The sequence below is a fragment of the Lissotriton helveticus genome, chromosome 2_1 (assembly GCF_964261635.1).
Source record: "Lissotriton helveticus chromosome 2_1, aLisHel1.1, whole genome shotgun sequence".
NCBI classification, from domain to species: domain Eukaryota; kingdom Metazoa; phylum Chordata; class Amphibia; order Caudata; family Salamandridae; genus Lissotriton; species Lissotriton helveticus.
Window position 1 is genome coordinate 1,429,080,208 of NC_136059.1, and position 72,089 is coordinate 1,429,152,296.

A 72,089-nucleotide genomic window follows, 5' to 3' on the forward strand; every position below is an offset into this window, starting at 1 on the left:
GCATACACAGAGTCCCGGCAACTTTGTGGACTCTTAACAACATAACCCCGCATATGCGGAACTTTGATACGCAAAGTTGCTCTCTGGGATAAGTAGTCCAATATTCAATCACAGTGAATGCTGTACATGGATTTGTGCATTAAATAGTTCCCAAGTGGGTCACATGGCAGGAAAACACCACAGTGTCTGCTGGTGACAAATCCCACAAAAAATCGGCATTATCTGCTCCTTGTAGCGTCAAGCTTCTAGGCATTCCATGTCCACAACATCAGTGGCGGGGCATCTCAGTGGCGAGGCATGCCGCAATTAATATTTCTCAAAAGCCAAGTTACCTTGCAATGAGACACCTGCACAACAGATAATAACGCCTTCCTTTAATGTGAGCAGCAGGCACGTAGTGTATAAGCCCCACCAACAAGCGCCAAAAATGTTTCGGGCTCCTTGCCTTTTGTCAATGGCTGCATACACAGAGTCCTGGCAGCTGTGTGGACTCTTTACAACATAACCTTGCCCATGTGGGATTTTGATACGCAAAGTTGCTTTCTGGGGTAAGTAGTCCAATATTCAATCACATAGGATGCTGTACATGGATTTGTGCATGAAATAGTTCCCAAGTGGGTCACATGGCAGGGAATAGAGAAATCTGGTGGTAGCCACCAGTATACTGGATGCACAGCTGTAATTACAGTATTTACACTTCACAATATTATACAAAAAAGATCCCAAATACTACCTTCAGTTTAAACAGTACTTTTGTAAAAAGTATAGCATTTGAAAATCAAACTGTTTTAATCATCTGATCAAAAACTGTATACATGTAGGTTATTACATGAATTGCAAATAACAATAAATGTTACATATGATGATGAACACAAAATCATTTAAGCAATTGCATATATTTACAAAATTGCCCAGCCATGCCAATGCTTTTCAGGATTGAACTAATCCCTCCTCCAGGGGGCACTGTGAAATAAAGAGACATAAATAAATACCAGTTTGTTTAGTTTCCAATGATGTCAAACAAGTGACAGATACATGGTAAAAAATGTCCAGAGATAGCAACAAAGTCCCAATATACATATTACCCAAGGCAATGCAAAGAAAATCAGTGGTGATTGGGAATAATGAAATAAATTACTGTGTTGTGATAATTGTGGTGAGCAAGAGTGAACATGCCCAATTTATATATAAACTCCAACACTCAAATGTGAGTTGACACGTGAACGGTGACAGAAAGCTTGTGAAACAACCACTAAAGGCTAGTGACAAGAACCTTGTAGTTGTAACCACTAAAAAACAGCTCAGTATTTACTTACTGAAAAGCTGTGACCATAATGAGTCACTGCGTGAGGATTCCAATCAAAGGCCAAGTAGAGCTGAAGCCTCCACCCAGTCTCAGTCTTTTTTGGGGAGTGGCCCAACCTCAGGGCCACCACCAGTCTTAAAAAAACAAGGAGGAGTAAGAGAAAAAGTGGTGAAAGCACACAGTTTAAGGAGCAAGGCCAAGATCTCATCATAATCATACCTACGGTTGAACTGTCATTGGCACAACAGCAGGTACTCAATAAAGGTACGTCCTTTGTTCCTGTGTACCATACGAACACTTTGGAACTCGAAGTCTCCACTTTTAAATTTATGAGAAGTCTGCGTCTGAAGCATTTCTTCACAAATGTAGTCCCCACACTGGAATCTTCAGAATCTCTTAGCAGTGACCAAGAATATGAGTTGCAGGTCTTTAAGTCTAAAAGCACATACATGGCTCCAGTGTCACATAAACTTCTTGATTCTTTTGAAACACTCATTCTTAATGACTTTGCTAAGCTTAATCTTCGACCATTGGTTAAAATAAACTTTAAGAAACATGAAATCAGTATCATCAAACAATTAGCAAAGGATCATAAACTCACATTTTAGATGGCAGACAAGGGGGGGTGCTCTGGTCATTATGGACAGAGCATTCTATGAACAAAGTGTGTCTCAACATCTACAAGATACCACAACCTACATCAGGTGAGATTCCACATTAATGATCATGGATACTTTAAACCAAAGGCTTGATCACACAGAAAAGATGTCATGGATCACCACTAACATACGTAGTTTCCTAAGCATGACTCATCCGAGGAGACTCAAATTGTATATGCTACCAATTCGTCCAATTGTATCGGGCTGTGACTTTATTTTCTCACTAGCTGGATCATTTTCTGCTGAAATTTGTGCAAACATTGAGAAGTTATGTAAAAGACACCACACATTTTTTAAAACTGCTTAATGCTGTGAATGATCAATGTACTCCCACATGGATATTATGTACTATTGATGTTACATTATACACTTCAATACCAATTAAAAAAAGGAAGAGAAGCTTGTGAGTGGGCGTTACTACAACTACCCAACATTGCTAAAATTTTCATCTTGGAATTATTGACATTTTGCTTACAACATAGCTATCTTCAATGGAAGGATGACTTTTATTTACAAATCAGTGGAACGTCTATGGGTTTTTCAGGGTCTCCATCCTACGCCAACACCTTTATGACCAGGTTTGGGTTTGACTACATTTTTTCAGAAGAGTCATGGAGCTCGAATCTGGCGTCCTACGTCACATTTATTGCTGACATATTTCGCATTTGGAACAGCTTCAAAGAATCATTGGAATCACAAATCAACGAGCTGAATTCTAAAAACGCACGCATTAAATTCACCCACAACATAAGTGAAAAATGTCTATCTTTTTTGGATTGTTTAAATCACTAAAAAGAACAATGAATTTCTAACATCCGTATACACAAAACCAATGGAGAGAAATAACCTGCTGTTGTTCTCTAGTTTTCATTCTCCTTCTTTACTACAACATTTACCATATTCACAAATGCTCAGGATTAAGAGGATAGTATGTAAGGAGGTGGAGTTGGAATCTGCTTTGGCTGAACAGTGTGATAAGTTTAAACAGCAAGGTTATCCTCAAACTACATGGGAGAAAGCGTTGGTTAAAATACAACTACTGGAACACAAAGACCTAAGACCAGCCAAAATCACCACGTCTTTGTATCTAAATTCTCAACCAAATCACACACTATCAGAAGAATTATTAGATCAAGATGGGAATTAGTGAAACACGACCTGGATTTCAATGGTTTATTTTCTCAAGACCCCCTGTTTGCATACACACACCAAGGAAATGTTTTCACAGACAAGCTTATTGACGCAAAAACAGTTCACATGGATGCGCAAATGTTACAATTGCGTCAATTGCAATAATGTTATCACAGGGAACTGTTGTGTGGCGTTTTAGGCTCCGAGCTAATTTTCCCGATTCATGCCCTTATATAGGTACAATTCACATTGCCCTTATATAGACATAGAAATCAAGCCCTTATTTAGACATAGCCCATGCAGACCAAATACAGGCATGGCTACTTCCACCCATACCAAACGTCACAGCCATTTCTTGGAAAATCGGCTTAAGCAGTTAGGGAACTTGCCCTTGCTTGAATATTGATTTGTCCAAGAACTCATGTACTTTGCAAAGAACAACTATTCCCTAGGGGTTCTTTCCTGACATTAATATGCCCGACTTTACGTCAAACTGTGGCATTCCTAGACACCTTCAAGGTATAAATATAGCTTCACTTGCTCTAGCAAGACACGGTGGTTCGGAGCAGTTCGACTATCTACTTGTCCGACGCAGCTCGCAGCAAGTGACGAAGGAAGCCGACCCTCCAGGAGACGCACTGATCAAGAAGCTGTCTCTTCTCCTTCTCCAGTGTTTTCAAGCTCCCCTTGTGGGGTGTTGGGAAATCGAGTCCCAAGACAGAGATACCAGACCTCCTTCATTCTAACTAAGGTATGGAGCTGATTAGAACCCAGAGAAATCTCGGATAGATTTCTGGCAAAGAACACTAAAACTATTCTACACAATACTTACTTCTTCCCCCGTACTAGACTTAGGTTAGGTACATTGGGGTGGGCGTATTTTAGAAGCACCAGTTGAGTATTTTAGTCATTGTTATTTATGTATGTATTTTTATATGGCTTAGAAACCACACAATGCTCTTACAGTATTATTTTATAATATTGTTCTCGCTGTACGCATTATACTTTGCAGTCTGCATAATGATTGTAGCAGTTCACTTCTCTTGTATGAGAAAGAACACTGTTCAATAAACCCTTTTTATTGAAAACGCCCGTCTCTCTATTTCTCTGCAATTCTGTTGAAACGAAGCATGCATGATTGACTGAGTGAAATACTTATCTATTGTTTCCACGACTCTAGAGATATATTTCTTATTCTTGGGAAACAAAGTTGTCATGTTTATGCGGTTGTCAGAAACTAATCGCTTCTGGTGAGTTCAAGAACGTTTCTAGTGACCTCTGAACTAGCTGGCACTCACTATTAAGTTTAATATATTTGATAGAGACCCAGTCGACCTCAGTCCTACGTCCAATCTATAGGATATAATATTCCAATGCGCAGAGCCTATTGGGAATATAGGAACTACACTACATGGCGCCCAACGTTTGGTAAGGCACTAATATAAAGCTAGATACTAAAGTAACTCAGTTGTGCTTTTCTCAGAGACCCATTTTTCCCGTTAAGTACTCCAATAGACGTCTGGAGTGGGTAAAAGGATAAAATATCCGCTATAACTGAGTAGGACGAAAATCCTATGTATTCATTTTAGTTTTTTTCAGCGTTGAAGGATACAGTGTTCTAAAATATTGTGCACTTTATCTTTGTTTCCTTGAAACTTGCTCTGCAACTTTCAGCCAACAAAATGACTGAAAATGAGGAAGGTAATAATGCCATACCAGGCCTTGACGTTACAGGGTTCCAAGATACCGACGAGGACGCTATAATCATCCCAGAAAATTTAAGGAAAGGAAGGCAGTTCAAACACGGGAGGAGAAAGAACTAACTAAACCTAGAGTTAGAGCCAACTTTCTCCTTCTCCTTCTGACCACCCCCCAAATTGAACCCTATCTAAAAATCGTGAGCAGACCATTCCATCGCCATTTGCTCATTAGATTTAGGTTCAACATAATCCAATACTCCCTGGGTGATTTTCCATTGTGGGGTGTTCCTGATGAGTCTACCCTGTGTAGCTGTGATAACTTTTCTGAGCAAACCCTCGTGCATTTTGTCATGTTTTGTAGCCACTACAAAGAGAGTAGATTGAGGTTCTTGGCACCCATTTTAAGAGATGCAGGTTTCGTCCAGGTACGGCCTGCTCTACTTTATCTCCAGTTATTAGGTAGTACCAGGACAATCTTCGGGGTTGCTAGCTTCCTGGTCGCAGCCATGCGTACAAGGACCAGGACGCTATCCCCGAGACAACTGGAAGGGTGACCTTATCATCCTGTATTCCTGCTATTGACTTTTTAACCATTTTTAACTTTTTAAACTGTGTATGATTTATACCGATGTGAACCTTTATACTTATGTACAGTGGATACCTTGACAGATTTGAGCCCTCGATTGTTTTTTAACTTCATGAACTTTGTTAAAATTGTAATCAATTTTTTACTATATGTCGTTTGTTGCTTTTATGATTTTAAATGCAATCGAATAAAGCTTGTTCTGACTGACTGACTGATTGTTCGAGATTTTGCGTAAAGACTTGCTGATGATAATCGATCACAACATTCATATACTCCAATTTCTCGATGAGATAACATCTTTAAACTGTAGGTATACAACTTCGTACTTAGGCTCTTTTCATGAGAAATGTCTTCCCACATATCCTTTAGTTCCGTCTTTTCAGATTTGGTGATGTAAGACGTTACATATCGAGCCACAGCAGTAGAGTTGTCTGAAACATATTGAATATCCATGTTAGCATTCCACATGGACAAAATGACTGGGTTATAGTCATTTATGTATTTTGACTCTTCGTTTCTTCTTAAATTGTAAGTATTTTTTGGTGATTTTCTTGTAACAGTATGTCGCAAAGACAACATAAAATTGTTCACTCTTCCTTTTGGAATTACTGCTCGTGGAAATCCAAAACGACATTTGGTATAGAATTTATCCTTTGATTTGAATTTTCGTAAACAATATTTACCACAACGATGGCTTTGAAATCGTAACACTTTCCCTCTTAAGTCCTTATCAATTGTACTTTTGGGTATATCACATGTTGCATATTCTTCAATGAAAGAGAGTACAGTGTCATCTGAGTCTTTTCCAAATTTGGGAGCATCTTTGATCCATAATAGCATATGAATATGAGGAGCACCTCTCGCTTGATACTCTTTTCTCCAAAAGAAATCCAGAACTTCGCCAAGATGAGGATTTTTTTTGTTTGTAATAAAAGACATCATAGCTTCAAATCAATGATTAAAATATCTGCAAACATTAACTGGATCCAAAGAGCACAGTTCTCCAGGTGTCTTGTACTCTATATTTTCATTGTTTGCATTTGGCTCTCGAAGAAATTCAAGTAAATATTCCCAAGCATACTCAGCACAGCTTAGAGTTAGAAACCATGTAGGTGCTCCTAAGTTTCTAAGCATACATTTCAAATCTCCATGACGACGGTACCAATACTCATTAGTACCACGTTGACATGCCATTAGATTAATTAGGTGAGAATCCAAAACAGTGTCTTTCTTTTGGACTTTATCCATAAACTCCCTTGCTGAAACATTTTGCAGATGTACTCCACTTTTTAGTATATGGTGTACTGCATAGGAAAGTCCAGATAAGTCACTTTCAAACAGAAGATGAAACAAATATGGAATACATTGACGAAATCTCGCATCTTCTGCATATAATCTTGTTGTCCGGTATTCAGATGCAGGAATTTGCATGGGTCGGTCATCGTATCGTGCACCTTGACCTGTTGGAAATAACTGAGGAAAACAACGAGCTTCCAAGCTCTCTTCCCATACACTAATGGGAGTTCCTTCTGCTTTTTCATCTGAAATAATTCAATAGCATTCCCCATTGCTTCTTTGGAATGCAGTGGATGAACACTGTGATGTTCATAAATATCTTCACTTCTGGACACATCTACTTTTTCAATTTGTCCAGCAGGCAAATGATTTTCCTCTTCTTCATTTATTTCTTCTTCTCCTACGTATACATTTTTATAGTATTTATTGTTTTTGACCAAATACAACGTTGCCTTTTTGACTTTTCTAACATCCACTAAATCTTGCAAGATGTTCTTACTCTTTGTAGGCACACCATTAACTAGAATAACTAAAGGTTCCTCTTGTACATTTTCAACACCAATTGTCTCAATGTTTTTCTTTAAATCAAGAGGCAAATATACAACTCTTCCCTTTAATCCTCTCTGTAAATCTGAAGGAGGCAATTTCCCTGACTTAGGCGCCATACGAACAATAGCCTGAAATGGATGCACACACTGAATCAGAATAGTCTCATAGGTATTTAAATCCTTCAGTTCAGATGGAATACTCACCAACTCAAGATTATTATGTACAGCTCTAGCAGGCATTCTATTATCTCTTAATTTATTATAACAATATTTATAAATACGTTGATCAGAACCCAAATCAAAACAATTTTCTACCAACAAATAGGTTGCAAAATGTTTCCACTCACTATTATTTTCCTCTTCACTTTTTAAATATAAATCAACTAACCTGGTTTGATTTTTGTAATGAGTGCGTCGACAACACACACAAGTAAAATTTCGTTTATCACCTGCAATAACCTTAAATTTTGTTATTTCCTGTTCAAAATTTTCAGTATTAAAATTCCGGACATTTTCTACCACATTTCCATCTATTACTGTATCAGTTTCTGCACTGTCTTCTTCTGGACCAAAGTAACTAACCTCAATTTCTTCACATATCTTCTTTACATCTAATTCAGATCCATGTAAAAGAGCACTGTTTAACTGTTTGAGCTTAAGTGCTGGACTTTTTGCATAATACAACCTTCTCACTAATTTCCTTACTTCGGTATGATGCACTGCTAACATCCTGAAATGGTGAAAAACACTCTGGCATACTTTTTTAGAAAGACAAGCCAGAGAATGCCCTTGCAGACCTGTTTTTTTCTCTCACTCTGCAAGGGTCTAATTCTTGCAACATTTTAACTTTTTGTTCAAGACTTTTCTTAGCATACTTACATAAGAAATTGCGAAAGAAATCAATTGAATCCTGTCGTACACTGCAAATACTACTAAAATTCCAACTGTACACAGGAGCCTTAGGACGTCTCCCTAAAACTTCATCAACTATCACCTCTTCTGTATTTCTAGGCACAATTTTCTCTTTTTCAATAGGACAACCGTCCTTTACCTCATATGCTCGACCACTGGTGTCAACTGCATGCAACAAATCATTAGTTTGAAAGTAACTCTCTTCATTAAAAAATGGCTCACAACTTGAACTATGCATCCATTTTCCAGAAAAAACATCACAGAAATTAGTCGGATTAATTACTCTTTTCCATTTACACTTAGCTTTTAAAACTTTGTTTCCCTTATTCAGTGTATTTATTCTATTAATTACCAAAACAATTAACTTTTTTTTGTCTGAAATGCGCATTCAACAACATTCTCCATATACTTTTTTTTCTTATAAAAAGCAGATTTCCTTTTAGGATTTTTTTCATTTTTTAACAAATTCGAAACTACTCTATTATAAAACATACGTTTCCTGATTTCTGCAAAGTGATTAGTACGTCTATTAATTTGTTCACCGCAGAGTTGGGAAACATTTTTCTTTTTTCTCTGATTTGTCCTTGTAGATACTGCTAAATGTTTTTCCTTTCCCACATTATCTTTTTTTTTTCTACTTTGACATAATTTTTTTTGAAAATCCATGGTTGTCTTACCAGGAGCACTCTTCTTTTTGTCCGTCTTTTGTTGATTACGTAATTCTTCTAATTGTTTTCTCTTAGAATAGTATGTTTGTTTTTGTTTTTTCCTTTTTTCATTTTTGCTCGGCAGTTGATTTTTCTTTCTGTTCTTAATTATAATCTGTTATGAATAAAGAAAAAAATAATATAGACCTCTACTAACATATAACATAGAAATTATAACCACTAAATATTATAAACACTGGTTCAGTTTATAAGTAAAAATAAGGCATAGCAACAGTCTCTGAACAAAGTAGGAAATCATGTAGTGAGTGCTGTTTCTGACTTGATAGAAGAGCATTGATATGTCAAAATTATAGACGTATTTGCTGAGAATAATATTTTAGGGTTAAAAATAGAACAGTAGTTTTCAGGCGGTGTAGGGGGTCATAGTGGAATTAATGTTTGTGACCCTAATCTCTTACACACTTCATTAACACATTTATTTTCATATTAATTAAAAACATGAATGATCAATACTACAAGAAGACTGACTCAAAAAATGTTTTATTATAAATTAAAAATGTATTCGTCAAACATTTCATAGTCCAATAAAACTTGCAACATGACATCATCTGGAATTTCATTTTGATCATAACAAAAATTTAGATTTTCCAATTCAAATGCTTCTAGCACTTCAACAAAAAAACTGTCCAAACTCTCATCCATAAAATCTTCAATTACAGTCTCATTTTCCTCCGTAAAAATGTCATATTTCAGTTCGTCTAATACATTAGTTGAGATTTCAAAAGTCAAAGCAACATTTTCTTGATTCTCTTCTATTGTATATTGCAATATTATGTTGCTGGTTGTTCCAAAAAAATATAAAGACTTAATTATAACTTTTTCACAAATAGATAATTAAAAACTACCTTAACCAATTTAATAAGTACATATATTACCATACTTTTACATACATTAACTACACAAATTAATCTGCCACCTTCCTCTTTTTTGAAAACAGACTCACACTGTGATCCTAGTCACATAACACTGGGCCAGATGTAGGAAAGGAAATACCGGTTGGAAACGGCCGATTTCAAACGTTACCGACCGGTATTTAGGATTCGGCATGTAGGGGCCAGCATTTTACAGAATCGGAAAATTTACTGATTCTGTAAATTTTCCAATTCTGTAAAATACTGAATCGATAATTTTACCAATTCGATAATTCCACATGTAGGTGACACCCCTGAGAGTGCCACAGGCCCTTAAAAGTCAGTATTTTACCACCCAATCCTATTGGGTGGTAAAATACCAAATTCAATTGTGCATACACATCTGTGCATGCACACCTGTGCCATGTGACACACAGACATGCCCTTAGGGCATGTATGTGTGCCACATGGCACACATGCCTGTATTTGGGGTGCTAGAGGGTGTCAAAGTGACACCCCCTGCACCCTTGCAGGATTCGGTATTTACCGATTCGGTAAATACCGAATCGATATTGCCCATTGATTCCTATGGGCTTCAAGGCCTATAGGAATCAATGGGCAATACCGATTCGGTATTTACTGAATCGGTAAATACCGAATGTTACTGATTCGGTAATTCAAATTTAAGAATTATCTATTTACCGATTCATGAATACCGATTCGGTAAAATTCGGTATTTATAATTTAGTAAATAGGAATTACCTACATCTGGCCCACTGTCCTTTGCAATTACTGCAGTCAAAGGAGGTCTTACTGTGAGTTTTGTTTAAGGGTTTTCTGGACTATAGAACTGATGAAAGACTTTATAATTTATTTCTAGGAATGGATTTTCAAAGTTTAGCATAATAAACTGGTGTTTAAACTGTGTACAGACTGAAGGTGGAACTCACAGTGCAGAAATGTAAATTCACTAAAAAGATTATTTGCCACAGAGACAGTTCCTTTTGCCTTTGAACAGCACACTCAGAATCTAAATTGCACAGCATGTACAACTTTTCATGCTAAACATGAGCAATCATATCATATTAGACCTCTGCAAATGCAAATAAAAGGCTCTAGAGAGATGGTATAGGCACACATATAGAGAGATGGTGCTGACAAAAAATAAAATAACGCAGGCAGACAGTAAACTGTTACAGTCAGAGAATAGATGGTACAGTGCTCTAAGTAAAAAGAACAGATGCAGCAATTACAAAAAAGAAGGTGTAGAGACACAGTGAGATGGTATGAGCAGAGAGATACATAGTACAGGCAGAGACAGACATAGTAGATTGCATGTAATATGCTGGTCATGTGTCTAAAATCACACTGTCAGTCAACACAGAAAAAATGGTGGAAACATTGAGACAATTCTTTCTTATTATTTTAAACTACAAAAAATAGATCCCCTTTACAAATTAGAAACTCACCTTTAAAAATGATTTTGAAGATTCAGAACACTCTCAATTACACCCTAGGTTCTTGGATTTGAGCAGCAAACACTAAAAAAAAAAAAAAACACAAATTTTATTACCATGTTACACACATCTTTATTACACAGCATAGAGCCTTTTTGGCAAGTAAGAGGCCTAACAGACATGCAACCTAAGATTCTCTAGCAGTACATACCAGACTTTTTAGCAGAAAGCATTTTCCATACTAAATCGTTTTTAAGTCATCTTAAACACATGCAAGCAGTGTGTGTAATGTACCATCTCTATCTCTGCAAGTAGTATGTATGTCTCTGCTCATAAATCCTTTTTAAGTCATCTAAACACATGAGCAGCATGTTGCATGTAATTTACCATCTCTGTCTCTGCAAGCAGTGTGTGTAATTTACCATCTCTGTATCTGCAAGCAGTAAGTGTGTCTGCTCCTAATATTTAACTGTCTCTACTGGCCAAAAACAGGCCACCTATATATAAGCATATATATATATATACCAGACTTTTTAGCAGAAAACATTTTTTATACTAAATCGTTTTTAAGTCATCTTAAACACATAAGCACCATGTTGCATGTAATTTACTATCTCTGTCTCTGCAAGCAGTGTGTGTAATTTACCATCTCTGTCTTTGCAAGCAATATGTGTGTCTCTGCTCATAAATCCTTTTTAAGTCATCTAAACACATGAGCAGCATGTTGCATGTAATTTACCATCTCTGTCTCTGCAAGCAGTGTGTGTAATTTACCATCTCTGTCTCTGCAAGCAGTATGTGTGTCTCATCATAATATTACACCATCTGTACTGGCCAAAAACAGGCCGCCTATATATAAGCATATATATATACCGGACTTTTTAGCAGAAAAGATTGTCATCTAAACACATGAGCAGCATTTTGCATGTAATTTACCATCCCTGTCTCTGAAAGCAGTGTGTGTAATTTACCATCTCTGTATCTGCAAGCAGTATGTGTGTCTGCTCCTAATATTTAACCGTCTCTACTGGCCAAAACAGGCCACCTATATATAAGCATATATATATATATACCAGACTTTTCAGCAGAAAACATTTTCTATACTAAATCGTTTTTAAGTCATCTTAAACACATAAGCACCATGTAGCATGTAATTTACTATCTCTGTCTCTGCAAGCAGTATGTGTAATTTACCATCTCTATCTCTGCAAGTAGTATGTATGTCTCTGCTCATAAATCCTTTTTAAGTCATCTAAACACATGAGCAGCATGTTGCATGTAATTTACCATCTCTGTCTCTGCAAGCAGTGTGTGTAATTTACCATCTCTGTATCTGCAAGCAGTATGTGTGTCTGCTCCTAATATTTAACCGTCTCTACTGGCCAAAAACAGGCCACTTATATATAAGCATATATATATACCAGACTTTTTAGCAGAAAACATTTTCTATACTAAATCGTTTTTAAGTCATCTTAAACACATAAGCACCATGTTGCATGTAATTTACTATCTCTGTCTCTGCAAGCAGTATGTGTAATTACCCATCTCTTTTTCTGCAAGCAGTATGTGTGTCTCTGCTCATAAATCCTTTTTAAGTCATCTAAACACATGAGCAGCATGTTGCATGTAATTTACCATCTCTGTCTTTGCAAGCAGTGTGTGTAATTTACCATCTCTGTCTCTGCAAGCAGTATGTGTGTCTCTGCTCATAAATCCTTTTTAAGTCATCTAAACACATGAGCAGCATATTGCATGTAATTTACTATCTCTACCTATGCAAGCAGTGTGTATAATTTACCATCTCTGTATCTACAAGCAGTATGTGTGTCTGCTCCTAATATTTAACCATCTCTACTGGCCAAAAACAGGCCACTTATATATAAGCATATATATATACCAGACTTTTTAGCAGAAAACATTTTCTATACTAAATTGTTTTTAAGTCATCTTAAACACATAAGCACCTTGTTGCATGTAATTTACTATCTCTGTCTCTGCAAGCAGTATGTGTAATTTACCATCTCTGTCTCTGCAAGCAGTATGTGTGTCTCTGCTCATAAATCCTTTTAAGTCATCTAAACACATGAGCAGCATGTTGCATGTAATTTACCATCTCTGTCTCTGCAAGCACTGAGTGTAATTTACCATCTCTGTCTCTGCAAGCAGTATGTGTAATTTGCCATCTCTGTCTCTGCAAGCAGTATGTGTGTTTCTGCTCATAATATTTCACTGTTTCTACTTGCCAAAATCAGGCCACCTATATATAAGCATATATATAACATACTTTTTACCAGAAAACACAGAGCACAACCCATTTAAATGACCACTACAAACCAAAGCAGACACCTAACTCATTTCAAAAATTATTTTCCAATATACACCATACAAAAACACAATATGCTTCTTAATGTTCCCCATACTGCATACAGCAGTGTATCTTCATTAAATAAATCATATTTCAGATACCACACATGCACAGAGTAAGATGAGACACAGGCACATAAAACCCTTTAAGCTAAAAGAGGCAAACTGTTACAAAGCAAATGTGACATTATTGAAAATTATATAAATATAATTTCTGACTTTAAACAGACACTCAGAGTAATCCTTCACCAAAATTTAAACACCACACTTTTTAGCAGAAAACATTTTCCACAGTAAATTGTTTTTGACACAGAGCACAGCTCATTTAAATTACCACTACAGAAACAAAGCAGAAACCTACCTCATTTTGAAAATACATTTCCAATATGCACCATTCTATTTTGAAACAGCATTACAAAATAACATGACACAAAATACAAGAATAAAGAAGCACAATAAGCTTCTAATCTTCCCCATAGTGCATACAGCACTCTATCTTTAAATAATAATTACTCACCTTTTAAAATGCTTTGGAAGATCTAGACAGTGTCAATCACAGTCAACACATTTTCTGCAGCAGAATCTCTAAATTATGCTTCTGACACTAGAGCCTGATAATAATGGCACAAATTCTTTTTCATTTCAGACCCATATTCGTGTACATAGGCAATACAAATTCTTCCCACACAAACTCAAAACCAAACTGCACATTTTAATTGGTTGTACATTTGAACACTTTGAAAGTCTCATAACATTCACCCATCCCCCCAGTGCTTATTCCCCTGTAACCATGGTAACTCCCTCCTAACCCAGCACACAGTGCAAAAGTTCATCATACAATGTTTCAAAATATTCCATCAAGGGTGTTTGACCTCTCACTGTACTACCTAATCATGTGCCATGTTTGTTTAAATGACTTTTTCTCAACCATTGAAATGACTTATTTCAACAAAAAAAAGCATGCATCCTAATTTTCAGTGCTGAATTTTAAGAAAGCACCAATCATTTCTTGTTTTTCAAGTACACTGAATCTCAACCAGTTTATTTCATAACTCCCACTTTCAAACTGCCATTTCATTTCCACAACTCATCTGAATACAAGCACATCTACCTTGAAGATGCAAAAAGTCTGGTTTGTGGGTCATAGCTATGTACACTGGGCTAAAAAATACACAGCTAACAGAGGTAATTACAACCTTGATTTACCAAATGTGAACATTGTATGGATTGGACAGAGAGGATTGAGATGTCACCAATTGATACCATTGGTAAAATCCTTTATGCATCTTCCACACCCTGACCTTATAATTGTGCACTGTGGTGGCAATGACTTGAGCACTTTGACTGGGGTAGGTCTGGAAATGCTTTTAAAGGACATCTTTGGGCAATTGATGACACTTTTTCCAAACACTGCCTTGGTATATTCTAATATATGCCAAAGGCAAAAATGGAACTGGTCCAACCAATTTTGTCCACAGATTGAAAAAGCAAGGAAACATGTAAATAAATCTGTTTCAGCGTACATGAGAGACTATGGAATGGGTAGTATATACCACAACATAACTCCCACTTTTAAACTGCCATTTCATTTCCACAACTCATCTGAATACAAGCACATCTACCTTGAAGATGCAAACAGTCTGGTTTGTGGGTCATAGCTATGTACACTGGACTCAAAAATACACAGCTAACAGAGGTAATTACAACCTTGATTTACCAAATGTGAACATTGTATGGATTGGACAGAGAGGATTGAGATGTCACCAATTGATACCATTGGTAAAATCCTTTATGCATCTTCCACACCCTGACCTTATAATTGTGCACTGTGGTGGCAATGACTTGGGCACTTTGACTGGGGTAGGTCTGGAAATGCTTTTAAAGGACATCTTTGGGCAATTGATGACACTTTTTCCAAAAACTGCCTTGGTATATTCTAATATATGCCAAAGGCAAAAATGGAACTGGTCCAACCAATTTTGTCCACAGATTGAAAAAGCAAGGAAACATGTAAATAAATCTGTTTCAGCGTACATGAGAGACTATGGAATGGGTAGTATATACCACAACAACTTGCGTTACCACATGCAAGGCATCTATAGGAGAGATGGTGTACATTTCACCAATGAGGGGAATAGAGTCTTCCTCTGTAACATAAGACTCTGCATCGGCACTTACTTGTAAGTACAAAAAACACCCCATAAACACAACGGCTCTTTTTAGAGCCATCTAACATCTAAACACTCAAACTTGTAATTTCCTCCATTTTTTAATCTTTTTTTGTCGCCGTGCGCGCACCGTGCACGCACCCGTAACTTTTTGGCGACAAGAAAACATTTTTTTTTTCTTTTTGGCTTTGGGGGTCCTTAATGGACCCCCAGGAAAACCTAGGGGGTCAGGGAGTCTCCACCCTGCCCCCTTTCCACGATCTCCAATATAGTTTTTAATAGTCTTGTAAATCGAGGTGCGCGACCGGGTGCGCGCACCCTGCAACTTTTTAGAAAAAAAAAAGATTTTTGGGGGCCTTGGGGGTCCTTAATGGACCCCCTGAAAATACCTAGTGGGTCAGGGAGTCTCCACCCTGCCCCCTTTCCATGTTGTGCCCCTTTCTTATCTACAATATGTGGACTCGCACTGACAAAATGGCGGTCAACACTTCCTGATTTCCTCCAAATCGAATGTTGACAGACGTCAAACAACATATCAGAATTCCGCTCGTGCACGGTAAGGTGCGCGCACGGGTGCGCACACCCGTCCACGCACGGTGCGCGCTTATAGATATATAATTGATTTTAACTTTCATTTTCTCAGGCACTACTGGAGGGATTTACACTGTTTAACCAAAAGCGTGATCTGCGTACCAGACTCTACCATTTTGTCAAGTTTGGTGTAATTACGTTCAATCGTTTGGGCTGTAGCCATGTCTAAAGGTCCTATGGAAAATAACATGGGGAAAACACGTTTAGGGACCCCCTTTTTTCTCGGCCCCCGCATCACGAATCCCCCCGAAACTTTCAGGGAAGGAGCGGAGCTGAGCTGGCCAAACTTTTGGAAAATTACACGCAAATTCGTCCACCAGCGCCAGAGTTATTCCCAATAGAATGTTGCAGATTTCCTATGGAAACTAGGTCCTAACTATAACTACCTACTGGCGACCGCCAGTAGGTAATATATATTTATATATATATATATATATATATATTTCTCAAAAATCAAGTTGCCTTGCAATGAGACGCCTGCATAACAGAAAATATCGCCTTCCTTTAATGTGACCAGCATGCACGTTGTGTTTAAGCCCCACCAGCAAGCGCCAAACATGTTTCGGGCTCCTTGCCCTTTGTCAATGGCCGCATACACAGCATCCCGGCAGCTGTGTGGACTCTTAGCAACATAACCCCGCCCATGTGGGACTTTGATACACAAAGTTGCTTTTTGGGGTAAGTAGTCCAATATTCAATCACTGTGGATACTGTACATGGATTTGTGCATGAAATAGTTCCCAAGTGGGTCAGATGGCAGGGAAACACCACAATGTCCGCTAGTGACAAATCCCACAAAAGAATCGGCATTATCTGCTCCTTGTAGCGCCAAACTTCTAGGCACTCCAGGTCCACAACATCAGTGGCGGGGCATCCCAGCGGTGAGGCGCGCCGCAATTAACATTTCTCAAAAACCAAGTTGCCTTGCAATGAGATGCCTGCACAACAGATAATATCGCCTTCCTTTAATGTGAGCAGCAGGAAAGTCGTGTTTAAGCCCCACCAGCAAGCGCCAAACATGTTTCGGGCTCCTTGCCCTTTGTCAATTGCTGCATACACAGAGTCCCGGCAGCTGTGTGGACTCTTAGCAACATAACCCCGCCCATGTGGGACTTTGATATGCAAAGTTGCTTTCTGGGGTAAGTTGTCCAATATTCAATCACAGTGGATGCTGTACATGGATTTGTGCAGGAAATAGTTCCCAAGTGGGTCAAATAGCAGGGAAACACCACAACGTCCGCTAGTGACAAATCCCACCAAAAAATCGGCATTATCTGCTCCTTGTAGCGCCAAACTTCTAGGCACTCCAGGTCCAGAACATCAGTGGCGGGGCATCTCAGTGGTGAGGCACACCAGAATTAACATTTCTCATAAACCAAGTTGCCTTGCAATGAGACGCCTGCACAACAGATAATATTGCCTTCCTTTAACGTGAGCAGCAGGCACGTCGTGTTTAAGCCCCACCAGCAAGCACCAAACATGTTTCGGGCTCCTTGCCCTTTGTTAATGGCGGCATACACAGAGTCCCGGCAACTTTGTGGACTCTTAACAATATAACCCCGCCTATGCGGAACTTTGATACGCAAAGTTGCTCTCTAGGATAAGTATTCCAATATTCAATCACAGTGAATGCTGTACATGGATTTGTGCATTAAATAGTTCCCAAGTGGGTCACATGGCAGGGAAACACCACAGTGTCTGCTGGTGACAAATCCCACAAAAAATCGGCATTATCTGCTCCTTGTCAAGCTTCTAGGCATTCCATGTCCACAACATCAGTGGCGGGGCATCTCAGTGGCGAGGCATGCCGCAATTAATATTTCTCAAAAGCCAAGTTACCTTGCAATGAGACACCTGCCCAACAGATAATAACGCCTTCCTTTAATGTGAGCAGCAGGCACGTAGTGTATAAGCCCCACCAACAATCGCCAAAAACGGTTGGGGCTCCTTGCCTTTTGTCAATGGCTGCATACACAGAGTCCTGGCAGCTGTGTGGACTCTTTACAACATAACCTTGCCCATGTGGGATTTTGATACGCAAAGTTGCTTTCTGGGGTAAGTAGTCCAATATTCAATCACATAGGATGCTGTACATGGATTTGTGCATGAAATAGTTCCCAAGTGGGTCACATGGCAGGGAATAGAGAAATCTGGTGGTAGCCACCAGTATACTGGATGCACAGCTGTAATTACAGTATTTACACTTCACAATATTATACAAAAAAGATCCCAAATACTACCTTCAGTTTAAACAGTACTTTTGTAAAAAGTATAGCATTTGAAAATCAAACTGTTTTAATCATCTGATCAAAAACTGTATACATGTAGGTTATTACATGAATTGCAAATAACAATAAATGTTACATATGATGATGAACACAAAATCATTTAAGCAATTGCATATATTTACAAAATTGCCCAGCCATGCCAATGCTTTTCAGGATTGAACTAATCCCTCCTCCAGGGGGCACTGTGAAATAAAGAGACATAAATAAATACCAGTTTGTTTAGTTTCCAATGATGTCAAACAAGTGACAGATACATGGTAAAAAATGTCCGGAGATAGCAACAAAGTCCCAATATACATATTACCCAAGGCAATGCAAAGAAAATCAGTGGTGATTGGGAATAATGAAATAAATTACTGTGTTGTGATAATTGTGGTGAGCAAGAGTGAACATGCCCAATTTATATATAAACTCCAACACTCAAATGTGAGTTGACACGTGAACGGTGACAGAAAGCTTGTGAAACCACTAAAGGCTAGTGACAAGAACCTTGTAGTTGTAACCACTAAAAAACAGCTCAGTATTTACTTACTGAAAAGCTGTGACCATAATGAGTCACTGCGTGAGGATTCCAAACAAAGGCCAAGTAGAGCTGAAGCCTCCACCCAGTCTCAGTCTTTTTTGGGGAGTGGCCCAACCTCAGGGCCACCACCAGTCTTAAAAAAACAAGGAGGAGTAAGAGAAAAAGTGGTGAAAGCACACAGTTTAAGGAGCAAGGCCAAGATCTCATCATAATCATACCTACGGTTGAACTGTCATTGGCACAACAGCAGGTACTCAATAAAGGTACGTCCTTTGTTCCTGTGTACCATACGAACACTTTGGAACTCGAAGTCTCCACTTTTAAATTTATGAGAAGTCTGCGTCTGAAGCATTTCTTCACAAATGTAGTCCCCACACTGGAATCTTCAGAATCTCTTAGCAGTGACCAAGAATATGAGTTGCAGGTCTTTAAGTCTAAAAGCACATACATGGCTCCAGTGTCACATAAACTTCTTGATTCTTTTGAAACACTCATTCTTAATGACTTTGCTAAGCTTAATCTTCGACCATTGGTTAAAATAAACTTTAAGAAACATGAAATCAGTATCATCAAACAATTAGCAAAGGATCATAAACTCACATTTTAGATGGCAGACAAGGGGGGGGTGCTCTGGTCATTATGGACAGAGCATTCTATGAACAAAGTGTGTCTCAACATCTACAAGATACCACAACCTACATCAGGTGAGATTCCACATTAATGATCATGGATACTTTAAACCAAAGGCTTGATCACACAGAAAAGATGTCATGGATCACCACTAACATACGTAGTTTCCTAAGCATGACTCATCCGAGGAGACTCAAATTGTATATGCTACCAATTCGTCCAATTGTATCGGGCTGTGACTTTATTTTCTCACTAGCTGGATCATTTTCTGCTGAAATTTGTGCAAACATTGAGAAGTTATGTAAAAGACACCACACATTTTTTAAAACTGCTTAATGCAGTGAATGATCAATGTTCTCCCACATGGATATTATGTACTATTGATGTTACATTATACACTTCAATACCAATTAAAAAAAGGAAGAGAAGCTTGTGAGTGGGCGTTACTACAACTACCCAACATTGCTAAAATTTTCATCTTGGAATTATTGACATTTTGCTTACAACATAGCTATCTTCAATGGAAGGATGACTTTTATTTACAAATCAGTGGAACGTCTATGGGTTTTTCAGGGTCTCCATCCTACGCCAACACCTTTATGACCAGGTTTGGGTTTGACTACATTTTTCAGAAGAGTCATGGAGCTCGAATCTGGCGTCCTACGTCACATTTATTGCTGACATATTTCTCATTTGGAACAGCTTCAAAGAATCATTGGAATCACAAATCAACGAGCTGAATTCTAAAAACGCACGCATTAAATTCACCCACAACATAAGTGAAAAATGTCTATCTTTTTTGGATTGTTTAAATCACTAAAAAGAACAATGAATTTCTAACATCCGTATACACAAAACCAATGGAGAGAAATAACCTGCTGTTGTTCTCTAGTTTTCATTCTCCTTCTTTACTACAACATTTACCATATTCACAGATGCTCAGGATTAAGAGGATAGTATGTAAGGAGGTGGAGTTGGAATCTGCTTTGGCTGAACAGTGTGATAAGTTTAAACAGCAAGGTTATCCTCAAACTACATGGGAGAAAGCGTTGGTTAAAATACAACTACTGGAACACAAAGACCTAAGACCAGCCAAAATCACCACGTCTTTGTATCTAAATTCTCAACCAAATCACACACTATCAGAAGAATTATTAGATCAAGATGGGAATTAGTGAAACACGACCCGGATTTCAATGGTTTATTTTCTCAAGACCCCCTGTTTGCATACACACACCAAGGAAATGTTTTCACAGACAAGCTTATTGACGCAAAAACAGTTCACATGGATGCGCAAATGTTACAATTGCGTCAATTGCAATAATGTTATCACAGGGAACTGTTGTGTGGCGTTTTAGGCTCCGAGCTAATTTTCCCGATTCATGCCCTTATATAGGTACAATTCACATTGCCCTTATATAGACATAGAAATCAAGCCCTTATTTAGACATAGCCCATGCAGACCAAATACAGGCATGGCTACTTCCACCCATACCAAACGTCACAACCATTTCTTGGAAAATCGGCTTAAGCAGTTAGGGAACTTGCCCTTGCTTGAATATTGATTTGTCCAAGAACTCATGTACTTTGCAAAGAACAACTATTCCCTAGGGGTTCTTTCCTGACATTAATATGCCCGACTTTACGTCAAACTGTGGCATTCCTAGACACCTTCAAGGTATAAATATAGCTTCACTTGCTCTAGCAAGACACGGTGGTTCGGAGCAGTTCGACTATCTACTTGTCCGACGCAGCTCGCAGCAAGTGACGAAGGAAGCCGACCCTCCAGGAGACGCACTGATCAAGAAGCTGTCTCTTCTCCTTCTCCGGTGTTTCCAAGCTCCCCTTGCGGGGTGTTGGGAAATCGAGTCCCAAGACAGAGATACCAGACCTCCTTCATTCTAACTAAGGTATGGAGCTGATTAGAACCCAGAGAAATCTCGGATAGATTTCTGGCAAAGAACACTAAAACTATTCTACACAATACTTACTTCTTCCCCCGTACTAGACTTAGGTTAGGTACATTGGGGTGGGCGTATTTTAGAAGCACCAGTTGAGTATTTTAGTCATTGTTATTTATGTATGTATTTTTATATGGCTTAGAAACCACACAATGCTCTTACAGTATTATTTTATAATATTGTTCTCGCTGTACGCATTATACTCTGCAGTCTGCATAATGATTGTAGCAGTTCACTTCTCTTGTATGAGAAAGAACACTGTTCAATAAACCCTTTTTATTGAAAACGCCCGTCTCTCTATTTCTCTGCAATTCTGTTGAAACGAAGCATGCATGATTGACTGAGTGAAATACTTATCTATTGTTTCCACGACTCTAGAGATATATTTCTTATTCTTGGGAAACAAAGTTGTCATGTTTATGCGGTTGTCAGAAACTAATCGCTTCTGGTGAGTTCAAGAACGTTTCTAGTGACCTCTGAACTAGCTGGCACTCACTATTAAGTTTAATATATTTGATAGAGACCCAGTCGACCTCAGTCCTACGTCCAATCTATAGGATATAATATTCCAATGTGCAGAGCCTATTGGGAATATAGGAACTACACTACATGGCGCCCAACGTTTGGTAAGGCACTAATATAAAGCTAGATACTAAAGTAACTCAGTTGTGCTTTTCTCAGAGACCCATTTTTCCCGTTAAGTACTCCAATAGACGTCTGGAGTGGGTAAAAGGATAAAATATCCGCTATAACTGAGTAGGACGAAAATCCTATGTATTCATTTTAGTTTTTTTCAGCGTTGAAGGATACAGTGTTCTAAAATATTGTGCACCTTATCTTTGTTTCCTTGAAACTTGCTCTGCAACTTTCAGCCAACAAAATGACTGAAAATGAGGAAGGCAATAATGCCATACCAGGCCTTGACGTTACAGGTTTCCAAGATACCGACGAGGACGCTATAATCATCCCAGAAAATTTAAGGAAAGCCATCACTATAAAACTTATAACAAATGGCCTATCATCAAGAGGTGGTAGGGTAATTTTTGTGATAGAGGCACATGAATATTGTCAGACAGAGGTATTCTATTCATGGATTATCTTCCCTGAAGCAAATCCAGTAACACATGTGTTCCACTTTTACAAAGAAGAGGAACATCCAACGGAATCCTTTCGATGATATTGAAATTCCACTAACTTACCAAGAGCATGCGCTCTGGTTTAAAGGCGCCCTACAACATCAAAATCTCATTACCAGGCTCGGTCCACTAGGTAGACCAGGAGCAACATGGCAGGTATTATCTAGCTATACACCACATCCTGCCATTGAAGAAATGACAGGTGCGGAACTATTAGTTCAACTAAAACAACTAATCAAAATCCATAGACTATTGGTTCAATATGTTATGCGGACTCTAACAGTCCAACCTCCTATAAGGATTCCACAACACACCCCTTACCAGGGGAACATAAATAAAATTACACCACGGACTTTACAATCGGTCATTGGTAAATTACCCGCAAAATGGGAACAAATTCCATTCTGGATAGCTCAAAATATTACTCAAATCGAGGCAGTATTTCCTGATACTACCCCTCATGAGAAACACAGAATTCGAACAATCTGTTTACCAATGGGGATCGCACCACAACTGGAGAACTGCGACACTTGGGGTACAGTCTTTGCTGCAATCTACACAAAAACACATGGTGTTCCGTCTATGGCGGTAAAACCAGACGTCCTGAAACAGATTCAAAATGAATGCGGGCAGAGCCTGCTTTAAATTTAGGTATGAAACTACTGAAAGATTTCAAACAGGTCTCAACAATAATATTAGCTAATATCAAAGGTGAAGCAGCATCCGTGGCGATCCGCCAAAAGCTAAGAGAATTTGATGTAACTGAGCAACCACAAGAACGGGTCAGAATAATTGAAAAGTCCTATAAAGAACTAGGTAGAGACAGTTTGGCTGGTAAACCAGTGAAACCCCAACTGACTGAAAGTCCTGAAAAGGTCTTTGTTAAAAATACTCTTACTCTTCCAAAAAAGAAGTGGGAGAACACTAAACAATCTTCTAAAAAGAAGTGTTCTCAATCCACAGGTAGGTCACCTCAAAAGGAACCTTTTGAAAGGAGGTATAACCTCAGGAATAGGGATAATTTGAAAAAACCTGATAGATATCAAGATACTGATACACGTTCCTCTTGTACCTTTCAGACATCATCACAGAAATCCAAAAGAAGAGGATGGTCAGAACACAAGGAAGAATGAGTGAAGTTCAAAGACGATCAACACATTCAAAAAAATAAGAAAACTCAATTCACCAAAAAGAAATTAGCTGGTCTAAAGACCAGGCGTGGCAAGCGGGCCGTGACGGAACCGTTCCGTCACCAGCACAGCCCACCCGAGGCTCGTGATGGAACGGTTCCATCACGAGCACGCAAGTGGTTAATGTCGTCAGTTTGTTGGTCTTACTGTGGTGCTGTCTAAACATACACCATGAGTCCCTAAGGCTTTTGAGCAACCAGCAACAACTTGCAATTTTGCACATTACTCTCAGATTGTGATTTCCATTGTCTAAATCATGTTTCATATATCATTACAGAAACCAAAATACGGGACACATCCTGTTCCTGCATCTTTAGCAACAGCTTCACTGCATTGATTTACCTTATGCCTACGAAGACACAACACGGGTAAGATGCAAGTCACACACTAGAAGCATGGAATTCAATGTTTTTATTAATTGATGACAAAAGATTGAATTGTGCGCTGATGGCACAGAGAGTTCAGGATAACAGATTCTTCACTTCACTATTGTACCAACTGTGTTATAATCCATGTTCTTTGTATAACAAGAAATGTCTGGAAAACAAGTAAATGTATGTTGTCAGATGACACCGTTTATGAATAAGGCTGAATCACGTGTTGGAAACACGGATTATTCATGTCAACACACTTGTCATTTCATAACTGTAACAATTGCTATATTGCATCTGTTGTAAAATAGGAAATGTTTTTGTAAAAGTACAAAGCGCAATGAAATAATCGCAATTTTTTCTAAATTGAAAACCCGGTCTTTCTACTCTTTTCTTTCTTCTCCGGTATGCTTCACGAACGGCAATCAGCAGTGATGTCTGTCATGAGGACCGGATTGAACAGGCTGAGAAAGTATTTATTCTCGCCAGTTTCACTCCCTCGCTGTCATTGCACCCACAGAGACGCCCGGGAAAAGACGCGTAGCGGCCGCACGCGCCAGATACTGATTCATTCAGCATGTGAGGTACATAAGATGCTCGTTGGAAAAAGGCAACCTTAGAGGGGCTGCACACCCGCTAGAGTTAATTAACCCCTTAGCTGCGGCGGCTATTCCGCCGCAGTGCTAAGGGGGAGGGGGGCCGCGCGGCGCTCCGGTACTCGTGACGGAACCGCTCCGTCACGAGCCTCGGGTGGGCTGTGCTTGTGACGGAATGGTTCCGTCACGGCCGCGCCCACCTAATAGAACGCTCAGCGCAGGCGCGGAATTCGCGCCGCGCAGGCGCGACGATCGGGCCGTGACGGAACCGTTCCGTCACCAGCACAGCCCACCCGAGGCTCGTGATGGAACGGTTCCGTCACGAGCACGCAAGGGGTTAATGTCGTCAGTTTGTTGATCTTACTGTGGTGCTGTCTAAACATACACCATGAGTCCCTAAGGCTTTTGAGCAACAAGCAACAACTTGCAATTTTGCACATTACTCTCAGATTGGGATTTCCATTGTCTAAATCACGTTTCATATATCATTACAGAAACCAAAATACGGGACACATCCTGTTCCTGCATCTTTAGCAACAGCTTCACTGCATTGATTTACCGTATGCCTACGAAGACACAACACGGGTAAGATGCAAGTCACACACTAGAAGCATGGAATTCAATGTTTTTATTAATTGATGACAAAATGGACAGACTACCTCTTCCTTACAGAGGATAGCTCCCGAGCGAATGTATATCACAGTCACTGGCACCCACCTTGCCGCACCTTTTATATGCCAGCCTCCCCCTCCCTACCCACATTGGGGTAAGCACCCCACCTGGTCCATCGGACACTACCATGACCATTGCTACTACTTCTGGTTCTGACCCTTTCTTCTTTTTTCTTTTCTCACTCCTGTAGTACCCGGCTGGGCCCAGTGTGAGTATCCTTTTCCTCTTGTTTCCACTTGACCAGTGTTATTTACTCCCCACACATTGCTGTGCATACAAATTGTGATTCTTTCAGGTACCCCTTGGCTTTTGATCATTTTTTTCCACCACCTATTACGCAATACTTTATTGAAATAGTGTTCATGGCACTCTTCCTTTATTTCTAGATGTCCCTATACTAATAGGTTCTGAAGAGACCCTATATCCTTAGACGGGTTGAAACGCCATCGACATTTTAGAAAACGAATCATTACACCAGCACTGATTAATGTATACAGTGTCTGAGAAAACTGTTAAAAAGAGAAATTGTCGTTTTTTGAAGAATAGGAACCAAATTGTAAATTGACACAAATGTCACTAGTATTTTCTTTTAGTTCCAATTGTGCACTGGGGACACTAAGCACTAAAATGTGTGTATATATTTGTAATTCGCTTTGAATAATATTTTTTATAAAACCATAACTACGCAACCACATTGTACTCAGCGTCCTCTTCATCTGAAATCTATATGACCCATTGTCATTGCCATTGTGCATTATAATTATCATTACAGAACAGTATTGCATCCACTAGAACCTTTGTTTCTTGATATCCAGTATTTACCCTGGTTCTTTGTGAGTAGGGTTTCCCTTGTGTTTGTTGAATCCTCCCCCAGGATGGGCAGGGTTCACAAAGGAGAAGCTTCAAAGGTATTACGCCTTTGTGAGCCTCTCCAGACCACTTACTGTACTCAGCAACTGGTCCCCACTAGTTCTACCCCCACTTTGGGCGGGAGAACCTGCAGGAAAAGCAAGTGAGGAAGAGAGGTGTGTCCACCTCTGCCAAATCCACCCCTAAGGTGGGGGAGGCGAGGTGAAGCACAACCTCGAGTCCCTGCCATTTTGAGGGTGGGGTGACCCAGCCAACCAGGGACAGGTTCCTGCTCCCCTCCCACCGGAGAGTGGCAGAATAGGGGGTGTACCCACCCCTGGGAAGGGACCCATTGGTCCCTGCCCTTTACCTACCTGTAGCACCCCTAAATGTAGTATTTAGTGGCACCCTGAACCTTCCTTCCTTAGATCCAGCAACAACAAGAAAAGAAGATGGACTGGAAGCGGTGCAGAGCTAAGAAGAGGATGATGCCCACTGACTTGGCCCCGGCCCTATAGGCATATCTTCCCTTGAACCTACTCCTGCGAAACCCCGGCGTGTCCAGGGCCAGCAACCTCAAAAACCCCAGAGAACCTGCCTGCATTCACTTTCCAAGCTGTTTCTCCCATGAACACCGGATTTGTTTAAATTGCAGCGAATCCAGCACACTCTGCATCCGCCGAGCCCGGCCCATGTTTGAGTGAACAAACACCACAAGAAGTCCCCCCGATGATCCTGACCCGAGATCCGGCGACTCCTGACCTGCCTCAAGCCTCCAGATGATGCCTGCAGCCTCAATCCAGAGGACTCCCCTACTGCGACCAGAGTGGGTAAGAAAATCTGATGTCCCAAGGCACCCCTGCACCCGACGCCCCATGGCCTTGTGTGCCCAACCCAGCGGTGACTAACCATCTGTCTACATCCCAACTTACCCCTCTAAGTGGTGGCCGCACCCAGAAGATCCTTGTCTGCCTGCAGTTTTTCTTTGTCCCGGAGAATCTCCATTGAAATCAACAGGCAAGCGACCTCAAAACAGCAGCCTGCACCCAGCTGCCCTAGCGCCGCTGAAGGTGCCCCTTTGGTGCTAACTTTGTCCGCAACATATCCTGAGATTAACCCTAGGAGCTTTGCTCCCACAACCCTTTGACCTACTTGCCAGCCGCCACCAACAGGAGTCCCCCTATCCCCCATTGGATAACATAGGGCCTCAACACTCTGCACCCGGCCGCCCAAATGCCGCTGAGGGTACAATAACAGTGCAACACTGACCCTGAGAGACCCCTTAGTCTAACCCCAGAACCCTAACTCAAAAGACCGATTACTTACCTTGAAACCAATAACTAATTTTTTCTCATAGGGTAACATTGACACTTTTTCTCCCAAAAAGTTTTTTAAGTGTCGACTTTTGAAAACTACAAATATTCCTTAAAAATCAGCCGAATAACCATAAACGCATTTTCTCAACTGTTTTCAGGAAATGTCCTAGTGCTGATTCCAGGATCCAGCACTGAGTAAGAAAAAGTACGATAACCTAATTTACCTGCTAGGTGAATTTCCTACCATAAGATAACATTGGTGATTCTATGAGAAAAAGTTTCCAAGTGTCAACTTTTGAAATGCAATAATATTCTTTAAAAATCGTACCTTTTGCCAAAACACATTCACTCAGCTGTTTTCAGGAAATGTCCCAGGGCTGAATCTAGGATCCAGTCCTGTGTTAGCAAAAGTAATCTGAAAAGTAATTAACAGCATTTTTCTTAAAAAGCCCATTCAATTGAATGTACTGTACCTGCAATGTGTTGCAAACTGCTTTCTTAAAACTGTAACCAAAACCTGTACAAGTTACACTGCTATTTTGAACTGTGTTCATACAAGTAATTTACTACTGAAAATTATTTTTATGCTTACCTGCACCAGGCTTGCTTGGCTTTAGAAATAAAACAAGAGTATATTTTTCTATACAAAATAATTGGCCTAGAGTTCATTTCTATTGTGTGTGAGACCATTTGCTGACTGAGTGTGTATATCAAGTGCTTTAAACTCTCCTCTGATACTGCCTTACTGTTCGACCAAGCTACCACTTTAGAGAGTAAGGTTCTATCTAATGGTAGCATCTGCCAAACCTCTGGAGACCCTTGGACTCTAAACACACTGTACCTCACTTTGGTGCAGTGCAATACAAAGGGGTTTCAGCACTCTTTACAATATTATTGATGTTTCATATCACAGTCCACAAAAGAATAGCACATAAAGAAAGAGTATCCAAGTCCAGGGTATGTATTTCTTGTTGCAGAGTTCACTTTATTTTTCATAAACAGATTCTCTCTTCACAATTCCATTGATCGTAGCCAAAGCGTTTCGTCTCCTGAGAGACTTCGTCAGGGCTATTAAGAAAATACACAAATACATATATTTAAAATGACAGAGCCTAAACCCAATAGCAAAAATTAAATATACAAAGAGTAAATGTATTTACAAAATCATATCCTTCTCACAAATATGTACAATGATTGATGCCTGGTCACACGCCTAAGAATAATAACTGATCAAACAGATTCTAAAATCGATGGTAATACCAATGAAAGATCAAGAATTTGTATATAGACGTATTACTGCGGTCAAAATCATTGAGTTTGACATCAAATAGCATCAATATACAAGGGAGAAAGTTTGTGACAAACAAATCCTAAAACTATATACAAAACACCCCATACAATGATTCATGTGACAATAAAAACCCATAACTTTCAACGTATGGCATACAGTGTATTCTTCAAATGATCGCAGTGTTTCAAAACCAGTAAAGATAAAGAACTTAATAATGTTCAGAGGATGTGAAATAATAAACATTTAGGGAATACAATTTTGAATCCCTAAATCACAGAGATCAGAAATATATACAAACTTCCATTTAACATCACTGGTTTATCACATAACTTCCATGGTAAAAAGCAGAAAACCCAAATAAGTCAAGAAAACTAATACAAGTCAACCTCTAACTCTATTCAGGATAAATGAGAAACAATGTCTCTAGATATGAACAAGCATTTGAAATATCATACTTATTGCTACTCTCTTCCCAAAGGAATTCACAAATTGTCTGTATTGTTCAATATGGCACTTTTGCAATTCTATCATGTACATGAATTTACAGTATGTCAAAAAAGTTTCCATAGATATCTGTTATTTCTCTGGACTTCACTACTTAAAGAGTAGAGAAATTCAATTGACTAATGAACTGGGTCCCTGTATGAATAACCGTGTATTCTATAGACAAGGGAACCCACAAGGTAGGAAGGACTCTGGGTATCAGCTAATTATTGGGAACAGTGGGTCTTTCAATATATTATGGATTCACTATGTCCAGCCGGACATTGTTTGATTTAATAAATACAAAAGTTAAGTACTAAAGTTCAAGACAGAACGCCATAGAGTGGGACACAATCCTGTATCCTTAAAGGTTCACAACATAAAGACAATTACAGTTAAACAAAACATTGTCAGGCACTAAAAAGAGCTTATCACCAATAGATGGATCATGAGGTCAAGCTTTTTAGAGAAGTAGACAGTGATGCACAGGTTTTAACAAATGTGTATTTTAACATGCATACTTTCTAAAAGAGTCGACGACGTTTCGATCTATACCGAGGTACATAGTTCATCATCAGGACGGGAAAATTAAGCACGCCTGAAAAATACACTGCCTGTAAAATAGAAGAACGGGGAGGGAGTCAGGAAGCAAAATGCCAAGCATTAGAATTATTCAAGGGTAACAGTGAAAAGATTGACACATGAGACCTCCATGTCTGACAACATTACGGCAGGCAGTGCATTTAACTTATTAAAAGAAGCAACCTAATCAATTGGGTGAACTGTCAAGAGTATCCAATAGAATCATAACGAGGCAGTGAGAAAATAATTAGTTGCACATGGTACATGGCTGAAAAATAAATTGGACGGTACATTGTAGTGAAAACAGTGTCACGACTGAGTGAACTGGCCATTTTAAGGTGATATTTGAAATCAGGAGAATAGGAAAGAGAGTGATAGCTTGTTGCCTAGATGGGAAGTGAGACACTCAAATACGATCAAGGTGCTTAAGTGAGGCCTAAACACTAGGTGGAAATTGTGTCAAGATGAGATATTACTATTAGACATCCGGCATAGGTACGCGTGAGAACAATTTCTGAGGTCATTCTGCTTGTATAGATCTGTGCCCAATTTGGGGTTGCATGATTGTGACCCGTTTCATGCATTCAAAAAATCGGAGTGGGCGTGTGGATATTAACCGCGGTAAGTGCATGGAATAAGAGCCAGAAACTCACCTGGTTGGCAAGTGCAAGGGCTGGAGCTCCCAGGGTTAAGGGAGTAGTACGGGTATGCTGGGGGAGGGAAACGTTACAATCAACATGCAGATACTGATGTGGGGAAGGAATAAATAACCGACTAGGAAGCACACGCTTACCTAATTAACTTTGGTATGGTTGGAAACCATACTCAAAGATTAGGGACATAAGGTAAGGATATCTTCTGCTGCAAAAAATGCGTCCTTGAAGGCAGATCACCCGGGGGTGTAATTAGATGCTCCGGGCCAGCAGCTGGGAAGGATAAAAGAGGAACCACAGGGCTTTCTATCATGTTGTGAGCAGCGGGACAGCTACTCTCAGGCGGGATGGGGAGCGAGAACGCTGCTTCCAGAATCGGCGGTGAGCGAGAAAAGTGGGCGTGTGGTTTAAAAATGGAGCACGACCGCTCACGTGATCATGCGCGTCGTGTAGTGTGGTAGCATAGCAAGCTCGGCGATTAAGGCGGCCATGTTGGGTGAGTGAAGCTTGTACGGGAGCACACAATGCTAGGGTAGAAATAAACCCAGGGTCAGGATTATGGGAGCATATGAAGTTGGAACCTAAAAGTGAAGAAGAGGGAAAGAAATAAAAAAATTAAGTAAAATTGTGTAACATGGAAAACGTATTTACGGCATATAAATCAAGGCATGTGACCACAGTTAATTGTGACATAGATAATTGACACATAGAGTAAACAATGTTAAGTTCAATGGGTCCTTATAAAAAAAGGGAAGCATTTTCAAACAACATGACTTGCATTAGTGTGTTCAAGAAAAGACATGTGGGTAGACTCAAAACAAAGTAGTCCAGTCTTCATTTCAGCTCGTCCCTTTTCTGATAGTGTCCAAGCAAATAATGAGTTTCAGTTCCTCTTTATTCAAGAGCTGTGCCAAGTCACCACCTCTTGTTGGTAGTCTCACAGTTTTAAGCACAGTCCATTTAATGTCAATGTCCTTGTGGCCGACAACGTTGAAGTGTTCAACCAGTGGTGCATTGGGGGTGTTGCAGCGGATCCTGCTGCGGTGTTGCCCTATGGGAGTCTTGTTTTTTTGTGGTTTGACCGATATAGTTCTTATGGCATGGAAAAACCAAAGAAAATGATGGACCATCATTTCCTTTGGTTTTTCTTTGTTCGCCATACATTTGCAGGGTATGCTCAGACGTGAGTCCCTTGCTCACTTTGCCACTGGATTCAAGCAAGCCGGGCTGAAGATGGCTGAAATGCTAGAAACCGGTCCTCTGTAGCTTGTTTCCGCTCCAGGGAAGGCATGGCTTGGCAGTTCGGGCTGGACTGTTCCCATGAGGCACAGGTCAGACTGATTTACATATGGTCATGTCTGAACTGGGGTGGCAGAGTGGGCTAAAGAACGGTGATGGATTAAACTCAGATCAGTTGACAGGGGGTGAGTGATTGTATTGTCAACGCTCCATCCATCATTTCCTTTGGTTTTTCTTTGTTCGCCATAAGTTGGCAGGGTATGCTCAGACGTGAGTCCCTTGCTCACTTTGCCACTGGATTCAAACAAGCCAGGCTGAAGACGGCTGAAATGCCAGAAACCGGTCCTCTGTAGCTTGTTTCCGGTCCAGGGAATGCATGGCTTGGCAGTTCGGGCTGGACTGTTCCCATGAGGCACAGGGTCAGACTGATTTGCATATGGTCATGTCTGAACTGGGGTGGCAGAGTGGGCTAAAGAACGGTGATGGATTAAACCCAGATCAGTTGACTGGGGGTGAGTGCTTGTATTGTCAACGCTCCGTCCATCATTTCCTTTGGTTTTTCTTTGTTCGCTATAAGTTGGCAGGGTATGCTCAGACGTGAGTCTCTTGCTCACTTTGCCATTGGATTCAAGCAAGCCGGGCTGAAGACGGCTGAAATGCCAGAAAACGGTCCTCGGTAGCTTGTTTCCGGTCCAGGGAAGGCATGGCTTGGCAGTTCGGCCTGGACTGTTCCCATGAGGCACAGGGTCAGACTGATTTGCATATGGTCATGTCTGAACTGGGGTGGCAGAGTGGGCTAAAGAACGGTGATGGATTAAACCCAGATCAGTTGACTGGGGGTGAGTGCTTGTATTGTCAACACTCCGTCCATCATTTCCTTTGGTTTTTCTTTGTTCTTATGGCATAGACATTGGATCAAATAGATGACGTTGCATGTATTACAGTTTGAAAAAGTGTTTAAGTGAATTACAACATTGTCAAATGTGAAGGTTTTACCATCCATAGTGGAATCACACATATTGCAGTTTCTGCACTTTGCATGCCCCAACAACGGTGTCAACCCCCAGTGTGAATCCTGTGTCAGGGGAGGTTTCATTTGGGGAGTGCTGCTTGTACCAGGTGGTCCTTTAGATTACGTTTTTTTCTAACGGCAAACAGGGGGCGTTCCATGTTTAAAGTATCTGCGTTGAGTGTGGGCCAATGTTTAAGAATTGATTTGCGGACAGGGTTAGATGCTGTTGAGAAGGTAGTGACACAGACTATTCTGTTTGTGTCACTTTTTGGTTTAGGTGACAACAACACTTCCCTAGGGCAATACCAGGCCCATTTAAGGGAATTTTGGACCAAATGCTTCTGGCATCCACGGGACTTGAGTTTGTTGGATAGAACTGAAGCTACTTGAAAATAATCTTCCTTTTTGTAGCAGTTACGCCTGATGCGCAAAAACTCAGAGTAAGGTAATAAATCTCGTACCGCCTGGGATGATTGCTTTCATACCTTAAAAGTGTGTTCTGTTCAGTAGGCTTTCTATAAAGTCTAGTAAGAAGTTCCCCGTTTGAGTGATATAAAGTCAAATACAAAAAGGCAATGAAGACTTAGTCTAGTGATAGTGTGAATTGCAAGCCAAGACAGTTGTTATTAAGCTAATGCTGAAACTGACCCAGAGTGGCCTCGTTGTTGTGCCAAATTAGGAAAACATCATTGATATACCGGTGCCAAAGTATGACGCCGGAAATGAAAGGGTTCTGAGGTGACACGATAATGGTGGTCTCTAGAGAATCCATGAAGAGAATGGCCAGATTGGGGGCCAAAACCACCCCCATTGATGTACCCTTCACTTGTTGGTAGAACTCGTTATCAAAGGTGAAGAAGTTTCTTGTGAGGCATAGCTCAAGCAATTGAAGTATGAAAAGTGTGGGGACTGTGTGTGGTCTGGGTATGGAGTCTAGAGTTGTTTTAATCACTGTGAGGGCTAGGACCTGAGGAATATTAGTGTACAGTGATGCGACATCCAATGTACAAAGAAGATCAGTGGTGGAATTAAAGGGATGATGTTCTATCATGTTTATAATCGCCATGCTGTCCCTGATATAGCATTGTGTCTGGGGTACAAAGTCTTGATGAAGAAATCAACAAATTGGCTGAGTGGTTCTAATATGGAACCGCAGCCTAAAACTGTCGGGCGGCCAGGTGGGGTAGTGAGGTTTTCCTGAATTTTGGGAAGTGTGAAAATCCATGGTGTCCTTGGTGACTTTACGTTTAAGAATTTGATTTCTTTCTGACTAAGGAACTCTTCAGTTTTGGGCTCAGTGGTGATTTGGAGGATAAGTCATTGTAGTTCCTTTGTGGGGTTAGTGGGCAGTCTACAGTAGTGGCCAGTATTTGATAGTTGGCGATGTATTTCAGTTTTGTAAGAGTCTATTTCTTGTAGGACAATGCCCCCTCCCTTGTCGGCAGATTTAATTATCAGGGAGTTGTTCTTTTTTTAGGTCTCTCTAGCTTTTTTCTCTTCAAGACTTATATTGTATGGAACAAAGCGCTTTGCATTTTCAAGGGCATTCAGGTCTTTTAAGACCATTTTTTCTAAAGTAATGATTTTGCCTGGGATCATACTCGCAGTGGGTGAGAAAGGGGAGGGTGGACGAAAAGGTGTGTTAATGATGGAGCTGGGTGATGGATTCTGTGAAAAGTAACCATGTAAGCGTAGTCGTCTGAAAAATCTCAGTAGTTCAGTGTGTAGTTCAAGATAATTGGGGTGGGTTGTGGGGATGAAGGACAGGCCCTTGCTAAGCAGGGAGAGCTCGGAATCTTGTAAGGTATGCTTGGATAAATTGAAAATAGGAATGGAGGTTAGTTGACCCGGATCGGCCATGTCAAGGTTTACCATTGGTAACATTTCTGTATGGTTTGCCGCTCGCCGGGTGGGTTGTACCACCGTTGGGCTTGATTCACACGGCCCCGTTTGGGCTGTTCTGTTTGGCCACTCCCTCAAAAATGCGGGTTTCTGTTGGATGGGCTAGGGCCTTCGCTGGAGTCAGAGTTGTCAGAGGAGTCAATTGATGTGTCTGAGAATCCCACTAAAGTGTTGTATTTGTTAAAACTGCCCCAAGGTCTTCTGTTTTGACGATTACTGTATGTCGTATTGGTATGGAAGTCCTTCTGTAAGTAGGGGTAAGTACGTTAAACGAAATAGGCTTTAATGTATTTTTTAACCTTGAGTGACTTCTTGTTTTGTTCTATTCTATAGAAATCATCCACTGTTTTTTGCACCTGATCAATGAGTTTTTTACTCTCGGTGACAGGGCTATACCCACTAGTTCCTGTTAAGTGTTTTGAGTGTTTCAGTTGCTATGTCTATTCCTAAGACTAACCAGTGCCTTGAGCAGGTTGTGCCAATGTAACTAAAGTTGTTGATATACTTGGGGTAGTCCGTGAAAATGCCCGGAATATTCCTAACCTGTAGGCCTACAGGAATTATGTCGGCTTTAAGATATTCTTAAGCATCCGGACCATTAATTGGAGCCAAACTTGTTTTTTCTTACATTTCTCTAATTGTTCTGATGGTGAAGCATTGACATTGGTGGGATTATCGATGGGCCTGTCAACAAGGATGGCCCTTCGCAAATTTTCTTAATGTATTCGCCTGAATATAGAGATGCGTGGTCTGAAATATTAGGTGTGTGAGGAGGAAGGAGGAGGTCAGTGTCAAGGAGGAGGAAAAAGGGGAGGGGGAAGGCCCAGGAGAGAACCCACTCACTGAGAGTGGAATAGGGAGAAAATCCCTTACAATCTAGTGATTGTGCTAAGTATGTTTTCTATAGACAAGGGAACCCACAAGGTAGGAAGGACCCTGGGTATCAGCTAATTATTGGGAACAGTGGGTCCTTCAATATATTATGCCAAAAAACAATAAATATAGACCAGAATCAGTACTATATAGATTCACTATGTCCAGCCGGACATTGTTTGATTTAATAAATACAAAAGGTAAGTACTAAAGTTCAAGACAGAACGCCATAGAGTGTGACACAATCCTGTATCCTTCAAGGTTCACAAAATAAAGACCATAACAGTTAAACAAAACATTTTCAGGCACAAAAAAGAGCTTATGGTCAATACATGGATCATGAGGGCAAGCTTTTTAGAGAAGTAGACAGTGATGCACAGGTTTTAACAAATGTGTTTAACATGCATACTGTCTAAAAGACTTGACGACTTTTCGATCTATACCGAGGTACATAGATCATCATCAGGACGGGAAAATTAATTTACACACTTCCCAAAATTCGAAAAACCTCACTACCCCACCTGTCTGCCCGATAGTTTCAGGCTGCGGTTCCATATGTAGAAAATAGAAACCTTCTCAGGGGTCCCAGTGAAACTTGGTTCTTTTAAACCAACAAAGAAGAAATTGGCACAGAAGCTGAAATATAAAAGAGCATCTATATTAACCTCAAATGAGTGAGTCTACGTCACACAGAAGCCTTAGCAACTGAATGAGGAGTGCAGAAAACTGAGGCCTTATATATGCCTAGGGTTACATAGTCATCATACATAGTCATCATAAGACCAAGAGACAGTCCTGGCACATGTAAGCATGCAGAAATGACTAAGATGGACATACAAGATCTGCTTGCTCAACAAAGTGGGAGGAGAGTTACTTCTCCATACAGCAGCAAAAATAGCCTGACAGTTATACTAGAGAAGCAGGTGCATTCTACTAGCTAGGCCCTTCTGGGTATGTGCGAAGGTGGAAGATGCTAAATATAGTTCATTTCAAGGCAGATTACAAGAGCAGTCAACACTGAAGGAGGACAGAGCACATGGCGAGCACGTGGCAGCACATGGCAAACAAAATGGCTGCCAGAAATACAAAATGGCTTTCAGCTCATGCTAACAAATCCCTATAATATTTAACACATATTGGAACCCCTCAGCCAATTGTTGATTTCTTCATCAATGACTTTGTACCCCAGACACAATGCTATATCAGGAACAGCATGGTGAAGATAAACATGATAGAACATGATCCCTTTAATCCCAGCACTGATCTGCTCTGTACATTGGATGTTGAATCACTGTACACTAATATTCCTCAGGTCCTAGCCCTCACAGTGATTAAAAAAACTATAGACTCCAGACCCAGACACACGTAGTCCCTACACTTTTCATACTTCAATTGCTTGAGCTTTGCCTCACAAGAAACTTCTTCACCTTTGATAACGAGTTCTACCAACAACTGAAGGGAATATCAATGGGAGCGGTTTTTGCCCCCAATCTGTCCATTCTATTCATGGATTCCCCAGAGACCACCATTATCCTGTCACCTCAGAACCCTTCCATTTCCGGCGTCCTACTTTGGCTCCGGTATATCGATGATGTTTTCCTAATTTGGCACAACAACAAGGCCACTCTGCATCAGTTTCAGCATTGGCTTAATAACAACTGTCTTGGCTTGCAATTCACGCTATCACTTGACCAAGTCTCCCTTGCCTTTTTGGATTTGACTATATATCACTCAAACTGGGACCTTCTTGCTAGACTTTATAGAAAGCCTACTGAATGGAACACATTTTTGAGGTATGAAAGCAATCATCCCAGGGCGCTATGAGATTCATTACCTTACTCTCAGTTCTTGCGCATCAGGCATAACTGCTGCAAAAAGGAAGATTATTTTCAAGAAGCTTCAGTTCTATTCAACAAACTCAAGTCCTGTGGATACCCGAAGCGTTTGGTCGAAATTCCCTTAAACGGACCTGGTATTGCCCTAGGGAAGTGTTGTTGTCACCTAAACCAAAAAGTGACACAAACAGAATTGTCTGTGTCACTACCTTCTCAACAGCATCTAACCCTGTACGCAAATCAATTCTTAAACATTGGCCCACACTCAATGCAGGTACTTTAAACATGGAATGCCCCCTCTTTGCCCTTAGAAAAAAACCTCAATCTGAAGAACCACCTGGAGCGAGGAGCACTCTCCATAGTGACACCTCCCCTGACACTGGAATCACGCTGGGGGTTGACACCATTGTAGGGGCATGCAAAGTGCGGAAACTGCAATATGTGTGATTTCACTATGGATGGTAAAACCTTCACATTTGACATTGTTGTAATTCACTTAAACACTTTTTCAAACTGTAATACATGGAACGTCATCTATTTGATCCATTGTCCATGCCAGAAGAACTACATCGGTCAAACCACACAAAAAAACAAGACTCGCATAGGACAACACCGCAGCAGGATCCGCTGCAACACCCCCAATGCACCACTGGTTGAACACTCCAAACTTGTCGGCCACAAGGACATTGACATTAAATGGACAGTGCTTAAAACTGTGGGACTACCGACAAGAGGCTGTGACTTGGCACAGCTCTTGAATAAAGAGGAACTGAAACTCATTATTCGCTTGGACACTATCAGAAAAGGTCTGAACCGAAATGAAGACTGGACTACTTTGAATTGAGACTACTCATATGTCTTTTCTTGAACACACTAATGCAAGTCATGCTGTTTGAAAATGTTTCCCTTTTTTATAAGGACCCATTGAACTTAACGTTGTTTACTCTATGTGTCAATTATCTATGTCACAAATAACTGTGGTCACATGCCTTGATTTATATACCGTAAATCAATTTTCCATGTCACACAATTTTACTTTATTTCTTTTATTTCTTTAACTCTTCCTCACTTTTATGCTGGGTTCTAACTTGATATGCTCCCATAATCCTGACCCTGGGCTTATTACTACCCTTGCATTGTGTGCTCCCGTATGAGCTTCACTCACCCAACATGGCCGCCTTAATCGGCGAGCTCACTATGCTACCACACCACACGACACGCATGATCAAGTGAGCGGTCTTGCTCCATTTTTAAACCGCACGCCCATTTTTCTCGCTCTCTGCTGATTCTGGCAGCCGCGTTCTTGTTCCCCATCCCGCCGATCCTGGCAGTATCGGTACCACTCCTCAAACCCCGGTAAGAAAGCCCTGTGGTTCCTCTTTTATCCTTCCCAGCCACCAGCACCACATGCCCTTGATGCATCCTTTTCCATTTTAGGTTCTGCTTGCGGCTGGCCCGGAGCATCTAATTATGTGCCCCGGTGGTCTGCCGTCATGGATGCATTTTTTGCAGCGGAAGATATCCTTACCTTATGTCCCTAATCTTTGAGTATGGGTTCCGACCGTACCCAAGTTAAATAGGTAAGCGTGCGCTTCCTGGTCGGTTATTTATTCCTTCCCAACATCCGTATCTGCATGTTGATCGTAACGTTCCCCTCTCCTTCCTCCCCCAGCTCACCCGTACTACCTCCCTTAACCCTGGGAGCTCCAGCCCTTGCACTCGCCAACCAGGTGAGTTTCCGGCTCTCATTCCTTACACCGACCTCAGTTAATATCCACACACCCACTCCGATTTTTTAAATGCATGCAACGGGTCACAATCATGCAACCCCAAATTGGTCTCAGATCTATACAAGCAGAATTACATCAGAGATTGTTCTCACGCATACCTATGCCGGCTGTATAATATCTCATCTTGACACAATTTCCACCTGGTGTTTTCGGCCTCACATAAGCACCTTGATCGTATGTGAGTGTCTCACTTCCCACCTAGGCAACGAGCTTTATCACTCTCTTTCCTATTCTCCTGATTTCAAATATCACCTTAAAATGGCCAGTTCACTCAGTCGTGCCAGTGTTTCACTACAATGTACCGTCCGATTTTGTTTTCAGCAATGTACCGTGTGCAACTAATTATTTTCTCACTGCCTCATTATGATTCTATTGTATACTCTTGACAGTTCACCCAATTGATTAGGTTGCTTCTTTTAATCAGTTAAATGCACTGCCCGCCATAATGTTTTCAGCTATGGAAGTTTCATGTGTCAATCTTTTCACTGTTACCATTGAATAATTCTAATGCTTGACATTTTGCTTCCTGCCTCCCTCCCTGTTCTTCTATTCTACAGTCAGTGTATTTTTCATGCGTGCTTAATTTTTCCAGTCCTGATGATGATCTATGTTCCTCAGTATAGATCGAAACGTCGTCGACTCTTTTAGACAGTATGCATGTTACACACATTTGTTAAAACCTGTGCATCACTGTCTACTTCTCTAAAAAGCTTGCCCTCATAATCGATGCTATGGTGATAAGCTCTTTTTTGTGCCTGAATATGTTTTTATTAACTGGTATTGTCTTTATGTTGTGAACCTTGAAGGATACAGGATTGTGTCCCACTCTATGGCGTTCTGTCTTGAACTCTAGTACTTACCTTTTGTATTTATTAAATCAAACAATGTCCGGTTGGACATAGTGAATCTATATGGTACTGATTCTGGTATATATTTATTGTTTTCTGGCATAATATATTGAAGGCCCCACTGTTCCCAATAATTACCTGTATGAATAAACTTCACGTTACAGTACTGTGACGCCACCTTTAGTGATAAAAGGAAGGCAAGAATAGGGTAATATATGTGCAAAGTAAGACAAATAAAATGACCAATCATCTTAAATATTGGATAGTTAGTACAGCCATCTAAGGGACATATTTGTCACATGGCATAATATATATTAAAGCAGGTATCTGGAATTGGCCGAGTCTGAACATCCAGTACAAATTAAAAATCATAAATAGATCCCATAATCGTGGGACACCATTACCTCAAATCTGTCCAACCTAAGCAAACCAATGACTTTATACAACCATCTTTAGAATAAGTTTAAAACCTAACATTGTATGTATTTGGACAAGTGATGTCATTTATTCTATTTACAAAGGACATCATTAGTACAATTTGTTCACCCTAAGGAAACCGGTGACTATTACACCCATCTTTGGAGTAAGTTTAAAACCTAACGTTATGTGTATTCAGACACATTTCAGGGATTATACTATTTACAAGCATATTTCTGCACAGCGCTGCCCATGTTAAGACTTCCCTTGATTATATGCCTCCCTTTACGATTACGTGTTACACTAATGTCAATTTAAATCATTTCATTCAGAGCGCAATAGCTTCAAATGTGTCTGCCCTAAATAGTCAGGGAACTATGGCGGCCATCTTTAGAACATAGCTCACTACATAGCGTTGTATACACTCAGATAAGTTTCAGGGATTATTCCCTTTATAGATGCATGTCTGCGCAGCGCCTCACATGCTACCACTCCTCTTGTCAATGTCGCTCCCTAACTGATTTTTTGCTGATATTGTCAAAATTACCTCATTTTCTAAAGGCACAGTGACTTCGATTGAGTCTGACCTAAGTAACCCGATAGTTTGCGCTGCCATCTTTGAAACGTGCTCCCTACACAACAATATGTATCCTAGGGCACGTACCAGTAAATATCCTAATTTTAGAATGTATCTGCATCGTGCCAAAAATGTTAACACATCTATTAGTACATTTTAGTCTATTTTAAGGCAGTATTAACAAACACCACTCTATTGCCCCTCATAACACTGTAAAAGCTCTTCCCATTGTATTTAAATCAACAAAGGACTCATATACCCCCAGAAACTTACCGAGAATCGGCCTGATAACCGCATGCAGCAAGGTCAGTGTGTCAGTTTCACCAAACAGATCCGCAAAGAACTTACGTTGTTAAAGGCCACCACCCGGAAGTGAAAAGTCATATGACTTTTGTTTTACCCAATTAACAAATACCGGTCAAAATGGAATGTGGCAGCCATCTTACAGTTGTTATCTATAGCATAAAGATCGTATTCTATGGTCCTTAAACAGAGCGGGCATATGACTTTCGTTTTTCCCAATTAACGAATACCGTTCAAAATGGAATGTGGCAGCCATCTTATAGTTGTTAGCCATAGCATCAAGATCACATTCTATGGTCCCTAAACAGACCGGGTACACGTGTTTCAAATGAGAAATATCGACAAGGGCAAAATTTAATTTGAAGTGCGATCTTATGTTCATGTTATTTTTTCTTTTATAAACATTGCCTTGTTGTGCGAGTTCTTTATAGCAACATAGTTGTAAATAATTAGCCAGGTGTCCTTTATGGGCTCACAAGTATTCCCTAAGTTATTAAAAATACCAGCAGATGCATTTGTGTGATAATCTTACCCCATAAGTGCAGCGCATGCTGTCCCATACTAATGTGTCCTGGACGCCGAGGGTGAGGAATGCATGTACAGGCGGCGGCCATATTTGAAGACAATAGTTAGTGTATATCAATCAAATAGTAGCAGCAAAGTGCCAAATATGTTCAAAAGACCAGATATACATACAATTTTTTGGGGGGAAATAGTAACTTTTTAAATCTTGCTATGATTGATTCAAATTACCTCATGACAATTTCACCGGTGTCTCATGTTGTAAATTTTGCATGAGTTACAGACAACTTGTTGCTCATATGGAAACTCAATAAATCAAAAAAAATTGCATGTCACAGTGAGATTTTTTCACAATATGACAATTAGTGATTTTAAAAAGCTTTTCTTAAAGAACTTTGTGACAGTCTCACATTAAAGCACAAATCTCTTAGACTTGAAGTTTTCCTGATGAAATTCAAACTGTGCAAAGGCCAGTGACATCTCATTAAATCATCATACAATTACATATATACATAATGTTCACTCTCATCACAAAAAAGGATGGATCTCATCATTAGTGTTTAGGCCTAATTGCACAGGCTTAAGCCAACATATCCAAGAAGCTTCTCATTGCATAAGAAGCAATTCTCTGTCACCTCCTCTCTCCGGCATCTTAACATGATCAATGCCATGGAAGGTAAAGGTCATGGCATTCAGATGCTCACGTTGTATATGCATGGAGACAGGATATTTATCATCTCTGTTCTTGATGGTTCTCGCATGCTCCTGTATCTGCAGTTTAAGACTGCGTATGCTACTCCCAATGTATTTCTTTTGACAGGATCATGTGATCATATACACTGTAAAAGTTGTGTTACAATTGATGAAGCAATTAATCGAGAACTCCCTAGATGTATCATTCCTGAATTTCCTGCTCCTATTAAGACCAAATTTGCAGATGCTACAATGACCACAAATGTGGAAACCAAGAGGTTTATCAGGTAGCCATGTTGTCGGTAGAGTGGAAATATCCCTGATGTAACTAGGGCTTATTATATCCTTCATGGTCTTACTTCTACGGTAAGCTACTCTTGGTTTCCTAGATGTCACAATATTCAGAAACCCTTGTTTTCCAAGGAGATGCCAGTTCTTTCTCAAGATCTTATAAATATAATTGCTGAACATATTATGCTCAGTAATAAAGAGAATCTCAGAATCTGTTTTTTTAACATCTTGTTTCCTCCCAACTTTGGGCGTCAAAATTTAATTTCTTTTAAGAGATACGCACTCCTCTCTGCCTTGTATAGGCCAGCTCGATTATATCCCCTCTTAGCAAAATGTGTCTTAATATTACTGATGTTTCTTGTAAAGTCTTCTTCCAAGCTACAATTTCGCCTGGCACGAACCATCTCACCATAAAGTATGGCTTCAATTGAATGGTAGAGTGTGGATGTGCACTGGTCGGATGCAAGTAGCTGTTGCACGCAGTTTTTTTCTGAATATATCACTATGTATAGTCGCATCCTTAATGAATAATCTTAGGTCCAAATACTCTATGCTGGTCTCAGAGTATTGGATGGTGAGTTTCACATTGAATTTATTTTTGTTTAAATAGCAGAAATATTTGTTAGGCTGTTCCACAGATCCATGCCATATCATGATGACATCTTCAATATATCTGGAGTAAAATATCACATTATCGCTCCATGTGTGCGCTTCCGGGCCCCAGACATGCTCCACCTCACACAACCCCATAAAGAGTTTAGCATAGGATGGAGAATCTGGAGCCCATTGCAGTGCTGCATCTCTGCAAGAACCACTCACCATTGTGTAAGAATGAGTTATGTGTTAGAATCATCTCTCTGAATTTCGAAATGAATGCGATGAATTGAATCCCCATTCAACCTCAAATGAGTTACAAATAAATGAATTGTAAATCCTAAGGAGTCGGTCTTTTATGACGAACCAGAGGGAGTGCCCATTGCTGGGATGTGCACACAAGCAGTGTGCTCACTTTGTTAAAACTTAGAATCATCTCTGCCATGGTTAGGAGCATATCAGTATGTTCTAAATGTTGTGCCTGGAGATTTCAATGGTTGGCTGCGCACAGGCTGATTTGTAAATGGTTGCAAGTTTGTAGTGTGCCTCAGAGGTCTCACTCTCTGAACCTTGGAGTGTTACTCGAAATCACTTTAAATGTGTCCTCTGAACTTAAGGGACGACCCTCTGGGCTCAGCATGAACCGCATAGTGCGGTTAAGTGGTTCAAAGGTAGTTGGTTTCATTAATAGTTAATCAATGTTCTTTGCGCAAACATAAAGTTTTATTCAATCCATGAATATGTTCAATGTATCCAATGCGTTACAATGTAATCTTCTTCGATTGGTATTACATCAATCATTTTAAAGGCATTCCCAATGCATTTCGTGCACTACTGTGCACTTCTTCAGGGGAATCTAAATAGAAAGATATATCTGTAAGAGGGTCCACACTCCGAATCATGTCAATAAGTAAAGTTATAATTTAGCTGTCGTAAGTGCTTCGAACTAAAGAGTAATGATGATTTAAAGCGGTATCATGCACGTCGTGGACCTGGCTTATACCCGAAGTGAACATGCATTTGAAAGCGTGATCGGTTATCAGCCTCCATGAAGCATAAATGTCGTGTTCGAAAATAAAAGAACTAACTGTTGTGAAAGGTTTAGCTGAAGGGCCGTTAGCTAAAAGAAGCCAATTTGTTAAAACTTGACAGTTTACCTGGTGCGCTTAGGATTCTCGAGTGTCTCCTAAAGTGCCAATAAACTAACGTCTTGGTGAACGTGAAAAAATAAATTTGGTGCATAAGTTAAGTCGCGAAAGTGCTCGTCTTACCTTCCGATAGATGTGTACACGTCTTTAGCAGTGTTTGTTAAAGTCCCAGCGTATCGGTGTTGATAAAGCGTCATGTTCGTCAGGCGATTGTGATCGAAATGAAAAGCAGACAGTGACGTCAATGTCTAAATGAGCACCATCTTAAAACACTTTATCTGTGTGAAGAATGTTTGGAAACTTCTTCATAAGGACATGATATTTATATGAACATTAAATGAAGCTGGAGCGCACATTGTCATCGTGACTGCAATAATAATGAAAATAAATGAAGCCAGTTGATAAGATCCTGCATGAGACAATGTTCATGCATTAATATGAAACAGTGTAATCATGATTACCCACATATTCCTCAAAGTGGATATGAAACATCCTAGATGGAAGAATGTTAATGCATCAGATGAAAAAAATGCAAATCTGACAGAGCCATTAATAAAAAAGCTATGAATCTAAAAACTGTGAACAAATCTGTAAAAATAAATGTGAGTTAAATGTGCAATGCAACGCTACTTGTTTTCAGTCTTAATCACAGGTAGCAAGCAAATTCCAGGCAGTCATTGAGTCCATTCGGCTTCATTGCATCAAGCAAATAAATCCAATTGTTCTCCCTTTGTAGAAGGGACTTGTCTCTCCCAACTATTTAATCCTCAACTTCCAAAATGGTAAATTTCAATTGTGCTATGCTGTGTTGTCTTTCGTTGAAGTGGACTGCTACTGCACATTTCATGTTTTTGGTCCTGATGTTACTTTTGTGCTCCAATATGTATGTCTTTATTTTCCTGGTGGTTTTACCAACATACACTAAGCCGCAAGGGCATTTCAAAAGATTAATGACATTGGGTGTGTCAAATGTGGCCGAGACCTTCAACTTGATGGGTGTAACTCACATGGGGTGAATAATCGTATTCCCTTTAATGATACTGTGGCAGTTGCTGCAATTATGACAGGGGATTGTACCTTTGTAAACAACCAAATCGAATTTTGGAGAAGTCTTGAGCAGTTCCTGGATGTTGTTACTCCTTGTGTAACCAAATAGTGGTTCAGTAGTGAAGATTGCGTTGAAGTCTGGTTCTCCTGCTAATAATGGTCAGTGTGAATGGATGATGCGTTTATATTGTTGGCTCATAGTGGAGTGTTTTGATAGTACCACTATTCTGGATTGTTTGATTTTAGCTGAAGGTTGTAACAGTTCTTTTGCACGTTTTGAGTGAGCATGTTGTGCCCCCGTTTAAAAAGAAAGTGTTTCAATGCCCTCATCCCATCTTGAATGTGAATACAAGTATAAAGACTTTCCATATCCATGGTAACAAAAAGTAAATTCTCATGGTCCCATTCAAAATTCTCAAGTTTGCAGAAGAGATCTCTAAGATATGATGGTAAATTCTTCACAATAGGTTTAAGAAAATGATCAACGTATTGAGATATATGCTCAGTTGGCCCACCATTCCCGGAAATATTAGGGCGGCCAAGTGGAAAGATGCCCCCTTTAAGGATCTTTGGTCAAATGTAAATGTAAGTTCACCTGGAATGGTGGACCTGTAAACATTTGTGTTCCTGATCTGACTGAAGATGTGATTCGTGCCAGTCCCATAGTTTGGAGTTGATGTTACCCTCTATCTGGGACATAGGATTAGCCATAAGTTTGTCCTAACATTCAGAGTCATTTACTTGCCTATCAATCTCATGTAAATAATCACTTAAGTTCATGAGAACGATATTGCAGCCCTTGTCGACCTCTTTGATGACTACATATTCATCACCCTTTAATGGTTGCAATATGGTCCTCGCTGCTGCACTAAGATTGTTCTTATGGGTGCAGCCCTTCCTATTGTGATGCGAGTCATCAAGATCATAGACATCATCAGTAACTTTTTTATAAAAGTCATCTATTGAGGAGGCTTTCTTCAAAGGCGGCATGAATTTTGATCTACACCGTAACCCACTATCAGTTGATTAGTCTTGTGATATGCCCAGATAACTGGCTACCTGAGCGGCATCTCCTATTTCCTCCTCATCATATAATGAGGCAAGCAAGTGCGTATGGTGTATATCTGCTATAGACGGCACATGATTACTGTTGCTAGCAGGTAATAGAGGACATTGACCATCCAGATGATCTTCAAAGAATTTTTTTATTTTTACCTTTCGAACAAATTTGAATAAGTCTGTGTGCACATTTACAAAGTCAAATTTACTCGTGAGGAAGTAGCTAAGCCCTTTACTCAAAACAAGTTCTTCTTGAGATTATAAATTTCTCGAGGACAAATTAACAATGGATAGAGCAGTACAGTAAGAAGATATTTGACGACAACCAATTTCTTCTATCATATCATCATTTACTTCTTGATTCCTACCGTCTGTTCCCTGTCCTTTGTGCCTGACCTGGTGTTGCTTGCCACCCCTGCGCCTACGTCTTCGTTTGGTGTTCTCATGTGGTTCCCTAGTCGGTACCTTCGTATCTCCTGTAAAAAAACTGAGGGAGGATCTAGAACAGATGTGTTACTTGTTCCCTCACCCGGGTCACTCGCCAGTGATGAAAGTGAAGTACTGCTAGACGAGATGCAGACAGGTTTCTCACTCTTTTTGTCTCCTATTTGTTGGGGTTTCTGCATTAAATCATCGTATTTACATGCAAACGTAAAAATATGTCCCCGTCCATAGTCCCCTTCGTCTCTCTGTATTTTTCTCAGCTTTTTTTCTTTAAGATATAATTGATAGCTGTTCAGCTCTTTCTTCAAAGTCTCTATTTTTTTGTATTACTTCTTTCAAGTTACTATCATTGATCTCTTTTTCCAGGATCCTGATCTCTTCCTTGATTTTAGAGATTTTTCTCTCTGCATTGGTAATTAGTGTTCCCATCATTCTGTATGAGGCCTCGTATAACCCCTCCTCCCAATCCTTTAAAAGATCTGAGTCCAAATCTTCAAAGTTAGGAAAGATAAGTATTCGCAAACCCCTTGGTATACATCTGTTCTCAATGTAATTCTTAAGGGAGGCCCCATCCCATCGTTTTCCTAATTCCGCTTTTCTCAATTTCTCCAGACGCATACATTTACTTTTTAGGCCTTCATTCTAATCTATTGATGATCCCTTATGTGCTATGCTGGATGAAGGTGTGTCACTAAACAAATCATCTAGTAATTCCCCACATTTATCATTATAATCCATGGTTCAACAGATGTTTTAATATTCTGACCTCAAATGTGGGTGCTGGCAGCCCATACACAGTAAGAACAACAAAGCTGAGGGCAGAGGCTGATAAGATCCACACCTAACACTTGTATAGTGTCCCTGAGTAGCTAGTGGTGCATGAAACCAGGGAGTACTCCCCCCTATACTCCCCACAAAATAGGAACAAGTCCTACAAACTTTGCAATACAAAGGGGTTTCAGCACTCTTTACAATATTATTGATGTTTCATATCACAGTCCACAAAAGAATAGCACATAAAGAAAGATTATCCAAGTCCAGGGTATGTATTTCTTGTTGCAGTGTTCACTTTATTTTTCATAAACAGATTCTCTCTTCAAAATTCAATTGATCACAGCCAAATCCTTTCGTCTCCCGAGAGACTTCTTCAGGGCTATTAAGAAAATACACAAATACATATATTTAAAATTACCGAGTCTAAACCCAATAGCAAAAATTAAATATACAAATAGTAAATGTATTTACAAAATCATATCCTTCTCACAATTATGTACAATGATTGATGCCTGGTCACACGCCTAAGAATAATAACTCATCAAACAGGTTCAAGAATCCGTATATAGACCTATTGCTGATTTCAAAATCATTGAGTTTTACATCAAATAGCATCAATATACAAGGGAGAAAGTTTGTGACAAGCAAACCCTAAAACTATATACAAAAGACCCCAAACAATGATTCATGTGACAATAAAAACCCATACCATTCAACGTATGGCATACTTTGTATTCTTCAAATGATCGCAGTGTTTCAAAACTTTGGTGCAGTATATATAGAGCCAGTTTCTTAGACCTTTCAACTAAACCATTGCATTGTGGGTGATAAAGGGTGGTAAATTTGTAATTTACTCCACACTCCTTCCACATAGCAGTCAAGTAACTAGACATTAAGTTTACAACTCTGTCTGATACTACCTCTTTAGGAAAACCCACCCTGGAAAAGATTCCCAGGAGGGATCTAGCCACAACAGGAGCTGTGGTAGTTAGAAGGGGAAATGCCTCTGGATACCAAGTGGCATGGTCTACCACTGCTAGTATCTGTGCTGAGATTCAGTTTGAGGATCCATGGGACTAACAATGTCAAGCTCAACCATCTCAAAGGGAACGCCCACCACAGTTAGTTGTATCAGGGGGGCCTTTGTAGTACCACCTGCCTTGCCACTGGCTTGACAGGTGATACAGGAGAGACAAAACTCCTTTGTGTCTTCTGACATGTGAGGCCAATGAAAGTGAGGGACAACCCTCTCCCAAGTCTTGTTTTGGCCTAGGTGACTTACTAATGGGATGTCATGTGCCAGTGTCAATAGGAAACCCCTAAATTTCAGAGATATAACCAACCTCCTGGTAGCTCCAGGATTGGGGTCTCTACTCTGTGAGTATAAAAGTCCATCATCCCATTAGATCCTATGGGACCCACTGGCACTCCTAACAGACTCAGCAACAGCTTGCTCTCTGAGGGGTTCAATGGAGGGCTAGCTCAGCTGCTCCTGGACCGGATCTGCCCTGGAAGGGCCCCTTGTCCCCAAGAACTCAACCTGATCAGGTTCAAGTCCCTCTTAGACAGCTCCTTCTTTAGGACTAAGATCATCTACCTCAAGAGACTGATCTGTACTCTGAGTCAAGGGGAAGACACTGCCTTACCCCTACTGCTCCTTCTCTTGGAAGGCAGCTGGTCCATTATTCCAGGATCCAGGGCCGGTTCAGTGGAAGACAGTTTTGCCTGTGACCTAGTCATAGCAAACACATCTGCAGGGATACCCAACATTTCTACATGAGTCCTGGGTTTTACTTCAGCCCAAGCTGAAGTTTCTAAATCATTGCCCAACAAGCATTCAACCTGGAGGTCTGCACTTACCGCAACCTTCTTAGGGCCAGTTACCCCTCCCCAGGTGAAAATAACAACTGCCAATGAATGGTCTGTCCTGACATGTCTAGCATTAGTCACTCGGTACATCTCAGCAAGTATGATTTGCTCAGGTCTTTTGTCACCTTTGTGACACTGGCACCTGTGTCCCTGAATGCCAAGGCCTCTTTTCCATTGACCAAAGGCTGCTGTCTGTATTTTCCCAGATTACTGGGACTGACAAATTAGGAGGCAATATCCATGCCTCCATCATAGACCAACACAGCCTGAGTTGGAACTCTGACTAGGCCTGAATCCATCTCAGACTCCAGGGTTAAACCTACTGCACCCTTATTCTGTGTACACCACTTGGAGCTGAACCAGGAGGAACAGTTGCCTTAGGGGCAGTGGTGGTTGGAGTTGAGTCCTTGCACTTGGTACAATTGAATTGAATTGAATGGGTTACTTATAAAGTCCAACTGTCGCTCCGGAAGGAGCCTCCTGGCGCTGAACGGATAGAGGCAAGCCCAGACCCTGATCCTGAGGCCTAGGAACCTAGATAAGGGCATGACAAAGTTCATCTGAGGCTCCAAAGATCCAGCTTTTTAGGGCCTTCCTAAACTGCATTTCTGTCTCTAGAAATCTCAATTTGCTTCACATGAGATTCCAAGCTCTTGCTCCTAACACTGCTGCAGATTTCCCTCCCCACGTTTTTAAGTTGGACACCAGGCAATTTGAGGAGGTTTGTTGATGAAGATTTAAGTGTCCTTGTTGTAGAATATGGTGGAAATCTTGCTAAGAGATATACTGGACCCAGTCGGCGAGCTGCTCTGAAGGTGGTGACAAGAAGCTTGAGTAAAATTCTCGCATATAGTGGAAGCCAATGAAGAGATTTCAAAGCATCTGAGGCAGAGGCCCTACGAGGAAGTTTCAGTACCTGGCGGGCTGCTGCATACTGAACTCCCCGTAGCCTCTTCAGGGTAGATTTGTTAGTACTTGCCAGAAGGCTATTACCATAGTTCAGACGAGAGAGTATTACTGCCACCGTGACTGTTTTCCTGGCCGAGAGGGGGATAAGATCGAAGAATTCTTAAAAAGTTTTAATTAGGCCAAAGCAGATCCCAGCTACTTTGATTACATGCAGCTTAAAAAAAAGGGATGTATCAAATAAAACTCCCAATTCTTTTGCCACTTTGTCTTTTCCTATCAGCAGGATATCTGTCTTATCTGTGTTTTAACCTAGGTGGTTGTTATTCATCCATAGGATTACCTCATTAAGGCACAGTTTGAAATGTTCTTCTACACATAAGGAATTGTTATCCAGGGACAGGATCAACTGCATGTCATCTGCATAGGATGTAATCTCAATCCCAAATGATGACATGAGGGAAATGAGAGGGGACATATATATATTGTACAGGAGTGGGCTAAGTGAGGAGCCCTGTGGCATTCCTCCTGTGTTTGAGCGTTTGGGGGATAGAAAGGGACCGAGGGAAACCGCTTGCCTCCGGTTGGTCAGGAAAGATTTGATCCAGACCAGGACAGTGGTGCATATGCTGCAAAATATTAGTCTGGCCAAAAGTATGTCGTGAGAGATGGTATCAAAGGCGGCAGACAAATCAAGCACAATCAGTACGGCCTTCCTGCCACTATCTATAATAAACTTTAGAGTGTCTGTTATCTCAAGGAGGGCGGATTCTGTGGAGTGTTTGGCGAGACTGGTGTGGGTGGAAGGTCTAAAGTGTTTTCAAAAAAGTTTGAGAGCTCCTTATAGACCATTATTTCAGTGATTTTGCCCAGAATTGCCAACAAGGATATCGGGCGGAGGTTAGAAAGGTTGGATGAATCCACATTTAGTTTTTTCTTTAGTGGTTTTACTGTAGCGAGCTTCCACTCATCAGGCACCTTACCGGAGTCTAGAGAGGAGTTCACAATATGGTTAATCACTGGATTAACCATATCCGTAATTTGGTGTAACACAGGGGGGAAAGCATCCAGTGGTGAGTCTGATTTACAGGCTATGATTGCGGCTTGTGTGGCCGAGAGTGTGACAGGTTGGAAGGTATGCAGGGAGGGCCTATTGTACGTATGATCCACCTCCTGATCCTTTACAGGATCTTGTGGAATAGGTGTTTCAAAATCCTTTTGGATGTTCTTGACCTTGTCCTCAAAGACTATCGCTATATCATTGCAAAGTGTCTGGGAGGGGAGAATTTCAAAATGTAGTGCTCTGGGGTCAATGAAGTATTTTAAGATTGAGAATATCTCTTTTTGATCGCTTGGCAAGGGCTATTTTGCTAGAAAAATAGTATTTTTTTGCTAATTTAATAGCAGTATGTTATTCTTTTTTGTATGTTTTAAAAACATGCAGATCTGATAAATCATAGCCCCTTCTCCAACTATGTTCTAGTTGTTTACAACGTAGGTGTTGCTTTGCAAGATCTTTTTGCGATTTTGCTTTACTACTACTCATGGAGTGTTTAGATGGAATTAGTTCCTCATTTATAATGGTCATCCATGTGTGAAAACGAGAGGAGTCCTCTGTACTTACTTTCTAATTTCTAACATACCTACGCAAGCCAAACTCCTGGAAAAATATGTTAACATTCAGCTGAATAGTCACATTGATCAATTCAACCTTCTTAACCAATTTCAATCAGGCTTCCGAGCAGGTCACAGTACCACATCAGCCATGACTCATGTAATTGACGACGCTCTAAAAATCCTGGACCAAAATGAAGATTGCTTACTGATCCTTCTCGAACAATCTTCAGCATTTGAAACCGTCAAACACAACAACCTGCTTGAACTCCTGAAACGCAGAATGGGAATGTCTGGTACTGTATTTTACTGGTTTGCCTCCTTCCTTCAAAACAGATCCCAAAGATTCAAGGCCAACCAATCCTTGTTCAACCCCATGCCAGTCACACTAGGAGTTCCACAAGGCTCCTCCCTCTCACCGACCTTTTCAACCCTTTTATGGAACCTCTTACCAATCTTCTCAGCCTCGCCAAGATCCACTTCCATATGTATGCAGGCGATACACAAATCTACATCAAGATCCACTCACTTGATGACATCAAATACCTCAACTCCACTCTACAAAAAACCCAAACATGGCTGGCCGAAAACCATTTGAAACAAAACTCCCTCAAAACAGAATTCCTCTTAATCGCTCCCCCTAACAAAACTCCCACTATCCTAGAAAGGCTGAAGCACTTAACAGCTCTCAAAGGACAATCTCTCATCGTCTACTCAGCGAAATCGCTAGGGATAACGCTTGACAGCAACTTAAAGATGAAGAAGCATATCAGCGCTTCCACAAAAGGAGCCAACTTCCACCAGAAGACCCTGCGAAAACTGAAAACCTTTCTACCAGCCTTCGATTTCAAACAAGCAGTTCAAGCCCTAGTAATACCTAGAGTGGAATATGGGGCGGTAACCTTATGCGGCCTCCCAAGGTCATCGACAGCCCTACTAAGAGCCACTATCAACTCAGCTGCGAGACTCATCACGGTTTCCAAGAGAAACTCTCACATATCTCCTGACATCAGAGTCCTCAACTGGCTACCATTTGAAGCTAGAATTCATCTTAAAATGGCTTTTATGAGGCACAATGCCCTACACAACAATTCCCCGCACTACCTAACTCAGAAACTGGAGCTCTCTGCTGGCAGCAGAGCTTCAAGGAGTGCCAAGACACTTCTTCTAAAACCACAACGATTTGCCAAGAAAAAAAACTATATTTGTTCATTCTCTGGTATGGCTCCTATGATCTGGAACGCTTTGCCCACTGAAACAAGAAGGAACCTGTCCTCTGCCTCCTTCAAAAAAGAAGTGAAAGCGATCCTCATGGCTAAATTCACGTGAATTCTGTCCTTCTGCTACTTTTTTATCTGTATATTATACCTATCTATGTCTTTGTGCTCAATAGCTGTCATTTTGTCTTGCACGATAGCTGATTTGTACATGTATCAGCTATGTAAATCTGTTTCACCTATTTCTTTGTTTTGCTACATCTTATATTTCTTTTACATTTGACTTGTAAAGTGCTCTGATATTCCTAAGGGTCTTATTCGTGCTATATAAAACCCTCAAAATAAAATAAAAATAAGTTTGGGCAACCCGGGGTTGGAGGCTACCAAATGCTACTTACGTCTAGGCAGCGCTATAGTGGAATTCTTAGCTGCTAATACAGTGTTAGGCCATGAAATGGTCAGGGGGATAAAGCTATGATCTGACCGGGCTTGGCAAGTGGGAGTGTCTGCAAGGAGTAGAGAAAAGTTGGAGCAGACTCCATTCAACATATGCCCTGCCCGGTGTGTCGGCGCCTTGACTACTTGGCTTAGGCCAAGGGAAATTGTTATTTCCAGAAAGGTGGCTGCCCCTGGGTCATTGCTACAGTCTATATGGAGATTAATATCACCAAGCATGGTGAAATTGGTGTTTCACCTAAAGAGTTAAGAAAGGTGCTACTATTGCAGGTAGGGTAATAGATCAGTGCTCCAGAGAATGAGAGGGAGCCATTGATCGCGCAGCAGAAGCTGAGGCTTTCTGCCCCCTTAAGGGTATGCAGGTCAAACTCTTTCCATTGTACTGAATCCCTATAAAAATGGCCAACCCTCCTCCTCTAATACCTTCTCTGTCTTTCCTGCAGATAGAGTAGTGGGGGGGCAGTGCAATCACAATATCTGGATTGCAGCCTTCCTTTAACCAGGTTTCTGTAATACATAGAAAATCCAATTCCTGTTCTATAATTAGCTCTCTGATATCAAGTGAATGTTTGACTAAAGAACAAGCATTGATTAATCCCCCTTTTATTAAAATCCTACAGTGGGCACCATTATTTCCTGCTGGTGCGTGTTTTACTCCGATGAAAGGTAACTTGGCTCGGCATCCCAAGCAGGAAACGGGACCTCTGATTTTATCTACTTCCATTGAGTGGATAAACTTTGTGTTAGAGTTTAGCTTCCTTAAATAAGTGGATGAAAATGAGGAAAATAAGTTAAAACTGGCAGCATGACTGATGCTGGTCGCTGTCCATACGCAGATGGACGCAGACTGGCTTGCCTTTTGCGCGCCCACTGCGCGCATCCGCTGCGCGTCCGGTGTGGCATCATGTTTAAATACTTATCTGAAAGCCCGCCAGCAGCCCAACAGCCGGCTGGAAGTGGGGGTGGTCTAAGTGGGTGGGAGGCTTAGCCTATAGCGTTTCTCCATACAATCGGCACATAGCAGCCACAACGAACAGGAAACGCAAGTAGGTGCAAATACGCTTTGCGCAAATAGATTAAAAGCTTTAAAATCTCCAAACACTATTTTAAAATTCCAAACAGAAATAAAATTCCCGGACCTGAACACAATAGTAATATTTAGAAGTTTGATAAAAGTGTCACTTGTCCGATGGGTCTTCTGTTTACAGAATTGACACCATGGTGACTTCTTGCCTTTACCATTGTTGGATTGTGACTCCCCACCGGATGAAGATTTTTGGGCCCCTTGAGAAGACTTTTGTTCTTTACCCTTCTCCCCACCCTTATCTGAGGGTTTAGAATCTTGCTTCTTGGAGTCACCACCTTGGTTCTGAACTTTCAATCTCACCCTGGTTCTGACCCATTTGTCTGCCTTCTGATCCAATTCTTGGGGAGAGGTCAGATCAAAGTCCACCAGTTGCTAATGCAACAGCTGATTCTGGCAATTATTAAGGATCTGCTCCCTCATAATTAAGTTGTACAATCCTTTAAAATCACACACTTTACTGCAAAGTAACCAGTCTTCCAGAGCCTTAGTAGTACAATCTACAAAGTCAACCCTTGAGTCTGTGCCTTCTGGGTATCTCTGAACTTAATCCTGTATTGTTCAGTGATTAAGCCAAACCCATCAATCAGAGCACTCTTCAAGACTTTGTAATTACCAGCATCCTCTTCTCTTATAGTGAGGGGGGAAACAAACGGTACCTGCAATCTTACGGCCGGGCTCTGTTCCGCCGCAGCACCACCTGCAAAGGGCCGGGCCTTGCTCCGCCTGTCTCCCGGCCGGGCTTGGCTCCGCCGGGGCCCCTCCCACCACCAGTGACGCCCTCACCAGTGCCAGGAGGCGCATAAAGGCAGCGCCAGGACTCAGAATCAAGTGGGGGAAACAAACGGTACCTGCAATCTCACGGCCGGGCTCTTCTCCGCCGCAGCACCACCTGCAAAGGGCTGGTCCTTGCTCCGCCTGTCTCCCGGCCTGGCTTGGTTCCGCCGGGGCCCCTCCCACCACCAGTGACGCCCTCACCAGCGCCAGGAGGCGCATAAAGGCAGCGCCAGGACTCAAAATCAAGTGGGGGAAACAAACGGTACCTGCAATCTCACGGCCGGGCTCTGCACCGCCGCAGCACCACCTGCAAAGGGCCGGGCCTTGTTCCGCCTGTCTCCCGGCCGGGCTTGGCTCCGCCGGGGGCCCTCCCACCACCAGTGACACCCTCACCAGCGCCAGGAGGCACATAAATGCAGCGCCAGGACTCAGAATCAAGTGGGGGAAACAAACGGTACCTGCAATCTCACTGCCGGGCTCTGCTCCGCCTCAGCACCACCTGCAAAGGGCCGGGCCTTGCTCCGCCTGTCTCCCGGCCGGGCTTGGCTCCGCCGGGGCCCCTCCCACCACCAGTGACGCCCTCACCAGTGCCAGGAGGCGCATAAAGGCAGCGCCAGGACTCAGAATCAAGTGGGGGAAACAAACGGTACCTGCAATCTCACGGCCGGGCTCTGCTCTGCCGCAGCACCACCTGCAAAGGGCCGGGCCTTGCTCCGCCTGTCTCCCGGCCGGGCTTGGCTCCACCGGGGCCCCTCCCACCACCAGTGACGCCCTCACCAGCGCCAGGAGGCGCATAAAGGCAGCACCAGGACTCAGAATCAAGTGGGGGAAACAAACGGTGCCTGCAATCTCAAGGCCGGGCTCTGCTCCGCCGCAGCACCACCTGCAAAGGGCGGGGCCTTGCTCCGCCTGTCTCCCGGCCGGGCTTGGCTCCACCGGGGCCACTCCCACCACCAGTGACGCCCTCACCAGCACCAGGAGGCACATAAATGCAGCGCCAGGACTCAGAATCAAGTGGGGGAAACAAACGGTACCTGCAATCTCACTGCCGGGCTCTGCTCCGCCTCAGCACCACCTGCAAAGGGCCGGGCCTTGCTCCGCCTGTCTCCCGGCCGGGCTTGGCTCCACCAGGGCCCCTCCCACCACCAGTGACGCCCTCACCAGCGCCAGGAGGCGCATAAAGGCAGCGCCAGGACTCAGAATCAAGTGGGGGAAACAAACGGTACCTGCAATCTTACGGCCGGGCTCTGCTCCGCCGCAGCACCACCTGCAAAGGGCCGGGCCTTGCTCCGCCTGTCTCCCGGCCGGGCTTGGCTCTGCCGGGGCCCTTCCCACCACCAGTGACGCCCTCACCAGGGCCAGGAGGCGCATAAAGGCAGCGCCAGGACTCAGAATCAAGTGGGGGAAACAAACGGTACCTGCAATCTCACGGCCGGGCTCTGCTCCGCCGCAGCACCACCTGCAAAGGGCCGGGCCTTGCTCCGCCTGTCTCCCAGCCGGGCTTGGCTCCACCGGGGCCCCTCCCACCACCAGTGACGCCCTCACCAGCGCCAGGAGGCGCATAAAGGCAGCGCCAGGACTCAGAATTAATTTTTGAGAACAAGAAATGGGGAAAGGGGTTATACACACGATTGCACCTATCTTATGTATCGCCTTAGTTATTCTTTATGGTGACACGGATCTGAGATTCTTTACCCCTAAATCTCCTAGAACAAAACATTTTTTTTGTTCTAACCTGCAATTTTTTTAGCAATACTGATCCAGCACACAAAACTATTGTTTTAAGAATCTATACAATAGTATACACATTTCATGAATTACAATGTAAACTCATTCAGTAGCAGAATCTTTGGATGTTTTTTTGGACGTTCAATCTTTATTTAGTTCTTCACAAATGTAGCCAACGCGTTTCGTCCTCCACAGACTTCTTCAGGGCTACAAACAATATACATACATACACAAAATTAATATATGTACAGTATATACACTATATTACAATTTAAAACACATTTTATTACATTTTAACATATTAAAAAAGGCGTGGAAAAAGGTCCTAGTAAAGGTCTCTAAAAAAGAGTGCACATCTATTTGTAGACTATTTCCACATTTGTATTTCATACATATATTACATATTTTACAAAAAACAACACTTCTATGTAAGAGGGAATCCTATATAGACTTTCTGAACCGAACTCTGCTACTTTCTTCTCTCTTTTTTTTTTTTTTGTATCTTTATTCAGAGGAATCTTAATTTAGCATGATAAAATTATATGTACATTTGGACCTAACAACTTTGTTATCTAAACTTATTCTTGGTGGGTATAAAGCATTATATCAATATCAATTAGTTAAAATATACCTATGTTATTGGCTCTCAGTTAATGGATAGCTCCTGAGAGTTTGCTTACCAATTAGAATGAACTTTTCGTCAGTATGCAGGGATTCTTCCTTTCAATTAAGTGGTAATTTTTTAAGTATAGTAATTCTAAAAATTGGAAAATAAGCCCTTATTTAGTTTTAGGCATATTTATATAAGTAATAGTTTTTTTCGTGGTCACATGCAAGTTGCAAGTTACAAACATACCTTTTCTTGGTAAGTTTCAAACACATTAGTTTCACGAGTTCGAATCTCTCAAGTTAGATTTGCCCAACATAACAGTAGTCTGGATAAAAAGAGTACAAGAACAACTATCACCATGGGCAGGTCGATTTTAGTGATGTTTTTATATTTAAGATGCAATTAGTGACTACCCAAGATGTTAATAACTGCATATCGTTCAGATTTGAAAAACAGGATTTATGATGTTTTGGGGTTATTAATCTATTTGTAACTGGTCGGGTAGAGCATGGAGAAATCTCCAGCACATCATGATTTTAAACTCTATATTGTTAATAATTAGTTATTATACAACAAGTGATCTAAAAAGCATTATAACATTGACATTTAAAAAAAGGGGGGACGGACATCTTGTAAAATCAAAAGTCCCATATTATCTACCTCAAGGAAAATCGACAATCATTTTCCAAGACTGACAGGCTTAATATATGCTAGATTATCTTTACCCGGGTCACAGTTAAAATCCCAGAGAAGAAGTCATTTTAAATTGGATTGGTATCTATCCCAATAGCAAATTATCATTATTTGGGCAGCTTTTCACTTACTGAGAGGAAAGTTCAAGCCGGCTCCATCGCGTGGCGTCCTTTGTTGAGGCGTGTAATTCCCGGTGAAACATGCCACTTTTATATGTTTGCTAATTATTAGATTGGAAGCACCTGAAAGTGGGTTTCTGCCTTTGCTCTACACTGTACAACTCCTGTGTACAGCCGGCGCCATCTTAACCGTCCCGAGAGCACAGGTCATATAAGTCCCGATGTGCGCCTACCTCGTTTATTAAGTGGGGAAACCTCTTTAGTACCCAGTGACGCCCTCACCAGCGCCAGGAGGCGCATAAAGGCAGCGCCAGGACTCAGAATCAAGTGGGGAAAACAAACGGTACCTGCAATCTCACGGCCGGGCTCTGCTCCGCCGCAGCACCACCTGCAAAGGGCCGGGCCTTGCTCCGCCTGTCTCCCGGCCGGGCTTGGCTCCGCCGGGGCCCCTCCCACCACCAGTGACACCCTCACCAGCGCCAGGAGGAGCATAAAGGCAGCGCCAGGACTCAGAATCAAGTGGGGGAAACAAACGGTACCTGCAATCTCACGGCCGGGCTCTGCTCCGCCGCAGCACCACCTGCAAAGGGCCGGGCCTTGCTCCGCCTGTCTCCCAGCCGGGCTTGGCTCCACCGGGGCCCCTCCCACCACCAGTGACGCCCTCACCAGCGCCAGGAGGCGCATAAAGGCAGCGCCAGGACTCAGAATCAAGTGGGGGAAACAAACGGTACCTGCAATCTCACGGCCGGACTCTGCTCCGCCGCAGCACCACCTGCGAAGGGCCGGGCCTTGCTCCGCCTGTCTCCCGGCCGGGATTGGCTCCGCCGGGGCCCCTCCCACCACCAGTGATGCCTTCACCAGCGCTAGGAGGCGCATAAAGGCAGTACCGGGACTCAGAATCAAGTGGGTGAAACAAACGGTACCTGCAATCTCACGGCCGGGCTCTGCTCCGCCGCAGCACCACCTGCAAAGGGCCGGGCATTGCTCCGCCTGTCTCCCGGCCGGGCTTGGCTCCGCCGGGGCCCCTCCCACCACCAGTGATGCCCTCACCAGTGCCAGGAGGCGCATAAAGGCAACGCCAGTCCCTCGTCCCGTGGGACGCGCGCGGGCGCGCCCGGGAGAAGCCCGGGACAAGGGCGGGGACGTCTGCGGCTGTCCGGGGACGACCAGGGACGGGACGGGACGCCCCCTTGGTTTGGACTTTTCGTGACAGGTATTGTCTATCGTGGACTGGGTTAGGCCGCTTGTTTATAATATTATAATTGATTTTGTTATCCTGATGTTGCCCTAGCAAAAGGAGGGATAGGGGTTCAAGTTAAATAGATACAAAGAGTATTGAGATATTTAGTCACCCAATAGAAGGATTATTTGGACAGCCGTCTAGGGTGGAGAGCAGGAGAAGAGTTAGCCCACAATCTTACATATTATTGCCAATCACCCTAAAAAATGTTCAGCTATGAGCAAAGTTCGCCAAGTTGTAACCCCTAAACAAAACCTGGCTGAAATAAACGATCTAGCCCCGAATAAAGTGAAAAAACCCACTGCTATTGATTTAATGCTGAAAAAGGTTTCCGGGGAAATAGAACGCATGGAAAGAAGCTTATCCGCTTCACCCAACCCTATAGTAGCTACCCCATCATTGTCCCCAGATTTCACCTTAGCAGACAGCCCAAATATGACTAGGAACGCATCATCTCCAAATAACCTAACAGACGCTGTACCCTGTGCCCAACCCCCTCTTTCCTCGGGGGTCGACATTTCAGGGCATAGCGAAGCAACCCCCCAGAGAAAACCAAAACGACGGGGGAGGTATAAGGGACAACAGAGACAAAATAAGTCACTTATAGGAGTTGCTCGAGCTAAAAATAAAAATAGCCAAGAGGTCATCCTGATAGAGGAGAGGGTGCATACATCTGCAAATCCACCGGGTTGGATTGAGGAAATTATAGGAGATCTTAAAAAACACTTGGAAAGTTTCATAATCGCCCAGTTGAAACCCATCATAAGTAGAGTGGATAAAATAGCGAGCGAACTGACCAAACAAAGTAAGACACTAGAAGTTGTATCTAAGAAACCCCTTTCTGGCCCCAACTAACCTACTACTATTGCGGCCACTAATAACAACACAGTGACAAATAAAAACTGTGTAAGTAATATTCAACACGCGATTGCCCAGATACATGATGTCCCAAAAGTTTCTCAAGAGCAGAGAGGGGGATCCAATCCAGAGCAGAGAGAGGGATCAAATCTTAAGACGAGCTCTAGAAATATTGAGAAAGCTCCCCTACAGCCGTTAATGCATAGGGGCCAGGAAGACCACCATCTAAGAAATGGTCCCCTTAGCACTCCACACATGGACTTTGACCCTTTCTACCTCCCAGATAGTTCCCCCCCGCCCATAAATCTACCCCCAGAAGCAAGTCCCTTTGTAATAGTATTTGCGGGGGTTCCGGAACTCCGGACCTCTGACAAAGAATCGCATTCCCAATTACATACGAAAAGTTCTAAGTGGCTGAATATACATAGACCATTAAATAACGGGGAAAAGGGGGAGATACTCCATGTAAGAAGAGTTAACTGGCTTGGAGGTAGGCAAAAGGATATAAGGGGGATTGCATTGTAGCAAATTTTAGAGACCCTAGACTGGTGGATTACATCCTGAAGAATTCTAACCGAAATTTTACCAGTACAATCTGTTCGCTCTCACTTGGGTACTTTTACCCAAGGAGACGGAGCAATAATAATCCTGACAATGCAATGTGGAATCAAGGAAGGCCTCAATATACCATAAGATCCAGACCCGCAAATTACCCGGATCAGTCTCTTCCCCCACGAGATTATTCTCAGTGGAGAAATAGATTTGCCCCTTTGCAGTCGCTCGACGATAATGACTGACTACCTCCTACAAATAAAGAGCCTGCAACACTCACAGTACCAGGGGAATTTCTCCGTCTTGTATCAGAGGTGGGATCTGTTAGTTCTAGGATTGAACAAACAGTGAGGATAGAAGAACCCCCTATTCAGAGGGAAGAGAATGATAATACCCCAGATTGCCAAGAAAAGAGAGACTGTAGACTAAAGGTGCTCAGCACAAAGGGAAGAAAAGCTAATAGTGCAGGATTAGCCCTTCTGTCTTGGAATGTAGCAGGCCTGGGGGGTAAATTTAACAATAAGGAGTGGAAAGGCTACATAAGGGGCTTCCATATTATAGCCTTACAAGAAACTTGGGCGCGAGATTCTGACCTCTGCCAATTAGATGGCTATAAATGTTTTTTTAGGCCGGCCCAAGAAGTCAGATCTGGGAGGGCGAAAGGTGGGCTAGTGATATATGTGGACTTAGACCTAATGGGTACTTGGTCACAACCACACTGGGTGTCAGATAATATACAAGCAGTTACACTCCAGAGTCAAGGGCAGAGATTTTTATTTTTAAAGTTCTATAACCCAGGCCCAACTGATGGAAACTTCCCCACATTAATAGAGCTGGAGAGTAGGCTACATGAGGAAATAGACCTAAGGCAGGGGGGTCTGAACCAACTGTCTTACTGATGGGGGATTTTAACTGCCATTTGTGCTCAAAGTTATCCCCTATCTCCCCTGATTGGTCTTCTTGCCCTATAGAGAAGGGACCCCATTTTGATCATACTAGAGAGGGCACTTTGCTGATGAAGCTTTTAGATGGCTTCGCCCTTACCCATACAATGGACCTATCACCAACGAAAGTAGGGGAGACTCTCATACCCACTTTTAAGGGAAGAGGCTGTGCGTCTATAATAGACTTCATAGTAATCTCTGCTTTTGCTAGAGAACAGATTTTAAATGTAAGAACGGAGTGGAGCATCTTTAGCGACCACAACCCCCTTTGTCTTGAAATTAAATATAACGACCCACCAGTAAAAAATCCGAGGGGGGATATTATAATCCAACCAACGGACCAAGGGAGGCGCTTAAGATGGGCAATGATCGATCCCCAAGATTTCTATAGCTCCTTAGTGGGCAGTGGGAAAGTATACATAGAGACTTGTTTAGATCTGGCAACAGAGGGCAGAGAGGTGGTTCTTGCATTTGAAGCCGTAACCAAAATAGTGGAAGGATTACTAAAAACTAAAAGGCCTACTAAAGAAATATCTTCCCCAAGATGGTTTGATTCAAATTGCTCACGGGCACTGAGAGAATTAAAACAGTGCTAAAGAAGTCCCCAAGAGATAAGATTGAAATTGCCCATTGCAGAAAGTACTATAATATGCAGGTCAAGAGAAGGAAGAATGCACTCCAAAAGGAAGTCTGGGCAGACCTTAGAGAAGCAGGAGAAAATAGGGATTACGCCCAATTTTGGAGAATTGTAAACAGACCCTGCTTCCAAAATTCAAGCTCCCCAGTAATCAGCACTAACATACTCCCAGACCAATGGACTAATCATTTTAATAGTCTATACAATCAATTGGAGGTAGTTAGTGGTGTTGGAAGTTGGGAGGGCCCCAGAGCAACTGAGTTAGAATTCTCCTTATCGGAAGTCTTAAAGGCAGTGCTAGGGCTGACGCGTAACAAGGCTCCAGGCCCGGACGGCACCCCCCCAGACCTTTTCTTGAGTAATACTTACTTATGGGCACCGATTATGACCAGAGTACTCAATGCTGCAATTAAATCTGGTCTACCACGTTCTTGGTCAACCGCTGTGATTGTCCCCATATATAAGAAAGGCTGTAGGGATAATCCACAGTGCTACAGGCCAATCTCGCTGATTGATGTTTCAGCTAAACTACTAGGTAGGGTGATTCTTAACCATTTGATGGATTGGACTGAAGCACATAATACCTTGGTGGATACCCAGTATGGGTTCCGAACAGGCAAGTCAACTAGTGACCAATGTCTCAATTTATACCTCCTTGTGGCTAAATATAATAAAGCAGATAAAGGGACCATGTATATGGGATTTATGGACCTTGCAGCAGCTTTCGATAATGTAAATAGAATTAAACTCTGGGCACTTATGTTCAGATTGGGAATCGATCCAGACCTGATTAATATACTTAAGGAACTTTACTGGAACACCACTGCCAAGGTCCGCTATAGCGCGGGAGGGGTGAGCACTGATCCCTTCCCGTGCACTAGCGGGGTGAGGCAGGGGTGTATCCTGGCTCCATTCCTCTTCTCTCTTTACATAAATGACCTAGAGAGTGCGCTGCTGACACTGGGAACTGACTGCCCGAGGGTGGGATCGCGTCACATTCCGGTACTTTTGTACGCGGATGATGCGGTCCTTTTCGCTCGAACAGCTGTGGGTCTCCAGCAGTTAATCAGTGGCTTTGCGAGGTTTATGAAGGATTTAGATCTCTCTGTTAACCTGACTAAATCTTTTATCATGGTGGCAGGGAAAAAACCTCGCAAGAGTTTTGTATTCAAGATAGGAACTCATGTCTTGGACACTGTAAATACTTTCCCATATCTGGGTCTCTTGATTGATGGGAAGATTGGGTTTTCCCCGCTGATTGAGGAAAGGTCCAGAAACTTGTCTCAGCAAATGGTGCCTTATTTAATTTTGCGAGAAGGATGGGTCGTTGGTCCCCTGAGCAAGTCATGACACTGTATAGAGCGATCAGCACATCTAAAGCTATTTATGGGGCGGAGGTTTGGGGTTTTAGGGATGTTCATCAGATACAAGTAGAGGAGGATACATTTTTAAAGAAACTCCTGAAGCTACCCCAGAGCATCCCGGCTGCAATTACACATAAGGAGCTCGGTATCCCATATATTTCAGACCTCATTAAAGTAAGACCAAATCTGACCTGGTTTCGAATTTGGCTAAACCCTAACGCTGAATTATCGAGACAGATTATTGATGACTGTCTTCGGAGAGACAGATGGCAGCAAATCCCTTGGTTAAAATACATCAAAGACACCCTAGAGTCTATCGATCAGCAAATGTTATTTACTGCCCCTTTAAATATTGACAGCTCTTGTAAAAACCGAGTCCAGAAGCAGCTAATGGAAAAATATGAGGTAAGGAGGAATCAATTTGACTCTAATAAATCATCTGTAGCAGCACACTCGCTTGTGAGTAATGAACTGGGCATGGAACCGTACCTCTTTTTAATGTATAGTCAACATGAGAGGTGACTCGTTTTAGGCTCAATCTGTTACATATTTTACTTGCTTATCCGTCTGGTTTTAAATTAACAATTGAGCAGAAGGGTGCCTGCGGCTGCGACAATAGGTCTCCGCAGGACACCCTTCATTTTTTATTATTATGTTCTTTTTATAAAATCCCGCGTCGAAGATTTTTAGTGGACATTTTTAAGGAGTCAAAAATTTACCATGCTAAAACTGCCTTAGTATTCCTCCAAAGAGCAACCGAGATGCGTACTCTGTGTTCTATTTTGAGTTTTTTTTAAATTGTGGTCAGACTAAGAAATACCAGGGGTTGATGTAGGATGAAATGAACAAATTGCTCCCCCCTTATGGTTGTTTGTAAATATGAATTCTTCCTCTTTTTTTTTAACATGTGTTTTTAATAGTGTAATGTTCAGAGTAACAATGTAAATGACTATATGTTGATTTGTAATGCATTGTGTAGTGTTTATGATGGTTTTTAACCACCGAAATAAATAAAGAACTGAACTAGTGAGGAGCTTGTCTCTATCGTTGTCTGCAAAGGAGAGCCACAAGATAGCTGCCCACTGCTCTTGAGGGACCCTCTGTACTTTACATGCCCTCTCTAGTGCAGTTATCCATTTGTGGATGTCATCCCCACTCTGGTAGTGAGGGACTATCTTGTTCAGGTTCCTATGATCATGAGTATACTCTCTAGTTCTAGGGACATTGTTGATGCCACCATGGGGCTCTAGCCCCAACCTTCTGGAAGCTCTCTAGAGCTCTAGGGATTCCCTATCTAAGGCCAATTGCTCTCTCTTGATTTTGAGTTTAGCTCTCTCAAACTTAAGCAGTTGGAACTTCTTATTAAAAGAGGATTCTCTTTTGTGAGAAGCAGAGGGAACTACAGAAGTACCAGCATGATTAGATTCCTGAGAAAGAGATCTTGATCTTCTTGGTAAACTGCTAACTCTTCCTGGTGGAGTAAAGAGAGGGCCACTGGGGCCTTCTCCCCCACCTGGGGGAAGAATTGGAGTTTCCAGGTTAGAATCATCATGATCCTCTTGGTCAGCATTGGAGTCCATGTCATAGAAGTTTTCACTTCCTGCCCTTCCCTCCTCTGCTGTCCCACCCAACTTGCCGGCCTCATCAGACCCTGGGGTCTTTCTGAGATCATCGAAAAGCAAAGTCTCTATGAGACGTTGAGTGCTTGCATGTCTCCCTGTCTTCAGTTTCCTAGATGTACACATATTTCTCAATTCTTGGAATAAGAGATGATCACACTTAGTTGGCAAGGAGCCACTGACTTCAGGCCTAAAAGACATACTAGAGTTATGTGGTGTAGGCACCTACCTACTCTAGTGGGAACTGAAACTCTTGTGAGTTGGAGAAAGGGTATGCTAGACCCTTGACTACCCAACTCCAAGTTCAGTAGAACTTACATATTCTAGTCTTGATTTATATGTACCTAATACCTTTAATGGTTTTCAATTAATCACTCATTGAGATTTATCTGGTTAAACAATACAAGCTTGACTCCCACCGCTGCCACCAATGTGAGAAGTTGGCCTGGTATATGCTGACCTCTAATTATAGTGGGCACCTTGTAACCAGGCCAATCAGCCCTTATTGATGATTAGGTTATAGACAACCTTTATTGAAAGCTATCCTAGTGGTATTTATGGAAAGCAGCCTTCACGCTAAGTCTCGAAGGAATGTAAAGCAGCTTGTTTTACCAGATCAGAACATCCTGAATGACCAAATGAAAGGAGAACCACACAAGGAATATATAAAATATATGTATTTATTACTAAACACTCTCTACTAACCTCTTTATGAGATTAGAGAACAAAGCACACAATATTAAATCACTAGAACAACAGTAAATAGCACAATACACAGTGGGCTCCAGGGGGAGACCAAACCATATACTAAGAAAGTGGTATAATAACCACGACTTGACTAGACAAAGTGCCTAGAGCCCGTAGAAGTACTGGGACCCCAAGGAACCACCCAAGGTAGTGACACAGGGGACCCACGGAGGACGGGTGCAGTGTGAGAACACAGGCGCGAGCTCTGTACAACTCTATGGGAAAGTCGCGTTTGGAATTTTAAAGATTAAGGACACTTCAGAGAGGACTTTGAGAAAACCCTTTCAAAGATAGAAGGTTGTAAGGCCAGTACCCTTGTGAGAACCGAATGATGTCCCATGAAGGATGTCGAGTGCTGGGGGGTCACAGTCTGGATTGAACACCAACAAGCCTTGGCAACTGCATCCCATGCAGTCAGAGGAAATCAGCTTTGGTGAGGACCAGCAAGGTCCTGGGGACTCTCCAAACAATGGAGAGTCAGGGAACATCTTGACCAACCAGGAAAACCCATGGAAAGTTAAAGTTACCTTCACGGGGACCTCAAAATGGATCACGAAATACCAGCCCACGGAACACTCGTGGAGTGTAGGCTGGAAATTTTCAGTGGAAACACTGCTCGGGGTCAGGACTACAAGTAGCCTAACGCACAGCCTCAAGGAAACATATGCTGCTGCAAAAGTACAAGGTGCACAGGGGTGTGAGTTGCACGGTCCCCATGAGGGATACGGGCCTCAGAATTGCTGAGAGCACAGATCAACCTCAGAGACTTTGGGAACTTACCTCCTGTGTTGCAGAAATCTTCAGAGGCCTCAGGAGCTTCGGAGTGCAAACCGGTCAGATGCGTTTAGGTGCCTGCACAGCACGGGAGTAACTCCTTTACTCCAAGGGAGATTCTTCAGTCGTCCAGCGTTGTGCAGATCATCGAAGTACTTGGTTTCTGTAGCACAGTTTAGTCCAGGTAAAATCTAAAGTCCTGTAGACAGGGGTTCTTACTTTATACCCAAGGAAGGGGTGGGCCAAACTCTGGGGACCCACCTATGGGAGGGTCAGGACAGAGGGGTGGTTACACCCATGTCCTTTGTCAAGTTTCACACCAGAGCAGGAGCCAATGGCTCCTGCAACCGGTTTGAACTGGACTATGCACAGGGATACCAAATGTGCCTCCAGTGCAGACATCAAAGCACTCATAGAGTGAACCCACCCAGACCCAATACACTAAAGCCTGTCTGGAAGCCTATTGTCAAGCCTTACCCTGCTCGAGCTTGGCTCTGCAGCAGGAGGGCAGATTTGTGTCTGTGGCAGGCAGCATCCATTTTGTGATGCCCAGGTCGAGAAAGCTGTGTCGCATATGTCCTTTTAGGAGGGTGAAATCATACCTCCCCCTCCAGTTACTGGCGGGGAGGTATGATTCCAAGGTGTTTGACACCAAACATGACATGTTTCTAAGCAGCCGTTTTAAAGTTATCATTTACCGCAAGGTTATAATGCACTTAAGTAGATATGGTTGGCTGCATCACAAACAATCATGGAGAATTACTTCCGAAGGCTGCAGAGAGGTTCTGCTCATGCATGGGCACACTCTGACATAAAACCCAGCACCCTGCCTTCAGGATTGATAAGGCCTGTCATAGGGGTGACTGATAGGTTTATATGTGCAGTGATATAAGTAGATATAGTGAACCTATATTTAAAGTAAGGAGTGCATGCACCACCTTACACAGGCTACAGAAGCAGACCTGTGGTGTCCGTTTGAGTGGTCCCTCAGGGGTGGCACAATACACGCTGCAGCCCCTGTGAGGACTCTGTGGTACCTATTCCCTGGGTACATAGTATACCAATCACTAAGCATACCCCAGAATCCAATCTGGAGTGTACCTAAAGTACATGCAATCAATTTAGACGAGAGGGCAGCTAGGCTGGGGTTCTGGATAGAGGGATCCCAGCCAGTCTAAGTCAAAAACAGTGAAACAATAGAAAAAAGTGGGGGTAACTATAAGAAGCAGATCCTACTCTCCTACAAAAGAACCACACCAAACACTAGATAGTTAGAGGAGAAGCTCCCACGCTTACATAAGATGCTGAGTGAGCATGGAGAAACTTTAGCACGCAGGGGCCTGACATCCCTTGCGGCGTGTCTAACTTGAGACCAAGAGGGGGTTCTTCCTTCTTTCCCATCAGGTAACAAAATTATTGGACGCAATCCTCAATCTCCACTCAAAAACATGGGTCATAATAAAAATGGGGGGCGGTCGAAGCCTAATCGTAAACGGCTTACAACAGGGGTGCGTCTTGGCCCCGTGCTTATTCAGCATCTATACAGCTGACTTAGATAACAACCTTCCTCTAACACAAGGGGACCCCCAAAATTGGACAACAAGCCTGCAATATGCTCACAACATCGTGTTGCTCTCTCAAACACCTATAGGACTACAGCGCTTGATAAATCAGTTGGCACTATACACAGCTTCAGTCCAACTAGTCATAAATCTTCAAAAAACAAAGGTTATGTGTTTTTCAAGCTCACATAAAAAACAACCGAAATTTACCTGGACGATAAAAGCGACCCTCTGGACCGGGTGGGAACATACAAATATCTGGGTGTACTGCTAGATCAACATCTCAATTTCAAGCAATATCTAGAATTAGGAAAAGTCAAAGCAAAACAACTACTATTTGCATTTAAAATCTTGCAAAAAAAAACTGAGCGACAGTTCAACAACCCATTTTAAACAGTTTTGTCAGCAAAATTCTTGCCATAAATTATGTATGGATCTGAACTTCTCAAAACAAAGGATGCATTAGCCTTAAACACCGAGCAAATCAGCCTCATTAAGAATCTATTTTTAATTCTGCGCAATATTCCACAAGCCTGGATCAGACTGGAATTCGAGTTAAAAAATCAGATTCCCACAAGACACGGGCCCTTGCCAAATACTATTGGAGGATGAGGGCAGCGGAGGAAGACTCTTTAGCACACTCTGCTGGCTGGAGGTTGAAAAGCAATCCAGATCGATTAACAGTATCTGCTTTTCCCTAAAACCATCCATCGCAGCTCTAAAACTAGTGAATGCTTGGAATACAATATTGTCTTATCCTGAATTCAAACAAATAGTTAACAAAACCATCAAATTACAATCTCGGGTAATAGACAAAGCCTCCTTGACTTCAAAAACCAATGCCTGGATGGTAATACCAACATATAAAATGCTAAAACCCCAACCATACCTAACAGAACATTTTGCAAATCAAAAAAAGCGGAAACTGATTTTACTGAGACTGGGAGTTTGTTCATCAAAAAATCTTACTCCAAAATGGAAACGGGTATGGCCCACAATGGATTGCCGCCTTTGTGACCAACGTGAAGAGTCACTACTCCACCTACTATGTATTTGTCTGGCATTACTACACATACGGAAAGCCCTCCTGCGGCCACTAATGAAAAAAGAACAAATAAGGACTTGCAGATCCGCCGTGATAAAATACCTAGGAGGCTCGACAGTACAATTGGCATGCAAGGCAAACAAGTTTCTGAGTATAGCGGCAAAGGAACGAAAAAAGAGCAATAGACATCTCAAACTGGCTGGTGATGCGAGGTAATAAAGTGCAATTGAACATTTAGTAGTCCTTTTACTTACAGCGCCACACACTTTACCTTGGAGAAATAATAGGAAATTACCAATGGTACTAGTCTTCACTTTAGATAAAGTGCAATTGAACATTTTTGCAGTCCATTTGCTTACAGCACTACGCACTTCGAGAAATTACTGGATTTACCAACTATACTAGTCTTTACTAGGACCCAATGTATTCCTTCTTAACTTGTTTTAATGCAGAATTTTAATGAGATTCATGTTAATTAATGTATTTAAAATATTGATATAATTGCTTGTGTATTTTATGCATATTGGTGGATATGCCACCTTTTATGATTTAAATCAAATCAAATAAAAGAAATTTCATACTGATACCATCAGGTAATGGGGTTGGCTCTTACCTAGGGGGATTCTTTGCTTTACACCCACATACATACTAGGTATACATAGGTACACTTAGATAGGGTCCGCACAGTAGGAGTATGCAAGATTACTACCATGTATCTATATGCCTGCATATATTCACTGTTTTAGCGCCATGGTAGAATTCTACCTTTTATTCACACTGTTGGTGCTTGCAGCCTTTTACATCTGTTTCTCTCTAATGATTGTCGCAGAATATATGTTTTATACTAGAATGACGCTGGCTCAATTAAATGCTTATTGAAAACGTCCCCACGTTTTTTTCTGTTTATCTCTCCGAGACTAAGTGAACATGAGAGACTGAGCAAAAAGTACTGTGCTGTTTCCGCAATCCCTGAAGGATCAAGGGTTTTCATGCTCGATAGTTGCCAGAAACTATTTTCTCCTTGGGTAGGTTAGGGGGCTTATAGTGGCACTGTGAGCTAGCTGGTCTAAAGGCTAACATATCCTTTACAGACGTCTGGACACCAATCCCTTAGTTTATGTTATCTAAACGCGCAGATCCTATATAGATTTGTAGGAACTACACAACACTATGTTGGTTGACCTGAAACTGGCCCGGTGGTGAATGCGGGTCTCTTCGGGGAGCCCTTTATTAAGGAGTTGTCATGCTTTGTCATCACCTTCTCATCCCTGACAAGGACCAATAGTCCATCAAGAAGGTCTTCAGCCAGCAAATTTTTTGAGGAGCCAGAAGAGGTAGGGGGCAAAACCGGTCAGGCATACACCTCCACCCCCCATAAACTCCAACAGGGCAATCTATCCAGTGGCAAGATCCCAAGGAATTTTCGGGGTTCTACCCCTCAAGAGGTCATGGCAGAGGGCGTGGTGGC